This window comes from Alligator mississippiensis, chromosome 8, assembly GCF_030867095.1.
Source record: "Alligator mississippiensis isolate rAllMis1 chromosome 8, rAllMis1, whole genome shotgun sequence".
Lineage (NCBI taxonomy): Eukaryota > Metazoa > Chordata > Crocodylia > Alligatoridae > Alligator > Alligator mississippiensis.
In genome coordinates, this window is record NC_081831.1 from 37,721,611 (window position 1) to 37,793,699 (window position 72,089).

General features: G+C 49.0%; 1 long non-coding RNA gene across 1 annotated transcript; it reads right to left on the minus strand.

The window, feature by feature from the left end:
• Positions 1–24,787: 24,787 nt before the first annotated feature.
• LOC109281803 (uncharacterized) lies at positions 24,788–41,542 on the minus strand. Its single transcript, XR_002088579.2, has 4 exons — positions 41,480–41,542; positions 33,372–33,475; positions 31,730–31,915; positions 24,788–25,002 (listed from the first exon to the last, which is right to left on the minus strand). It is a non-coding gene; the product is annotated as an uncharacterized LOC109281803 (long non-coding RNA).
• Positions 41,543–72,089: the final 30,547 nt, after the last annotated feature.

Here is a 72,089-nt window from a genome sequence, read left to right on the forward strand (position 1 = left end):
TGGCAGGTCTGTCCCCAGGAGATTACTTCTGTGATGAAGGACTTCAGGGAAATCGAAGAGTGGATGCAGAAGGAACAGAAAGTGAGGTCTAAGGGAAGGATGGTGATGAGTAAGTATCTTGGGGGCTTTTTCATGGGCTACTTGCTCAGAATGGGACTTCATGGGTAGAGTTGACCCTAGGGGTGTGCAGGGCCTGGGTCATATGAGCCTGGGCAGGGCCTGTGCAGGGGACTGGCAAGCAGCAGGAGCACAAAGCTGGGGGGGTGGCAAGCAGCTGGAGCATGGTGAGCAGCCAGAGCATGTACTTAGATGTGATGCTGAAGGATCCCTAGGCAGCACTTGGTGTGAGAGAAAAGCAGGGTCACTAGAGCCAGGGAAAGGGCAGTACAGTTCTTTGGATCTGTTTGTTGCATGTCAAAGTCAACACACAACTGACCAAGGCTTGGCTTTAGGTTGGTTTTCATTTGTCTGAAGAGGCACATCTATACCAGGCCTATACAATTTTGTGTGAGGGTGAGGTCCTGTTAAGAGGAGCCTTTCTCTCCAGCCTGAGGCTCCAGGAGAGCTCAGACTTCAAGAGCATGCAAGGGCAGCACCTACCAATGGGTTTGCATACCCCCCTCCCATGGATTCCATTTCTTAACACACCTTGGGCCCTGCTTAGCAGAGCTGGGCTGTCACTGAGCACAAAGGCTGCCTGAGAGCAGGAGGATGTCATCAGCAAGACACGTCCTGCGCTGTGGAGTGAAATCAAAGCTCCTCGCCTTTGTTTTACATACTTGTTATTTTCTTCCAGTACAAACAAATCTGGGACTGCGGTCATGTTGTTTTCCTCCTTGGGCAGAAGCACCGTGCCAACACAGGGTGCCAACACTGTTCCAGCACAAAGAGGCTCTCCTCCCCCTCTTCTAATTGTTTCCTTATGGCTCTGATTTCACTACATCCCACAGAAGGGTTGGCTTCCCTGGTTACATAAGAGAATTCCACCAGGTTATAAACAACAAGCTCAGACTTAGCTAGAGAGCACTTTCACCCTGCAGTGCCTCAGGATCCTGACCCAGCTCCCCAGACCAATGCTTTCCAGGGCTTGCATTGCATCCATCACCTTGGTAGCTGGGCTCAGGCTACAGACATGATAAATTCATGGCACTGACCATGGCTTAGGGTAGCCATCAGTCACCTGATGTCTTGGGCTTCCAGAGCTGTTGAGAGGGCTGCTTTGGCTATAGAAGACTCTCCAACAGGAGTACAAAGAAGAGGCCTCAATGTCCCTTTTTGGCACCTGCTTGAGGTCAACACCATTTCTGCAACCCCTCGAGCAGGGAGGAGAGGTGGGAAGCCATTCTAGACCTTGATCATGAATCCTTGTATATTCTGGGGGAAGGACATGCATGGCTTAGCAGTGCTTTCTGAGCAGGACACTCCTCTAGAGAACACCAGAGTGAGAGCAAGAGAGAGTGAACCCCTGGCCACTTTCAGTCACTAAGTAATTGTTTGTTATGTCTTGCAACAATAGTGCAGAATTGTCAACATTTTTGCCATGTTGGCAGCACTTAGGTTGTCATATATTGTGGGGAGGAAAAAAGTCTATCATGGAACTTATGTTTCCTCAGACTTAGAGAAGAAAGCCATGGGACAACCCCAGAAGAATGGTTTTGTAATAGGTGGTTTGGGGCTTGATTTCAGAATTCATATTTCTCCTTTCTGGTAGAAATGGAAAGAAGAGTCTGGCATTGATATCCTCCCTATAACCCACATTTCTTTTTCCCTGAAACCCTTCATCTGAGCTGTGATCTCCTGGTGATGTCCCTGCCACAGTCCTCCCCAGGGCTTTGTAACAACCAGCAGAGAAATCCCTCCTTCCAGTCACTACTCTGGCAGTGGCCAGCAGAGCCTTAGAGCAGAGTGCATTCGGTGTGGATTCTCAAGCTATGAGCAGCACCTCACCCTATAATTTCAATCCCATAGGTTAAAGAGATTCCAGATCTAACTAGGATATAGCAACAGCCTTTTTTCTGAACAAGGGGGACCAGTGATGCTGCTCCCAAGATGGCCAGAAGGTTCCTGTTAACCGGAGGAGGATCTGTGTGGCTTGGATGCTCCCTGTGTACCCACCTGAGGGAACTGGCTGAACAGGACTGCTTGCTCTGTGGCTGGCTGAGCCAGACAGAACATTTCTACTAACAGCTGCTCACTTGGCCTCTCATAGTTTCATAGTTAATAGTTTGTAGGGTCAGAAGGGACCTCAGCAGATCTTCAAGTCCAACCCCCTGCCATGGCAGGAAAGAGTACTGGGGTCAAACGACCCTGGCAAGGTGTTCATCCAGCCTCCTTTTGAAGACCCCCAGGGTAGGAGCCAGCACCATTTCTCTTGGAAGTTGGTTCCAGATCCTAGCCACCCTGACAGTGAAGTAGCGCCTCCTGATATCTAGCCTGAATCTACCCTCTGCCAGCTTGTGACTGTTATTTCTTGTCACTCCTGGTAGTGCTCCCCCAATGCCTGCTGGTCCCCCCTGACCAGTTTATAAATGGCCACTAGATCCCCCCTCAGCCTTCTCTTGTGGAGGCTGAACAGGTTCAGGTCCCTTAGCCTCTCCTCGCAGGGCCTGCCCTGCTGCCCCCTGATCATGTGGGTGGCCCTCCTCTGGACCCTCTCAATGCTGTCCACGTCCCTCCTGAAGTGCGGCGCCCAGAACTGGACGCAGTACTCCAACTGTGGCCTGACCAGTGCTGCATAGAGGGGGAGGATCACCTCCTTGGACCTGCTTGAGATGCATCTGTGGATGCATGACAAGGTACAGTTGGCCTTCCTGACTGCATCCCCACACTGTCAGCCCATGTTCATTTTGGCATCAATAATGACTCCAAGATCCTTTTCTGCCTCTGCACAGATGAGAAGGGAGTTCCCCAGTCTGTAGGTATGCTGCTGGTTCCTCCTCCCCGGGTACAGTACCTTGCACTTGTCAGTGTTGAAACCTATCCTGTTCTCATCCGCCCACCCCTGTATCCTGTCCAGGTCCGATTGCAGCCTATTCCTCCCTTCTAGTGTGCCCACTTCTCCCCACATCTTAGTGTCATCTGAGAATTTGAACAGGGTGCTTTTTACCCCCTCATCCAAGTCGCTGATGAAGATGTTGAACAGCGTGGGCCTGAGGACCGAGCCCTGTGGAGCCCCACTGCCCACATCCCTCCAGGTCGAATAAGACCCGTCCACCACCACTCTCTGGGTGCGACCCTCCAGCCAATTAGTGACCCATCTGACTGCGTAGGTGTCGACGCCACAGTCTCCTAGTTTTTTAATGTGAATGGGGTGAGAGACAGTGTTGAAGGCCTTCCTAAAGTCCAGCAAGACTATGTCCACCATGACACCTACGTCTAAGGATTTGGTGACCTGGTCATAGAAGGCCACCAGGTTGGTCTGATAGGACCTGCCTCTAATGAACCCATGTTGGTTGCTCCTAAGCATAATCTCCCCTGCTGGCCCCTTGTGACATACCCCAGGATAATTCTTTCAAAAACCTTACCCAGGACTGAGGTAAGACTAACTGGCCTATTTCCTTGCATCTCAGCCCCCTATTCTCAGCCTATTTCCTTGCATCTCATTTCCTTGCATCTCCATTGATGTTACAGCAGATGCTGCTGCTCTAGTCTTGGCTTGTGCCTTCATTCTACAGCAGCTGTTTGGGTGGGCTGGCTCTGTAGTGCACCACCTATCTCCTAGTCTCAATAACGTGTGAATGAACTCTCACAGACAGATCCTTGCCACCCTTCTCCTGGGGCAGCAATGCCCCTTTGCCCCTCCCTGAGTTTAGAGGAACATTTTGTCCTCTGACTGTGGTTGAGCCTTACACAAGCTGGTGTGAAGGAGCCTGTGGCATCCCAGACTCCAGTTCATGGGGCCATGGGCAGGCTGAAGTCAGGACAGAGTTGGGTATGTGAGTGAGAGCTTCCAGGTCCAACAGCAGACTTGCTGGGCTGGAGCTCAAGAAGAAGTTTGGGAGTGTTGGACATATACCAGGAAATACCTACTTTCCATTCCCTTTCATAGATTTCATAGACATTAGGGCTGGAAGGGACCTCGGAAGATCATCGAGTCCAGCCCCCTGCCCCAAGGGCAGGAAATCAGGTGGGGTCACAGGATCCTTTGTCTTAGCTTGGCAGGCTGGGATGGAAGGGACAGGGCAGTTCAGGGAAGGTCAAGCCATGTACACTGCTCCAGCGGGTAGCTGGCCCCCAAGGAGAAATGCTGCATTACCATGGGACAGCTGACAGGGTTTCTGTTTCTGTTCCTCTTTCTACTGTAGTCCATGTCATACCGTCAGTTGTCTTGGAGTGATGATGTCACCTCTCTGGGAATCAGGCAGAGCTAAAACAAAGGCAGCAGGGCTGGTGGGGGAGTTGCACAAACCACAGGCTCCAGGCTGAGTAAAGAGATGTTGGAGTAGCTCCCCAAGCCTTCCTGACCCCAACTCCTGCAGCCCCACAGAAGGCTGGCAGCAGGAGGAGGAGTAGATGCAATATCATTATGATCATAATGAATGTGCCCTATTGACTGGCCTTAGTGTTGATAAAGCCTTAGGGATCAGAGGTACACAGCACTTCAGAAGTTTCCTTCCGAGAAAAGCCTGTACTATGTATTTCCTACCACAGTGAAGTGGGAATCAGGCTCAAAACACTGACAAATGTTATCAGAGATCAGGGAGAAGAAGAGAAGGAAACACAGATCTGGAGCCTGCAATGCTGGCAGAGCTTCTCTGAGATTTACACAGGAATTATTATTTTATTTTTACTTCATTATTTTCTTGCCTCCCCAGGACATGTCTCCTGCTCTCTCTCTGGAGCACCATGAAAGTAGGCCCTAGAGCTGCCACCACATGCCACCACCTTCTGCAGCATAGAGAGAAGCAGGTTACTTCATACAAGCTGGGCCAAACTACTTGCTATGGGGGTGATAGGAGGGGCTGGGACTGGGCTACCCCTGCAGTCTGTGGGGATTTGCACAGGAATGCTTTGGTTTTGGAAATCAACCCCATTCCTGAGGACCGTGCCTAGGCAGTGCCAGCTGGCAACTTTTTTGGCCCACTGGCTTTCACTGCCACTGGGGTTGGCGCTTCCCCAAGGCCATCCTATCACCTAACTTGGAGGTCTTCAAGAGGAGGCTTGACAGTCACCTGGCTGGGGTTGTCTGACCTCGGTCCTCTTTCCTGCTAGGGGCAGGGGGTCAGACACGATGATCCATTGGGTCCCTTCCGACTCTATAATCTATGAATCTATAAAAGGCTGCGGATCAGTGTTCATCTGGGACATGACAGGGAAGCCACTGTAACTGCATCTTGGCTGGTACCCTCTCTGCCTCCCCCCCCCCCCCCCCCCCCCCCCCCAAAAAAAAAAAAAATTAAGGTTGCCTCTGGGTCTTTACATTGAGGCTACAGGGGAGAGGTCACTGCTAGAAACATGACTCTACCCTCTCTGAGTTTCAGGGGTTGGAGCTGGAGCAGTCTCCCCTCGCATCTGTTCTGAGTCCAGAGGGGTTGTGTCCCACTGCGGCTGGGCCTGAAATTGTGTGCAACTTCTGAGATTCCTGCCTGTGACAGGAGAGATGGACTCTCGTGGAACTGGATGATCCTGTGAGTCTCTGCTGCCTGGGCCTGCTTTTCCACAAGAATGGCATGTGAGACTTGCCTTGATTCAGCCTCCAGCCCAGAGCCCAGGCCGTGAAAGTGAAAATGATCCAGACCTGGACCTGAACATGTCCACCACAGTCCGAATCCAGCTACAGCAAGTTTAACCTGGTAGTGTGTTATTAACTGTGCCAAGGCTTCTCTCAGGAGACACCCAAGGGTTGCCTACATACCCGAATCCCTGGGCCAGCACTCGCCTGCTGACAGCACTATGAAGACTACAGGGCTAGACATAGCTACTTCCAGCTTTGGGGGCTCCCACACATCCCTCCTGAGTCCCTTCTTTCAGTTAGAGAGCACGGATTTCCCCTCTCCTGATCCCGCTTCCCCGTTTTTCAACCCAGCACCTCCCACTGTTCTTTCCTCACAAACTCTTTTAGGTTCCTCTAGTGGCAATCTGGGTAGAAAAGGAGGAAAGAGATGAGGGTTTAATGGCTGGGTTATGAAGACAATAGATGGTGGTTTGGAGCCTCCAACAGCCAAGGGCTGCTCCCTTGCTCATTCTTTGGTTGTAAACATGCCGTGAGTCACGTCACATGAGAGTTGGAGCTGCCAGTGCAAGTAAGTGTGATAAGACAGTGCCGTGCAGGGGAAGCAAGGGAAAATGAAAGCTCCTATGAGGCTCCCTGGGGACAGAGGCCTGAGCTTCCTCTGCCCCCAGCTCTGTCTGTCTGCTAGCAAACAGCTCAGGTGCAGCTCTCCAGCAGTGAGACACTCACCATGTGGCTGGCTTGGGGCCCAGCCAGCATGCTAGGTCTGGGGCCCCTCAGCTGCCGATGCTCTGAGAATATTATGCTACTGGCAAATTCTTGGGCCAGGTTGGCACATTTCCTGAGCACATGCTCTCTGCCTGCTGCTCCTTCATGGCAAGGGGGTCTCATGGTCCAGCTACCCTCAGTCCCTCAGAACTGAAGCTCCCTTCCCCAAACACTAGGCACCGCTTTTCCCACAGCTCCAACTGAGTGCCCCATAGTCTCCCAGACTCTGTGGTTTTCATGACCCAGTAACAACCCCTATTTTATTTGTTTGCCTGCTTGGGAATTTTCCATTTGCCAAGATCCTTCCTTCAGCACTGACCCCCACTCCACTGTCCCCAGGTGCTCCTATGTGACTGGGAGCCATCAAAGTTTAATGGCCCTCTTCTGTCCTTGCTCTGGGAGATACTGCTTCAGCCCAGGTGGCATATGGCTGACCACACCCATGGATCAGTCAGCCATGCAGCATCTGCAGGACCTCAAGCAGAGTTCACCTGTAGTCTATGGGGTAATTCCCAGGACATAATAACAGGTCCCCTCTTCTTTTATGGAGCCAGTGAGACCTATCTCCCTGCCCTGTTTCTGTGGGCATAAGGGAAGGGTCCAGATCCACCAAGATGCACGATATTTATGGAGAGGTGGTCTTGACAGCAGATTGGTCCAGAGAAGCCACTTTGATGACTGATAACTCCTCCCCTCCCCCATGTGGGCAGAGCTAAGCTAAGAGTCTGGGGCAGAGCTAAGCTATTCCCTGTGTTGTCAATGCCTATTAGGTCTCTCCAGATGCCTGCAGCAGTGGGAGATCTGGGTTGTGCCACCATGAAAGCAGCCACAAAGGCGTCTTTGTGACATTTCCAGTGCCCTAGCTTTCACAGCCCTTGCAGCCATCAGCCCAGTGTCTGATGGATGGGATCCCAGGGATTTGGATGACCAGGGTGCAGTGAGTGTTTTCTAACCAGACCTTCAAGTGCTGCTGCATCTACTTGAGGCACACTTCCATATCCCCATGTGAACTGAGTGGCATGCAGTTTCAAAAGCTATGTTCTATATTACAGTCCTTACCTACCTGCAGAGAGGCTGGGCAGTGGGTGTGGGGGATCGTCTAGGCAGGGACAAGTCTGAGCCTGCATTTACCTACTTAGTTTATCTGCTTATCTCTTCATACCTGGCTTCTCTTTTTACATCTTGTGGCACCCTTCAAAGGGTCTGGCAATACCCCAGGAACCCTAACACCCTGCTTGAGAATCACTGATCTACAGTGTAAATAAAGCCTCTCCCTCCTCCCTTGGGTGCGAAACTCTACTGATGGGCTTCAGTGGCTGCTCTCTATAGCTTGGCAACAGTCTTTGCATAAGCAGGGCTTTGCGTGCAGACGCAGAGTTCATGTGGGCTGGCTCAGCTAAGTATAGCTGTGGTACTGTACATAGCCTCAGGCACATACTGTACTGTTTGCAAACAGGAGATTTGCTGACATATTCATCAGCACCACTTCCTATGGCTGTGTTCTCTGGGAGCTCCACCAGCAGCCTGAGCAACAATACAGACAGCAAGCTGCCCTCCCTCTCCCTGCAACTGGCAGAACATCTGTATTGACTCCACCACTAAAGATTCCAGGCTTAAAAAGCAGTTGGTTTAGCCGACTGGAAATAGGACAGATAGGCTTTCTCCTGGTTGGCCTCAGGCCACTGTGGACCAGCTTGATCATGACTGTCAGTTGGTTCTGTCTGAGATCTGCCTGGCTGAGGGGGAAAGGCATTGTGGCCTCCCTGGTACTTTGAATTACTCCTCCATTTCTGCCCTTGGATGGTATTAGCTGTGCCCTTTACTTGTAGCTCTGGGCAGGAGGCTGAGGCTACATTGGGCTTGGAAAGCAAATTCTCTCTTATCTTGCCTCACTCCCTCAGGGCAGGGTTGTAGCACCTTAGCAGAATGGTGGCAGAAAGCTGGCTCAGTTACTGCCTATGCTAGACTTGCCCTGTGGCCAGTGCAGAGGCCTCCACAAGTGTCCACCCACCAGCTTCCACCAGTTCTATGTGACCTTTAAATATCACATAACCATCTCTATGCAGTCCCTTTGCCTTCCCACTCCTTCCAAATATAGTCTGGCTCTGGACAGGGGCCTAGGAGACCTGAGTTTTAATTCTGGCTCTGCCACTGCCCCAGAAATCACATCCTCGTGTTTCAGTTTCCTTTCCTTTAGAATGGGCATAATGATCCTGCCCTCCTTCATAGAGTGTTTGGAGATAAGCAGGCTGTGTACAGTCCTATCTATGTATTATCTTCCATTTATGGGACTGACTAGCCTGGGCCTGAAAGTGAGACATGGGCTTGATGCGTATTGTCACACATTGGAGCTGAGCAGCTGGAAGAATAGCAGAATAATTTGAAAACAGCAGTACTTCAGACAAGTACTTTTGCTGCTGTTCCCCGAAATGCATTCCACCAAGCAGGGTCTTCCAGGATTGATGCTGCATGGTGTCGGGGCTGAGGGGCTGTGGCCAGCAGCCTAGGCACGTGGGCCGGGGAAGTCGGCATGGCGAACTAGAATTAGGCACTGACACGTGGAGGTTGATTAAAGATTATTTTACTTACACCATAGATGGTCGCGGTGCAGGCAGGAAAACTTGCTTGGTTACAGTTGTAGACAGAAGAAAAGAAGAAAAGAATAAAAACTCGAACAATGAGAGCTCTCTGAACCGATACGAGAGTCTGTGCTGTGACTCTCAACAAGCGTGCAGGGCAGGGGTACGTCAAGGATCGTCCGGTGACGGGGAGAGACTCTTGATGGGTGATCAAACCATCATTCGGTCCGAGATATACGTAGAAATCCACAAGATAATCATGGACTCCTTGCTGGAATTCTCCTGGATTTCTCCCGGAATTCTCGGAATCGGGGTTCTCAGGATCCTCCTGAGATTCTCGGAGATCTCCGACTTGGGCGGAAACTGCTCAAGCCTCTTATACGGCTAGCAAGCCAATTGCTAGCTGCCACGTAGGAATAATTTAGAAACAGCCAATAATGGGGAACAAATTTGCATGAGAGCGGCGGGAACTCCTTTGCACCGGGGTTTTCTCTCTGCAGCTGAGAATTGCACCGTGCAAAGAAAGCTCCATGTGGCGGGAAATAATTCTGCAGTGCCGAAGCGCGCACACAATCATTGGGTAATGACATCCCCCCTTGATGAAGGCACAGCTGAATTATACCACATGCTTGTTACTCGGGTCGTTGAAAGCTCTCACAACTGGTTGTTGAACTAAACGGGTAAACACAAAATTAGCTAACATAAAAAGTTTGTTCTCCAAGGATCGAATTAAATAATAGCCGGCACATACACATGCACACATAACCAGATTCATAACAAAAAACTGCACGATCAGGGCTTCAGTGGTCGTCATGGTGAAGGCGCGCGTCAAGCCCTCGCTTTTGCTGATGATGTCCCTCTGTCTCTCCGGGCTTCTCTCCGCCATGCACTCTGATCCTGAACCTGTAAACAAAACTCTCAGAAAAAAAGTTAATGTATATCAAAATATTTACAAAAACCCGCACACAATAGGGCAGTTAGTTAAATGTACTACCACTTCCCCAAAAGATATAATACAGGTGTTTAAACATGGCTAGAGTGGAGCCAACTCTCTCTTGCATGATCAACTGGATGAAATCGTTGAGGAGCCGTTGTCTAGCTCTTCCAAATAATGAAAACCCAACTCATATGCCAATCGCCATTGGTCTGTGTCTCCCAAAATCCGAAGTTCCCGTTTACTGAGTCCAGAATGCTGTAGGAGGAATCCAAACATGAATCGCTCCTCTGGTGTTCTCTGTGGCAACGGTGGAAGATTGGATTCGCGATGTCTTGCGCCTTGAGCCTCGGTCGGGTGTCGATGTTCCCGATCACTGGATATTCTTGGCTCCATCAGGATACGCAGTCGTGACAACTGACACAGAAGATTACTCAAACTCCATGGCCATGAGTCCTAACCATGAGACTATAGCGTTGTCAGATTCCATCTCAGATTTTTCGTAAAGCTCTTGTAGATCCGCCCAAACATGAGTGCGACAGGTGGCAGCGCAAACTGCACCCTGTGCATCAGTCACTGGGTTGATCATGGCTACAGGACGAGCTGTTACTTTGGGAGTCAGTGCTGTTATTGTTTCAGGCGGGAGGGGCGGATGCACTCCTCCGCTCGATTCTCCCTTCCGTTGGCCAGAAGGTGTGGTCGCCGGAAGCGACGCTGCGTCGATGGGCGGGGTCGCCGGGCGAACTCTCGCGGGTTCCTCCAAAGTGCCACCCTTCTCTTCCGGTTCTTCCACGCAGTCTCCCTCTTGCTCAGCGCCATCTTGGTGTGGCGTCTCAAGATTTTCCTTCGCAGCCGCTTCTTTGACTGCTTGAACAGCCATATGCAGCTGGGCTCTTAAACTTGCATTTTTTTGCATCAAATCAGTTATGGTACGAAATGTTGCAGTTAACATTCTCCCCTTGTCGTACTTCGGGGCCACCCTCTCATTTGCGGCGCGTCCCTCCGTCTCCAGATCTTCGCGGAGCTTGGATAGATGCTCGCAACCCCTCAATTTAGACACCACCATAAAGAGGGCGAACCGGTCGATTGGCACCAGTTCTTCACTCTCCCGAGCACATCTTAGGCAACAGGCACACTCCTGGGTGAGGGTCGGGTTTACCGCGCCTGCTGGGTTGACTCTGGTGAGAGACACAGTCTCGAGGGGCCTAAACAGGACCCATTCATTATTCATTATACACCCGAATGCCGTGGGGTGAAGATACACTTCCCTCTCTCTTGGGGCTCTCTCTTTGGAAGCTCCCTCTTCTCCCTTCAGTGAAAGGCGTCCGCTGATAAACCTTTCACCTGTTCTGCCTGCCTGGTGGTAAGCGATATGCACCTCCAGTTCCACGACGCTTGCTACGTCGCGTTTCCCACTTCGCCAAGGGCAGTTCTCAACTAATTCTAGTTCTATAGTGCTTTCCCCATATCCCATCCTTGTCGCCATGTCAGGGCCGAGGGGCTGTGGGCAGCAGCCCAGGCACGTGGGCCGGGGAAGTCGGCATGGCGAACTAGAATTAGGCACTGACGCATGGAGGTTGATTAAAGATTATTTTACTTACACCGTAGATGGTCACGGTGCAGGCAGGAAAACTTGCTTGGTTACAGTTGTAGACAGAAGAAAAGAAGAAAAACTTGAACAATGAGAGCTCTCTGAACCGATGCGAGAGTCTGTGCTGTGACTCTCAACGAGCACACAGGGCAGGGGTACGTCAAGGATCGTCCAGTGACGGGGAGAGACTCTTGATGGGTGATCAAACCATCATTCAGTCCGAGATAGACGTAGAAATCCACGAGATAATCATGGACTCCTTGCTGGAATTCTCCTGGATTTCTCCTGGAATTCTTGGAATCGGGGTTCTCAGGATCCTCCTGAGATTCTCGGAGATCTCCGACTTGGGCGGAAACTGCTCAAGCCTCTTATACAGCTAGCAAGTCAATCGCTAGCCGCCACGTAGGAATAATTTAGAAACAGCCAATAATGGGGAACAAATTTGCATGAGAGCGGCGGGAACTCCTTTGCACCGGGGTTTTCTCTCTGCAGCTGAGAATTGCACCGTGCAAAGAAAGCTCCATGTGGCGGGAAATAATTCTGCAGTGCCGAAGCGCACACACAATCATTGGGTAATGATACATGGTACTGCCAATTGGCTCTGATGATAGCCAATGTTATGGGAAAAGAATTAGCAGAAGAGGCAATGGATGGAGGATGTTATCTGAGGCAAGGTGGGGAACCTGTCTGCGTACACCTTTTACATTCCAGTTTTCCTGAATGAACTCTGTATCCCTTAGTCTTAAACCAAGCTGTTTCTGAGCTCTGCTTCTATCCCCTGCACTAAAGAGATGTGGGGTGTTGCCATCCAGCCATAGGTCAGTAGTTAAGCACTATCAGCACCTGAACAGATCTCACTTGGGTGCACTGAGAGGAACTGCATCCTTGAGGAAGCCTCTCTGAGAGAGGGAGATGGGGTTCAGAAAGACCCAGGGGATTGATGTTAGCCTTTAAAACCACTGTGCCTGTTAAGACGCATGGGTACAAGAAACTTTGGGGAGGAACTTGCTTTCATGGTGGGAGAGGCCTGTTTAACTTTGGGACCAGCCAAGGTCAGAGAAAGCTGTCCTTGGAGGAGAAAGAAAAAGAACGTTCATGATTTGGAGGAAAGATCATGTGCAGGAGGACAATGGATATCTGGGATGACTCTCACCTAAAGTAAAAAAATGCTCATGGTTTTAAGAAAGGATGGCAGGAAAATGTATGTGGCTGGTTTTAGTTTAGATCTGTACAACTTCTGTGCTAAGAGTAATTGTGTTTAGGAACCTTTGCAAAGCCTGTGACTCTTGGCTTCTCCACCTGCCACAGAGTTGGTAATAATTGCAGAGCACCCGCAAAGGTCAAAACTCTGGAGAGCTATGTGGGACTTCGGGAGCTAGCACTAGTTCTGCGGTCATAAGGCTGCTGGGTTTTTCAGCCCCATTTTTGCAAAGGAATTATAGAGAAGAAGCCTATGCTGAAGAAGTGTTCTACAGAGTCCAAGGGAACAAATGGCACTGAATACCACATAGATCATAGGAGCTTAAGGGTACAGTCAGGAGCAGTGTGGTGGACCTAGACATGGCAGCCTGGTGAGAGTCCAGCTGGGGCAGTGACATGATTCTGCTCATGAAAGTAGGTAGGGTAGGTGACAGTTTCAGTCTTAGATCTTCTTCAACATCCAATTTGTTTCAGGATTTTGTTTTTATTGATACTAAGTCTGAAAACTCACTTTCACATAAGTATGCGGTAGTGAACAGCATCAAAACTTATGTAACACCCACACACACTTGGGGCTGTGCGTGGTTAAGTGTGTTCTGGTTTCATTTTGCTGTATGTTTTGTTTCCTTCAGGGCTGGAGAGACCCACCTCCCACCCTCGCTCAGACCATTACCTTAAGGTTGCTCAGCAGAACCTGTACAACCAGTTGAGTGACTGGCCAAATCCTGGAGGGCCGACCCCTTGGCATTCACTGCTCTGCATTAACAGTGTTCCAGTGGGGTGGCTTTTTGGCTGGGGCCCTGGATGAGGTCAGAAAAATTATTTAAGGTTGAGGCCGCCTGGGCTGGCTCTCTCTCCTGGGGCTGCTGAAGCCTGAACGCTGATCTGGGAACCAGCTGGGCCTGCTTTCTATGCAGGGGGGGTGTTACACCTCTCCCCACCCCGGGGCTCTTCACTGATGAAGCAGACTGAAGCTATGTGAAGGGAAAGCCTCAGGTACAGGGAGAGAAAGTCTGTCTTGGGGCTTGAGACCCTTGTTCTCTTCCTCTGCTTTCCCCTTTTGTTTTCTGGGTTTTTGAGTGGAATGATGCCTTGGGGGGGGGAGGGGGTATCAATCCCTGCAACAAATAGGCCAAGGTTGGAGCTTGCAGTTTTGCTGGCGGGCTCTGGGCCAGGGATGAGAGCCTGGCATGTTTCAGTTGCTTCTGCAACTTCTTTTGGTTCCAGCATAGCTGTGCTGCTGAACCCCAGCTATGTGTCTTGCTGGCTGTTTTGGCCACACAGGCCTTGAGTGGGAGGATGCCATGAGTGTATCCTTCCCTAGTGCAGGCTGCCTAGGAACGGGGTCCTGGCAGCTCCTGGCCGCGCAGGCCTTGAGTGGGAGGGTGCCACGAGAGTATCATTTCCTAATGGAGACTGACCAGGAAACAAGGTCTTGGTAGTTGCTGTGTTGGGGATTGTAGTGTCTCTGTGTGGTGGTATAGCTGAGACTACATGTCCAGGCTGCAGCCATAAGCCTGGGCCCTTTTTGCTGTTTTACGGCTGCTGTATTTCAGCCCACCAGTGTGGGGCTGAACCCCAGCCATATGTTGGCTGGCAGACTTGGGCCAGGGTGAAGCCCTGGCACTTCTTGTTGCTTATTCATGCCTCAGTGATGTATAGATCTGCTTGTTTTTTTGCTACCCAGTGAAATAGGCCTGGGCCTTCTTTTGCCCCTTTTGCAGTTTATGCTCCAACCACATGCTGTGGTTGGGTGTTAGTTCAGATTCAGGCCTAAGCCAAAGTAGGCCTGGTTCCCCTTTTGTTGTTTTATAGCTGTTAGGTCTGAGCCTAGCAGTGTAGCTAGACTACTTGTCCAGGCCACAGCCAAGTAGGCCTGGCGCTCTTTTGTTGTATCTTCAGGCCTGGGTGCAGGACAGGCTTAAGTCCCCTTTTTATTGTTTTACAGGGGTTGTGTCTCAGCATTAGCTGTATTGCTGGGCCCCGCTGTACCTTTGTTTGCTGTATGTTGGGCCCTGGCATGTTCTGGGCCTGGCACATGTTGTTTTTGTGGCTCTGTGTCCTGACCAATGCGCTGTGGTTAGCACTGGTTGCTGGTCAGGCCCTTTTGCTGCTTGGCTGGCATTTCTCCAGTGGCAATGTGTAGGGGGTGCACAGGAGTGCACATGCATCCCCTGAGAGCACCAGTGCTCCCCCTGATCGGCTGTGCTCGCTTCTTAGCTGATGGGTGGGAGGGCAGGCGGGAGTGCCAGTTTCACAGGGAGCAACAAGGGGTCCTTTGCAACACAGAAGGACCTACACTGTCTAGCTGCTCCCTGCGGTGCAGTGTACCCATGGAACAGCAATTGGACTTTCCAATATGGGCTACCCTTTTCCAGCCCATTGCTGAAGGGCAGATATAGGGGTATAGGCCCCAAGAACTATCCTTTGGGATGTCCCAAGTCTCAGACTGCCTCGGTATGGGTAAAGAAGACCTCCCATGGAGGGTGCTACCTATAGATTTTGTTTTGTAGTTTGTCCTGTTTTAAAATTATAGTTAGTGATTACTTTTGTTTTTTCTTTATGCTTTGTAATAAATCTCAGTTTTGTGTTTACACTGCTTTGTGAGAAAAGGGTTGTGGGTTTTATTGGACACCTGGAAGTAATCCATTTAGTGTTTCCCAGGTAAACTGGGTGGGGGCTTGAGCCAAAGTATCCCCCAAAATTGAACCCAGCTGCTGACAGGTGCTCGGCAGAAGGGTTACACTTAAATGCCCTTTATTTCTTTTCAGCCAAAATCAGGCAAGAGTTTTGCTTGAATTCAAGTTTCAGTCCCCTGTCACAGGATAACTTGCTTTTCTTCTTTACCTGTTAGACAAGATAGTCTGCTACAAAGGGGTTACATATCATCTGCTCATTCTCATTGCCCATTTCAGGAAAGTACTGGTGAAATACACTTGAGCACCAGCAAGTCTTCCTCAATTTTGCATTTCACATCACTGTCCAGCATCAACTCATTTTCAGCCAAAAAGCTGCCAAAGATTTTGAATGTGTCAAAGTTGTTTTCTCTTACTCAAGAAACCCAGAGATGAATCTTCTTGATGAAAGCCATCAGGTATAGTCCCCATGCACACACAGGCAACCATTTACCCGGGGATTCCCCCAGATTGCTACATCTAACCCTCATACATTCTCCCAATTTTCCCAATGAAAATTCCATCCAAACTGGTATGTTCTCTCTCTCTCTTTCTCACACACACACACACACACACACACACACACACACACACACACACACACACACACATGCCTGTTCTAGTTTTTAGATAGATATCACTGGGAGAGCAGAGGGGCTGAGGGGCTGCAGTGTTGCTGGGTCCCACACGAAGCAACGCCAACAGCAGGATGAGGCAGGGCTGCCCAGCAGTGTTTTCCCTGCTGGTGCTGGGCGGCCTGTTGCTGACACTTGTGAGGTCTCTGGCCACAGGAGAGCTGGAGCAGCAGCAGCCGAAGCACTGGTATCACTTCCCCATCTTTACAGCCACCTTTCATGGATCCGCTAGATGTGTTCTGTGGACCCTCGGGGGTCCATAGACCACGGGTTGTAAAACACTGGCCTAGAGCATTTGTTGCCTTACCTCTGAGGGCAGCTGCAGAAGAGAGGCAAAACCCTGCCTGCTACAGCTGTCACAAAAGGTGGCCTGTAGGTCAGCAGAATGCAAATGGACAGCAGCTGGGGGTTGAGGCCTGTACCTTTCTGCGTGCAAGAATCTCCCCACTCCTTTCCTGGCAGTCTCTCCTAATCAGGCAGAAGCCCAGTGTCAAACATGGAGTTTAAAGCCCCACTGCATAAGCGGGTATAAAACAAGGAGCAATAAGTTTGCTCAGCCCATAGGGACTGATGCAGAGAGAGCACTGGGCTACATCACTCTGTGACGGGCTAGCTGGTAATGATTTGGCCCAGGGGTTTTGAAAGGTAAAAGATGATTGGAGGGCTTGGGATTCCCTTTCCTCACCAATCAGGCCCCAGAGACTCACCCTCTATGTCCCCTGATTGGCCCCTTGGGTCACCTGGAGGGGGATAAAAGGGGCAGCGCAGTGAGATGGCCTTGTGAAAGGACAGAGCCAACGATCTAGAATGAATGTGGTCTACTTGGGATGTCAGTGCATCAGAACATCTGGACTACATGGGCATGAGCAGGTGAGCACTTTATGAGGCACCTGTAACCAAACCACAAGTGGTGCTAGAAGCATCAGTCAGTGCATGTTCAGTGATGCACTGTTGCCCCAGTACAGAGCTAGGGTACTACCTGACTGGCTTCAGGATGACATGAAAAACTGCCACATGGAGTTATTAAAACCTTGCAGCACAGTCTGCAAGGATGCAAGTAGCCCTGGTCATAGCAAATACAGCTGCTTTGAGTTTGCCTTCCAGCAAGGCCAGGCTCTGCTACATTTTGTGCCCTTGGTGATTCCTAAGGGTGGGTATGCAGCACTGACCTGCAGGACAGGAAATTCAGATAAAGAAAATGTCAGAAATAACAGGAACATGAGCGTGGCCCTTGAGTTAGTGGTGCAGCGAAGCATGGCGAAGCATGGGGCCTGATGCCTTGCAGTACAGCCCATCATGACTTCTCAGCCATTCTCTGGAAAGAGAAAAGTTAAAGGTGGGAGGAGGATTTTCCTTGTGGTTCCTCATCCACAAAGAGCAAAAAGTGCCTTTCAGCCTGCATGATTCTATTTTAGATAAAGCAACAAAAAGGTTTGTGAGGTGCTATATTTGATTGGAGTTTGCCTTCCGACAGTGTCTAATACCTCCCCTTTATAGCTTGAAGAGGTACTAGACAAGATCTGGGGCACAGAGTACCTTCCCTGAGGTCTGGGAAAGAAGCAGGTAGAGTGTAAGCTAAATACCTTCTTGTATAGCTCCTGGACTATCACGGCTACAACAACGCTCCAACCCTGCTGTTTCAGTCTCCATAGGAAATCTCTGTGTCATGTGAAGGAGTCCAGTGTGGGTGTTTCTTTTTTGTGAATATCTGTGTTGAACACATTTACATGCCACACAGATTTGCCCCTCTCCCCTCATCATGTATTTAAGCCAACATGGAATTGTATTGAGGATATGAATGTGCACACAAACACTCGGAGTTATTCTGGCAGCAGACATGCTCATGTACGCTGTTCCATGATTCTTATTAACAGTATATCACTCGACAGAAAAGGGATCAGTTGGAGTTCTTGCAACAAAGAACCAGCAAGATCCTTTCCACTGTCTGGCTCACATACACCTTTGTCAGATGACAAAAAGGATCCATATTGCCTTGCATGGTCATAATCCAAGCAGAGAGAACGTTTTGGACCTCCCACAGTTTGGCAAAATGGAGCCCCAGGTCTTTATAGCTGATAGAAAAAAGGCTTTGATCATCTCACTCAGTGGAACCAAGTGGTTCTTCACTGCCTGAGGTGCTTGTGTGGTTAGGACAAGCTCTGCAACTAAGGAAAGCTGAAGTGATTTCCTCCCTCCCCCCACCGCAATAGGACTTGGTTTGCATGATTTCTTCAAGAATACATGGAATTTGACAAGTCTTTTCAGCTCAGTAGGGTGAGAGCGCTGTAGCTGGGTAGAATGAGTTCATGTTCACTATCAGCTTTGTTGTTCAGAGTGGTGCACAGTGCACACATGCCCTAGTGAAGAAGAGGAAGAAGTAAATCATCAGTCATTTTTATGCACTCCTTGACAGCTGTGGGAATCATCTTGTTGCTGGTGGTCAGAGTCAAGCCAGGCTCTGTGCCACCAGCATTGCAGCTTTCTTTCTTCATTCACCATCTAGTGTAGCTTATCAGGTAGACATGGTGGGCTGGAGGGAGGAAGCCAAAGACAGCAAGTCAGCAGTGCCCTAATTCTGTAGCTTTTCCACTGCCTCTGGGAGCATTCTTGAGCTCACTGACTCTGTAAAACTCTGGATCTAAGACAGTGAGGCTTTCAGACAAAAGGGAATGGCTTGGAGGAGTTACAAAATCAGGAAAAAGGCCTAGTTGCTATGCAAGCAAAATCCCAAACCAGGCCCAGAGTGACTAAGTGAGTATCTGAAGAATCTCACCACTGCCGTTCTGAGTGTGGGGTGCAGGGCCAGTGTGCTGGAGGCGTCAGCCCCAGGGATGATGGATTTCCCCAGTGTAGTGGCTCTGAGTTAGGCAACAGGAAATCTCAGGGTATCTACATAAGCCTTGGAGAGCTACATTTTCTTCATTTCTGGAATGTTCTCCAGGTACTTTTCCTGCTGCTTTATGCGCATTACCTGTAGCCAAATTCATGGCCTCTGCATCTTCCTTGTTCTCTTTGGTTTTGGGGGCTGGGCTAAGTAACCTGTAAGGACACATGGTGCTGAGCCTGGACTGGCTGAGGCTGGCATCAGAGCAGGGGGCTTGTGAGAGCCCACTGTGAAGCTGTGTAATGAACTCCCCCCACCCTCCCAGCTACCAGCATCACCTACAACATGCATGTTTCAAAAGCAGTGGGTAAAACTGAGCAAAGCCAAATGGTTGGCCTAGTGATCCTGTTGTTTGCTAGAAGCATAGACCGCCATGGGAAGCTTCTGCCATGTTTGCTTATACTAAGGATGATTCATTGGGAGTTGCTTTTCCCTTTGAGTTGGATGCAGTTTGTAGGTGCCATGATGCTGGTGACAGGGATCTTACCCCATATCTACATGAAGGGATTATGCCCCACCTGTCTGCATGGTGCAGCCCCAAGGTGTGATTCACATGGGTTTTGTCAGATTTGAGGTGGGCGGAGTAGCTGGAATAAAGCAAAGGCTCCAAGTTGGTTGATTCCTACTGTTTGGGCCCTGAGGCTGTTATCATGCTCTCTGCAAAGGCTCTGCTGGGTTCTTTTATAGACTCTGCTGGGTGCGCTGAGGTGAATCATTGTTCCAAACCAACGTTGCTGGCTCTGGACCAGGAACCTCTCCCATTTTCCTTTGTTTCACATGGATTTGGACCAACAACAAGAAAACTGGGGCATTTTGAATGGAATACACAATTTTTAGTCAAGTCATTATTGTAATTCCATTCAGCCGCTTTCTGTTCTCAACCCAGAATGAACTTTTCTGTCTCTTGAATGGATAATATAATAGCAGTAAAATATCACAAATAAAATTGCCATGGATATTTCAACAAAGGGCTCTCTGTTCACTTTAAAATTACCATCAGCGTTGTCTCTCAGCATCTTAGGCTCTTTTGCTTCTCTGGCAGGAGAAATCACTCTGCCTCTTGTTTCTAGGTCAGGGGAAAGGGTTCTTTGTGTGTCCTCGTAGCCAACAAGAGGCTGTGTTTTCCAGACATGGGGTGTTCCCCAGCTCCCAGGAACATGCTGCATTGTTTGTAGTAGCCTTGACTGGAGCATGAGATATCGCACCATGTACATGCTGGAGCCAATGTCTACAGCTCCCTGTCCACAAAATACATGCAAGGAGCTTCTATGTGCTAGTGTGTATAGTGATGGGGGTGTGCATTTTGCCATGTTTATCACATTAGGAGGGCAGAAGATATAGGAGTTGTCAGTGGTGATCTACCATCGGGAAGGCATGGGTAGCTTGCATTAGCTTATGTGAAGGGGTGAAAAAATCAACAGAGTGGGTGTTTAGAAATGAAGATTCCTGTGCACTCGGGATTACTTTCAAGATGCTTCTTGGTGATGGATCAGAAGATGACTGGATCCAGGTCAAACTGTAGGGAGAACCTTGCAAAGCACCATACTATCAAGTGCCCCTGTTACTGTAAGTAGCTGAGGTCTTGAATGGGTGCAAGCAGTTAAACTTCTTTGCTCAGTAAAGAGAGCTGCTACTGAATCATCATGTTCTCATGTCACTGGAGATCTCTTCTCTAAGCTCAACTCCAAGCCACATCTGCTTACCTTAACAGATCAGAGACCATAGATGTTTGGTTGCAAACCAAACATCTACATGCTGGGCCTACTGTGTGCCTAGAAACATAGGACCTCCCATGTACCTTGTGCTTGTAGTTGCCCTGAATTGCCCTTTGTCCCCCTGCCCCAACAGACTAGCACATGCCATCTCCCTTTCAACAGGAGTTGCTTTGTGGAACCCCTTCCCAAAGGCCAGTGCCCAGTGCCCCCTCCACCCTGCAGGTGCCTTGGTCCTCTGCAGACAGATCAAGGCACAGCTTGCTTCTGTCATTCTAGACTCCCAAGCACTGAAAGCTTTGGCAGATGCTGTCAATCAAGCCCCACATGGGGCTGCATTATTTACAGACTTGCTGCAAGCAGCCAAGAGTCTTGATGAGATGGGAATCTGTTATGAGTGGAAATTAAATAATGCTTTGTATTAGCCACTCAGAGGGGATGGACTACCCCTGGGGTGTGACGCAGCCTGAGGCCTAGCCAGAGTTGCTTGCTGCTTGTGTGATGCAGCAGGATTCCAGTCAGCCCCACCGCATCTGGCTGTCAGCTCTTCAAGCACGTGTGAAGAGTCCTTGGGGTGCTTGAGTGACATTCCTCCTTCTCCTGTAGAGGGCCAGGGGATATGGCAGCACTTAATCTCATTGCTACTTGAACCTCCCAAGAGAGAATGGCAGAGGTGTGGGGCCATGTAGCTTGTGTAGCACTGAAGCTGCTGGAACAGGGAGATGAGATTACATCTGCTTGCTGTCCAAGGAAGTGTAAGCCTGGGAGTAGTGTGAGTGGAGAGCTATCAGAGAGATGCCATGCCAACTCTGCAGGCTGTGTCTGCACACAGCAGAACCCATAATGCCTGGTCTGACATCCAGGGGCACAGAGATTGGGCCTGGGAGCCACCCACCTTCAAAGAACCAGACACAGAGAAAACTGTGCATGACACAGGAAGCGGTGGTTACAGGAAATCTGTGATCCATAGTCACTCAGGCACCACCTGTGAGGATCCCCAGCCAGGCTTAAGCTCAAGGATGAAGAAAGCTGTAGACAGCTCCCGTGAAGACTGTCTTACTCCTCCCAAGGGAGGGCCTTCCCTACAGTACAGGACCCGAACCGTCCAGGGAACCACCTGCAAACCTGCTCAGTGACTTCTCACCAACACACTTACAGGCTGGGGGATGACCGTCTCAGCAGCACAGCAGTGGAACGGGATCTTGGAGTCATAGTTGACTCCAAGATGAACATGAATCGTCAATGTGACAAAGTGATCAACAAGACTAACTGCACTTTATAATGCATTAGCAGATGCATGACAAACAGGTCCAGGGAGGTGATGCTTCCCCTCCATGCGACACTGGTCAGGCCACAGTTGGAGTACTGCATCCAGTTTTGAGGGATGTGGATGATCTTGAGAGGGCTCAGAGGAGGGCCACTCATATGGTCAGAGGCCTGCAGGCAAAGCCCTACAAGGAGAGACTGAGGGACCTAGATCTATTCAGCCTTCTCAAGAGAAGGCTGAGAGATGATCTTGTGGCTGCCTATAAATTCATCAGGGGAGGGCAGCAGGGAATAGGAGATGCTCTATTTACTAGGGCACCCCTGGAGTAATTAGGAACAATGGCCACAAATTGATGGAGAGCAGATTTAGGTTGGACATTAGAAAGAACTTCTTCACAGTAAGTGTTGCCAGAATCTGGAATGGGCTTCCAAGGGAAGTGGTGCTCTCCCCTACCTTGGGGGTCTTCAAGAGGAGACTGGATAGGCAGCTGGCTGGGGTTGTCTGACCCCAGCACTCTTTCCTGCCCAGGGCAGGGGGTCGGACTCAATGACCTACTGAGGTCCCTTCTTACCCTACCAACTATGAATCTATAGCTGCTGCAGTCATAGTAATGCACATGGCTGCTTTCTCAATTGCAGCAGGTACCATGCATTAGTCTGTATGCCCTGCCTGCATGTCACAGAATTGTTTTCTGTTTCTCGTTTGTTCTTTGTCGACTGCTCTTACAATTCAGCATGAATAATGAAGCCACTCCCTAATACACAGCAGCCTTTACCAGGCAATCTGAAATGAGCATCCTTTGGATGGAAGGCCAGTGCAGGAGCACTCCTGTTTCAGTCCCTTCTAAGTAGCCAGGGGCTGTGCTTTTTTAACTCCTCTGTGTACTTGGTGTTGCCATGGCAACAAACTGCTGAGCCAAGGGTGTAATTTCAGAATTGCTTGTCTGATGGAAATGGACACCAAGGGCTGGATTTTCAGGAACCTCTGCTGGGCAGTGCTCTCATCTGATGGCCGAGGGCACTGGATAAGCAGGGCTCAACCACCTCACCTCCGAGGCCTTGGGTCTCTTTGCAGCTTCTGTTTCTGATTAAGTGAAACTGATGCAGACAAGCCAAGGCATGCACAGGTTTAATACTCCAGCCTCGTGCTTCCACAGACCAAGGTTCAGCTTCTGCTGCAGAGGACAAGCTAACTATTTGAGGCGGTGGGGAGGAGCGGGGAGTGGGGAGCGTTGAATTTTGGCCTGTGTCTTACATTCCCTGTGCCACTACTTGTGTCCTGGCAGCCTGCTCAAGGAGGTCCTGGCTGGAGTAGCTGTGGAGCAGCAGATCTGAGAGGTCTTAGCAGTGCCCTAGAGCAGGTGTTGCCAACCAGGGGTACGTGACGTGTACCTCCAGGGGTATTTAGAAAGGCCGTAGGGGATATGTGCGGGCAGGCGGGCATGGACAGACACGTTGCCTCTCACCTGCGGGAACAGGACCCACCCCAGCTCGCTCTCCTGATTGGCTGTGGGGCCACCACCCTCAGCCAATAGCGGGTGGTGGGTGGTGGTGGTGGCAGCTACCACTGTGTGTGGACCCACCTCTCCCCCAGCACTGCCTCTCCATGCACCCTGGGAGGGCATGGGAGGTGCATGCCCCTGGATCTGTGTGCAGAGCAGGGCGGGGCAGGCTGTGGCTGGGGCTGGGGCTGGGGCTGGAGCTGCACCAGGCTCTTCCCAGCAGGGTTGGGGGGGCTATGGTGAATTTTGGGATGGCTGCATGGGGCAGGGTGGGCTGCAGCCTGCGGCTGGGGTGTTATTGGGCTCTTCTAGGCGGGGGCTGAGCCGGGCTGTGCTTGGGTGGGCAGCAGTGGCAGCGAGGGCCCATGAGAGCAGGACTATGGGGGGGGCTGCAGCCACTCCAGAATTCACTGTAGCCCCCCCACCCTTCCTCCCAGCACCACTGCCGCCCACCCCAAGCACAGCCCAGCTCAGCCCCTGCCAGGAAGAGCCCAATGCCACCCCAGCCACAGGCTGCAGCCTGCCCTGCCCCATGCAGATCTGGGGACACATGCCCTCCACACCCTCCTGGGGGTTTAGAGGTGAGAGCTGCTCCCCACACACCCTGGCTAGGCAGCCCTTGCCCCTGCCCCAGCCCCAATCCCTCCCCCACCACTTGGTCAGACTGCCCCGCCCCATGCGCTGATCTGGGGGCACCCCCCCATGCCCTCTTGGAGTGCGCACAGCAGTGGGAGTTGCCCCCCCTCCCCGTGGGTCCCAGACAAGCTACTCATGGCTCCATCCTGCACTCGCCCTGCCCCAGCTGTGCAGCACCTGCTCCGGCCCCAGCCCCACTCCCTCTCTCACCACAGGAGCCTCAATCTGTGCCCCCCTCCTCCCCCCCCGCCTTAAAAACAAGAAAAAAATATAAGGGGGTACAGGAGCTGAAACATTGAGTCAGAAAGCATACACTTATAAAAGGTTGAAAACCCCTGCCCTAGAGGGTATCAAGAACAGTGCTATCATGGTGTGGTTGAAGGTGATGATTCAGCCCCTTAGTACTGTGAGAAGGGTCTAAAAATCTGCCCTGCCCCATATTAATGGGGTGAGGTGCTCCTCCCTGACATCCCAGGCAGGACAGCAGTCTCCCAAGTGGTCAGACAGTGAAGCAAGGCCAGGATCAAGGGAGACTCAGGGAGCACAGCCCACCAAGCAGAGGATCCTTTCATCCTCTCCGAATCCTGGCAGATGGGTCTGGGCCTTGAAGAACTTCCTTTGCACAAAGAAGGGTGGGCTGCACCCATGGGCAGATCTAGAATTTTGAAAAGGAGGTACTGATAATGAGGTGCATCAACACACATAAAACAACACATATTTTTCTCCAGTTAAAAAGAAACTAGATACTTTACTAATATGCCAGAGGCCTATGGCTGCATTGTGCAGTTTAAGATTGAATCAAAAACATAGATAGCTTCATTGGAATGAGTTAAAAACAATCTTCAGGGCTGTGAAATAGAAGCTTCCTTATCAGGAGCAGGTGACAGACAGCAGAATTGCAGAACAAAGGATAGCTTGATTGGTGGAACATCAAGACCATCATTAACACCTGTGGAATGAAGAGTTTAGAAGGAATCAGGTGGATTATAATGAGCCATGAAGTCAATTGACTCCCTCAGTGCTGCCTGACTAGAAATGCTGCTGCCACTGCAAGGCAGTTGGTTTTAAAGTTTGGGTGGACCGGCAATCAAAGCACTTGCTTTCTTATTCGTGTTCCATATTCCTTTTTTCAGTCATTTCCCCCTTTTACCTGGCAAGAGCAAACACCTCCCAATCCCAGTCCCTTATCTCCTGCATCCCCACCCCCCAGCTGTTCTTCCTCTTGTTTTCCTTAGACTACTATCCTGGAACTATTAATAGCAAGGCATTTACAGCTCTTGACCTTGAACTCAGACAGGCAAACTGCCCCCACTTGAAATGCTAGGTCAGCAGTCCCCTGATGGATTATCTCTGAGTTTCCTTGAAACTACTGCTGCCTCCCGCTGTCAAGCAGAAAGAAAACTCCCCTGGCTCACACCCAGAGAGAGAGAGACATTTAAGGAAGAGGAAAAAACAAACAACTTCCCATAAGAGAGGCATGCAATATTCTAATATGCCTGTCACTTGGGACATCATGAGACACATCATTTGTGGTGATTTTTATTGACTGACTGCGAACCCCAAGGGTTCAAAGATCATATCGCAGGAGCCCCAAATGCAGGAGGTTTGTAAAATGCAGCCTGTTTGGGGGTGTTTAGATTTGCCTTTTAGATTGTACTTGGATCATGTTTTCAAGTTGTATCCTGCAACCAGGAGCACTGGAAACTTTAGATACTGGTATGAAACACTGAATTCCAAGGCAGGGTGGAGCTTTCAGGACAAGCACCAATAATCTTGAGATTGTGACAGGCTCTTGAGACTGGGCAATAAGGTTATTTTTCCTTATTAATTTGTTTATTGATTGATTTAATTTGTATTCAAGATATTTTGTGATGTTAGAAAGAAATTTAGAGGGTGTTTGGATAGGACAAGGGCAGGAATTCATTATCTTGGCCTCTCTCTGAATTTGGCAGTCCTGCCTTCCTACTGAATCGGCCCCTATCTGGACCCGAGTTGTCTATTTCCAGGGGATTATTGGTTCCATGCTGGGTTCTACTGGGAACTGCTCCCATTAATAGGGATCTACCTGCCACCCACTGAACAATACAGGAAAGGCAGGAGCTTTCCCATGATCCAGTGCCCAGTCTGAGAGTCCCTGCTCTTGGCTACATTGGAGACCCCTTGGTAACATTGCAGAGACCATGAACTTGTTAGGGGGTGGTTAAGAAGGATTTTAATGGTTACTCCCTTCCTAGAGAAAACTTACTTGCTTATTCTGTCAGACCCAGGCCCCAAGCAGAAGCCCCGTAGCAACAAGGGACTCATTCAGCACCCTGGTAGGGCTGGGTGTTATTCATCCCCCTAGATTCTTGCTATCCCTGCTGCCTGTAAATGGAAACATCTCCAGCTCCCTGTGCAACTCAGAGACCTATCCAGTCTGATCTGGTCCCATGGAGTATTTGCCTGCTGCTAGTCCCTGGGTCTGCTCCCTCAGGGAGGCAGCTATAGTGTTGCAGAACAGCTGCTGGTTATTCTCACCGCTGTGTTCCTTAGCACAGCATTTCTCAACCCATGGGTTGCAACCCAAAAGTGGCTCGCAAGAATATATGAAAGGTTTGTGAACAAACTTTGAAAATGGATCAACAAATTTGAAAAGTGAATTTGCCTTTAAAGGAGAAAAATGTGGGAAACAGTGGCTTTTCCCTTGCATGCTGGCAGAGTTCCAGCCTGCGATGGGCTGTTTGGGGCCCCCCATTCTCCACACACACCCACCGCCTACCCCAAATACTGGGGGCCTGGGGTCTGGGGCAAGGGACAGTGGATTGAGAGTGAGGGACACTGGCCATCTATGTTTACAAATGGGTCCTGATGCAAAACAGGTTGAAAACCACTGCCCTAGAGCATGTCCATGTCACCCTGACCCTGTACTCTACACTGTGGCTTCCACCTCTGCTACTGTCAGCAGGACAGCAGCTGCTAATTCTTGGGGCAACAGGTATCATAGTGCTTGTGGCAGGCAGGGGCCAAAGGTATGTGTCACAACCCAAGGGTGTGATTTGATGTGTGTGCGCTTCGGCACTGCTAAATTATTTCCCGCCACTCGGAGCTTTCTTTGCAAGGTGCATTTCTTAGTTGCAAAGAGAAATGCACGGTGCAAAGGAGTTCCCGCCACCCGCATGCAAATTTGTTCCACACTATTGGCCAGTTCTAAATTATTCCCACGTGGCGGCTAGCGATTGGCTTGCTAGCCGTATAAGAGGCTTGAGCGGTTTCTGCCCAAGTTGGAGGACTCCACAACCATCTGGAGGAGGAGAACTTCACGTCTCGTGAAGATCTCTAAGCGCTGCGGAGCCTATCAGACCCAGCGTATACCTTGAGAAAGCTATAGGGGTCTGATCAACCTCTGGCCTCTCCCCGTCGCCGAACGATCCCTCGATGAACCCCTTCCCTGCGCGCAAGTTCCACGGAGCCTAGCAAACTTCGTGTGAGTGTATCCAGAGCTCTTTCTCCGAGTTGTTTTCTTCGGTTGACATGACGGGCTCGTGTGTTTAGAGCCTTCAACCGGATTGGGCTAGAGGTTCGCGTGGAAGGAACTCTTGTCCACCTCTCTTCTTTTCTGTCTGTAACTGCAGCTCAAGCAAGTTTTCCTGCCTGCACCGCGACCATCTTCGGTGTAAGTAAAATAATCTTTAATCAACCGCTAAGCGTCCGTGCCTAATTCTAGCCCGCCGGCCTGCATTCCCCGACCCGTGTGCCAGGACTGCTGGCCACAGCCTGCGTTGCGTGCCCCCGAGAACCTGGGACCGCTTCCGGCCCGCACAGTATGAACCCATCAGTAACCTAGGGAAACAGGCCCAGGCCTGTGGTCACTGCAGAACTGTCCTGCTAATGCCTATGGGCTCAACATAAGAGGTACCCTAACACGTCACGAAGCAATAGCACAGGTTTTGTCTACATGCTTGTTGGAGGGCAGGCAGGGCCCTGCTGGAACACCTACTTCATACTGCTTTGGTCTTAATGTTGGCTTTTTATGGCTGCCACCACTGATCTGGTGGAGCACCTTCCACTACTTCCTGTGATTCTCTTACAAACCCCTGCATGAAGCAGTGGGGTGAGAGCAAGGCCAAGTGATTTGGCCAAGGTCCCACAAGAAGTCTCTGGCAGAGCAGGGAACTGAGCTCATCTCCCAGATCCTGTCTTCTGTAACCATTGGGCCATCCTTTGTCTCTGCAAGGGCATCCTCAGCTTTTCCTTGTTTCATGCTCACACCAGTCTCACTGATTCCCATTCCTTTCTTTGCTTCACGCTGTCACTCTTCATCTTTTTGTTCAGCAGCAGTCTCTTTTTATCTCCTCTTCCCACTCCCACTTTGCATTTTGGCCCTTTACTTTTGCTAGGGTTGAATTCCCAGATCCTGAACCTATTTGTCCTTAGATGTATCTCCCCGCCTCTTTTCTTGCTCCCTCTAGTATTGCCTCTCCCTTTGGCAGACCTGCTTCGTTTTGCAGATCCTCTCTCCAGGTCTCTTGCCAGACTCAGGCCCATTAAACCCAGAGATTAGATAGCAGTGCCTCCCTCCTCCACTGTGCAGAAATATGAAAGTGAAAGCAGATTTCCCTGGGGTGAATGAGGGCTGTTAGGTAACAAGCACTGCCTCTCCCTTCCAGTCCCTGTTTCAGTAGATGGCCTTGGCCCTGTGCACTATTTCCTGTCAATGGAGAAATGCCCTCTAGGTTGTCCTGGGTGGGGCTGGGGTGATGCTGGGACCCACAGCAACGGATGAGCAGATGCTAAGGGCCTGACCTACATTTACTCTTCAGACAGCTGGTACCTTCTGTGCGGTGTGTGGGCCAGCCTGCAGAAGCAGAGAGTGGGAGTCAGCAAGCTGCACACTGTGAGAATTCACAGCTGAGGGACTCCAGGCTCCATCATGGTTTCAAACTCAATAGAAAGGTTTTAGTGATGGGGAGTGGGGGATTTCTGTCCAGTTCCTCTGGACATGTATCCATGTCACAGAACCCATGTTCATGACTGGCATGACATGCCCTGGATCATCCACAGGAGGAGAGGTGGAGTACTGAATGGAATGGGCCCTTAAACCCTAGGCTTTTCTGATCCTCCTGGAAGGGGTGATGTTGAGGCACGTAGGCCTGGTGGGAGAAGCCTAGCATTGCTCAACAGTATTTAACTTGCTGCAGGTAGGCAACAGAAGTTGGTCAGGTTGTTCCTTACACATCACTAACACACCTGTGAAGAACCCAGGCAGGCAAGAGCTCAGTGGAAGCCAGGAGAGCCATAGAAAGTGACTCCCTCCCTGATACTGCCACAAAAGTCCTGGGACTGGCTAGTCTGCCTGTACCTGTGCATCTAGATAAAGTGCCAGCTAGCAGGCTGTTGCTTATAAAACACCTGTTCCTATCTCTGTCCCATTACCCTCCCTGGTCCAGGTATACCAGGGCTGGGCACCATCTGGCTTAGTCAGTCACCAGCACTACAGCAGGTTGGGTGGCCCCAGCAGAAGGCATGGCTACACATGGGTGCTATTAGCACAGTACAGGCTGAGCAGGTTGTGTGTGGGAAGAGTGGGGGCGATGCAATGGGAGTGTGTGAGGATGGAGACTGTGTGAAGGGTGATTGAGTAAGGGGTGAGCAACATTTGTGTATTTCAGGGGCATACAGGAGCCTTGCTTGTGTATACTGGCGTTAGCTGTGAGGAAGTGTTTGTGTGTGTGACGGAGCAGATGGATTGCTGCGTCTGCAAAATGCTATTCCTGCCGTGGAGCGACTAGCTCCAGTGCTTCCTTGCTCCCAGCAGTCTTCCTTTCCCATGAGGACCTTGCATGGCAACTCTATCTTCCCCTAAAACTCCCATAGCCTCTCTGGGTCACACCTGCTCCTCCTCAATGCCTCTGTGGGCATGGACACATAGTCCAGTGAGTTATGTTAACCTACTTTTGCCTCGCGGCCTCCTGAGGATTTGACTGTGTGTTATGACAGAAAGAAGAGCTGTGAAACTCCACGCCTGTCAACACCTGGGGCTCTGCAGTGCCAGGACAGCAGGCGGCCAGGAAGAGCTTGGCACAAATTCCCCTCTTCCTTGCAGCCCTGCTCCAGTAATCAGTGCTGTGCACAAAGGAAGATGGGGAGAGTTCAGTGCCTGGACTGGGAGAAAAACCAAAAGGGAAGCACTCCAGTGTTCAGCAAGTGCCCAGGTGTGAGCAGCTGGATGCTTTGCAGCTGCCTCTCCATATGCCCATGTGCAGAGGGGAGTGCCTACAGTGCAGTTCCCCATGAACATATATCAACCAGGTGTTTGTTCCTGTTTGTAGTCAGTCCCAATGTATTGCCTCACAGCAGAGTCCAGAGAGTGGGTATACAAAGGAGGCCAAGACCACCCACCCATTTTACAGGTGGGGAAACTGAGAAATAGAGCAGGGATATGACTTTCGTAAGGCCACCCACCAGGGCAGCTCAGAGCCAGAGTTCCAGTCCAGTGCTCTCTTAGCTCCAACGGCCTCTGAGTAGAGAGCCCTTGGCTGCCCAGAACAGAAGCCCTCCCCTTCCCTGTTCCTGAGTCCTGTCACCATTTGCCTAAAGAAGATCTGCTTGTGCTGCTGGAAAGGAAAGAAGTTCAAATTCACTTGAGACCATGAACTCTTCGCTCACACTACCCCACTCCATCTACCCTGCAGAAGGAGGGAGTACCAGCATTAACCAAAGGGAATTCCTCCAGCTCTGACCAGTTCAAACCAAGATCCCATCAGCTTGAGCCTGCTGTATGGTGAGGCTGCATTGAACTGGGGTGGCCCTGCCTTTGGGAATGGGGAGAGCACAGTCAAGGTAGGGCACTCCTCTGTAGGACCCATGATACTGTGACAGTTACCATGTTTAATGCAGCTGTGACATGGGGTTGGACTCTAGCCATCTTTTCTTGCCTCTGCATATGGAAGGAATGAAGCTCTCACTGTCTTAGGAAGACAGGCTTGGCTGAGTCTACACCAGGACAGCATTAGCACAGGTCCTCATAACTGTTAGCTCTGGTGGGGCACATGGTCTTCAGTGGTGAGAACCTTAGTACAAACAGGGCTGCAGCCAGTCTGCAAGGCTGGTTTTGGTTTGGCCCTACTCTGCAAAACAGGAGGAACTTGCCAGCACTGCACATGGAGAGGGACAAATCCATAGAGTGTATGTGCCCAAAGTGCCTCCATTTTGGGTAGATGCCCACCATGTCACGGTGAGGCAATGCCATGCTACCCAAAAGGGAATTCAGGAATGGGGGGTCCTGCAGGGGCAGTCTTAGGTGAGAGAGATCACAGTGACCTTTGTGAGCTGACTGTGGTCTCCTCTTCATTTCCTCTGTCTTAAAGCTTTGTGATATTGATGAATGAGGTTTTCTGCCCTATTCCCCCCAAACATCGGGTTGATTCATATGCCACTTGCACAGTAACCGGCATGTACCATCTCTGAAAGCCATGGCAACCATCCTGAAAGTAACATGCAATGATGCTAATGCATTGTGCATCGACCACGGCAGAAATAAATTCAGTCCCTGATGCCTTTTGAGATAGATTATATCACCGGCACACTGTGATTTAGCATGGCTGTTACTGCATAACTAGCCCAGAAGAGCTGGTGTCCTCTGGGAAATACTGTGCAGTTAAGTTGCATGTGTGTAAGCAGAACATTTGTTCCCCTACCTTTATTGCTGCAGGTTTCTGTGGCCAGCACACTCTGCATGTTAGTGAAGTCCCTTCAGCTGCACTCAGGGCAGAGAGCAGCAAGGTGAGACTTCTGCCTCACTCATTCCACCCATCAAGCTCATGGTAGTCCAGGGGCTCTTCATTTACTCCAGATGGGTTTGACCTCAGGCTGAGCTGAACCTGCTACCAGAAGGGAGATACAGAGAAGCCCAGCATCACACCGGAGTCCTCTTGGGAGAAGAAGCAGTCCTGGAGCTTTTGGGGTGGGGGTAGTCAGACTAGATAAAGCAGGGGCGGGCAATTTGGGCAGAGGGCCGCTTACTGAGTTTTGGCAAGCCATCAAGGGCCACATGACAGGCAGCCCAGGGCAGATAAATATTAATTTTCTAAATTTTTTAGGGGCCCCACAGGTCGGATAGAATGGCCTGGCAGGCCGCATCCGGCCCCCGGGCCACATTTTGCCCACCCCTGAGATAAAGGGATGAGAGGGGAAAGACAGAGCAGGGTGTGGTTGAAGATATGGGATCTGGCTGGTGGAAGAGGAGATAGCTTCTCCACAGACACTGATCCCTCCAGTAGGATTTCACTGCCATCATTAGTGCTTCCTAATGCATGGGGGTAGGAGGACCAGGAAAATAAATTAATTCAGTGCCATCCCTTTACTCACTAGCATCTGTGGAGTTGCAGCTCAAAAGATCTTTATTTCCAAGCTGTGACCAGCTTGCCTTAATTTACTGCCTTAGTGCTCACCTAGAGGCTCTACTTATTCTCAGAACAGTAGCAGCATAGGCCTTATCAATGTAACTAGCCTGGCTAAGGCACCTGAGCCCCTGTCTAGAAGAAGCTATCTCAGTGGGGAAAGCAGTTTTCTCCCTGTGTAAAACATTCAGAGCTTGGCCTTGCTGTAGAGGCTGGCAGAGGTCCCATTTGCAATGGGCTCTTTGGGAAGGGGTCACTTGTCTAAGAGCTGGTAAGCTCTTTCATTAGAATGGCCATCTTTGGTCCCAGCCCAGAAAGAACTTGTACTAGTGAGCTCAAGGGGCAAGACTTGGTGGTGTATTGTGTCATTTCCCTATTCCAATACCCACCCCTAATCACCTGTCTCATTTTCCTATTCCAACACAGATCCACAGTCAGGGATCTTTTTTCTAGTTCTCTCTGCCCCTTGCCCATTGCCCCATGTTGGCAGCTCCCTTCCTGTGTCAGGTGAGAAGCTGGGAAGCTGATGGTCTTGTCTCCCTGGGTGCTACCAGAGCATCCAGTCCTCAGTCACAGCCTGTTTGAGGAGAACACAGTGTTTGCATGGTGGGGAGGTAAGCTCTGGATGTGCTTGGCTCAGCTCTTTGCTTTGATTGGATCTCATATCTTCAGACTCACACTTGGAGATTTCTCATGATTAACTTGACTTCAAGCTCAGTGTCCATGGGTCTGAGTAACTCATAGGATCAGAGTAATGAAAGTCAGCAAAGACTGGATAGACTCAGAGGAACATTTTCAAAACCACATAAATGACATATGAGAGCATAAATCTCATTGTCAGACTTGACCTGGGTACCTGAAAATCAATGAGGCCGGGGCTCCTATGTGCCTAAATCACTTGAGAATGGCACATTGACCCATTGGAAAATGTTATCCTTACCTTGTCCATCATGCTCAGCTAATGCTGATGGCATTCTTGCAGCAGGTTGTCAAGTGTAGCTGTGATAGCTCCCAACTTGGCTGACACCTTGGAGATCTCAGGAGCTAAAATATGGGTTATGACAGCATGAGTGAACATTACTTAGCTATGGACACAATAAATTCACCTACTGTAGGGATCAGGCACTGGGGGGACACCTGACACCCTGACCATTAGACTGCATTTTACCAATCCCTTTGAAATGACCCAAAAGCTATTGTTTCCCTGCTACCTGGAGAGAAGATGTGACATTCTGACTGGCAATCCAACATGTGTAATAGACAGTAGTTTAGAGTTACTTCAGCCTCATTCTTCATAGTATGTATTACCTGCTGGCAAAAAGGAGAGGCTGTTGCCCCATGAACATGTTGACGATTCCTTCATATCTGGCATTGCTCTCGTCTTCATCCTCCTTCTTTCCTGGTGCTATGGGGTCACCAGAACTAAATGCTATCTTGGCCAGAAGTTATTCCCATTGGATTCATGCCTCTGTAAAGTAGTGGCACTGACAACACCCTGCCTCATTTTCTCTTCACCATCAGTATCTTGTGACCAGCCCCTTACAATCATCTGCCTTCTCTGTTTCCTAGACCCAGAGTCTAACGTGCATGGATGCCACCCCCCTTACATTCTGAGGAGGTAAGTAGAAGACTAATTGGGATGGACTAGTTGGGTCTTGCTCAGGGGATGAATCCACTACTGTAGCACCTCCAGTGAAAAGGAAAGGCAGGTGTCAGCAACCGCTGAGCCAGGGATGAGCCCCTGGCTCCAACCTACCTCCACTGAATGGAAAACCAGCAGCAAGCAATCCTCCAGAACAGTGCAGACTGCAGGGCACCCAAACATTCACACCCCTCATTGGGGAGCAGAACAGGGCTGGGCTTTCACAAAAGCCAGCAGGCGCTCTGCCAGCTCAGCTGTTTTGCCTGGCTCCAAGCAGCCTTTCTCACAATGCCATAGCTCTTCCCTCAACAGCCCATGGGAATGCAGAGAGTGCCACAGAAATGGAGAAAAGCTTTGTTTGGGGGAGGGAAGCAAATCAAAATTTCCAGGCCTCTACAACCACTGGCCTGAGCTTTGAGTAAAGCCTTCACTTGCTTCCTGTCTCCCTAATTAATGTGAATGACTCTGTGTAGCTGCTTCCTGCTGAGACTGCTTCAGACCTTGTCTGACATTAGTGCTTGGGCAGCAGAGATTCCCTGGATATGTAACAAAGAAGAGGATCCCCTTGCCTGCCCCATGGAAGGGCTGAGCTAACCTCAACCCATCTTACTTATATTTCCCTGCTCCTGCAGGAAGGGGTGAACCCATTGCACCCTCCACCTCTCACCACACACCCTCCATCTCTCAGCTGGGAACCAAAACACAGTACTTGGGGCTACACCGTATTTGTGGTCAGAGTCCTCCAGAGTTGGACTTGCCTTATTAATTTCCCCTTGATGCATTTCATGAGATGACCTCATCCTGCTGATGAAAGCCCTGCACACACGCACTTCCTGCTTTGTGGGGTGGGTTAAGCCAGCCCCCTCTTGGAATACAGGAGTCACCATGGCAGGGTTGGATCAAACTCATGTAGTTCAAGGACTGCACATTTGATACTAGTTTAGGTGGAGATTGACAATGGTGCCAGAGGGACTTCGACATTCACTCCCAGCTTCAAGCCAGTGTTATCTGGGTACTGAATTGCATTAGCTCTTTTGAGAATCATAGCTTGGAGCACTGTTGCTAAACCCTCTGCAACCTCTGAAAGCTTGGTTATCTCATACAGCTTCACCAAATAACTGAGGCAAGTACCAGCCTCAGAATCATTCTCATATACCATGTGCTAGTAACTAGTAGCACCATTTTATTAGTAACTGGTAGCACCTGTAGGGTGGTATAGTGGAGAGAGCACTGGACTGGATTCAGGAGATGTGAGTTTTATTACTGCATCTGTCATTGATCTCCTGGGTGGCCCTAGACAAGTAGCAGCATGTCCCTGTGGCTCAGTTTCTCCACCTGAGAAACAGGAATGTGGCTCCTAACCTCCTTTGAGATTCTCCCTTCTTCATCTCCCTAGGCAGTGTGATTGAAGCTAATTAATGGGATCCATGTATTTGGCTTTGAACACTGGTTTGCTAAAGGCATGATCAGATTGGTTACCAGGGCCTTCATCATCATATCACAACCCCTAATCAGGTCTGTCTATCAGGTCTATCCTGTCTCAGGAACTTGAGCTGAGTTATGTGAAGAGGGACCTCTCCGTCTACCTTTTCCATAACATGCCACCTCTGTGTGGGCAAAACTGTGTGTCACAGGGCACCTCGGTACCCCTGCTCCTAAGAGAGGAGAAACTGCCAGGGAGAGAGCCCTGGCAGAACCAAGTGAGCACAGCTGTGGGTTGCCGGAGCAACCAAGGGGAACCAGCTGCCTGTAGGGGGCAGGGCCTGGCCCTTATAAAGCTCAGGGCTGAGGCCAGGCTGGCAGTTCTCTGCCAGCAGCCTGGGAGGCAGGAGCTCTGAGTGTGAGGATGTGGCAAGTACAGCTCATGATAGCCCTGAGAGGATGGGCACTAGAGTTTAGCCATGCAGCTTGCATTTGTGTTACAGCCTAGGGGCTTGTGGTTTTGTGTTGTGTTATTACACCTGGAGGCTTGGGTGAGGCTGTAGGGGTTGGAGGAGGCCTCAATCACAGGGACCCCAGAGAGTGTGGGGTGCCCTAGCGCCAAGAGGGCGCATTATCTACATAGCGCCAGGGAAGGCGCAGCTCGCACGCCAGTGTATGAGCAACTGGCGGCGAGGAGCGCGGCCAGTAAGTCGTGGGCGCAACCCGTAGGTTGCAGATGAGGACCTAGACCCCGGATTGCGTGTGGGGGAACATAGACCCTGAAGGCGCAGCTCGTATGCCACTGCGCGAGCAGCTGGCGGCGAGGAGCATGGCCAGTGGGTCGCGGGCGCAACCCGTAGGTTGCGGATGGGGACCGAGACCCCAGATTGCCCCCTGGCCCCAGGAAAGGGGCGGTATTACTGAGGAGCCCAGTGTGGGCGCGGCGAGCCCCAGAGAGGGGGAACACCATTGTGTTTTATTGATTAGCCCAGTGTGGGCGCGGTGAGCCCCAGAAAGGGGGAACGCCATTGTGCTTTGTTGAGTAGCCCAATGTGGGCGCATGGGCATAGCGAGCCCGGCCACAGGCTAGTGTGGCAATCCCCCTCAGACCAAGGCAGGGCGCTGCGGTTGCCCCTGAGAAGACAGGGAGTAGCAGCGCAGGGAGCCAGAGTCAGGGAGGGTGTCCGTGCGGTTGGCCCATAGGACCGGAGGCCCGCTGGAGAGTCCCGGAGCGGAACCACACCGGCAGGGGAGGACCAGAGTGGGCTAGACGGGAGTCCCAGCAAGAGGCTGGGCACGAGAGAGGGAGCCCAGAGTGGGCCACATTAGAGAGGAGGCCTGGGAAGCGGGCGTATAGACCGAACAACGTCCTTTACATCTGCGAGGCTTGGGGCTTGGTATCGGGAGGTAGGAGCCACGCATAGCCCATAAGGCCAGGGCGCTTGGGTAGCGTGCATTATGCGGGGAGACCCACGAGGGGTCCAGGAGCTGACAGGCCCGAGGAAACACAAGGCAGCCTCCCTATTACATATATTCCATCAAGATGTGGCGGGCGAGAATGGAGGGTGCCCTTGGGCCAGAGTAGCACGGTGAGAGGGCCTCAAGGAGATCATGGCCCTCCGCGAGGACCCCGCCGTGACACTGCATGATTCTTTTTGCCATATCATCACATTGCATATCCACTCCACTTTTCCCCGACCAGGAGAGATTTGTTAGCAGCGATGCTTTATTCCAACTGAAGTCCCTTGTGGAAGGGAATACAGCTCTTGTCTGTAATTAATGCAAAAGTAGCTCTGTAGAGAGGTTGTTGGACACAGAGATTTGCCGTGGCCCCCTTTCTAGCTCTGTAGGGTGACTAGTAAGTGTTAATATCACTATACCAACCTCATCTACTCTAGTCTTGGAAACCTGCCAGTGTTGCTAATACGAGGTTAGCTCCATTGGTGTCATCAGTGCAAGTGCTGTGTCATCCACATAAGATGCAGATCAGGGCCTGAGACTTCTTAATGTCCTTGCTCTGTGGTATCTGCTTGCTGTGCTTTAGTAACTGCCCCAGTGATGTAATGGGAAATGACTATAATGCAGGGCTCTGGGAACCTACTCAGCACCTGGAGATAAGTATTGCCTAGACTTCCCAGTCTGGGCTACCCAGAACTTCACCTAACATACTGCTGCTTTGTGACCTGGCAAACATCTTGGCAGCAGAGGACCGTTCCTGTATTATACCAGTGAGAGCAAGAGTCAGTCAGGGCCCCTGTGTTTTCATCCCATCCTGTATAAGATGGCTGCCCTGCCTGGAGAATGGGATGGGATATCCCATACAAGTACAAGAGAGCAAAGCTCAGGGAAGTAGAGCATGAGGGACACATAAGGAGAGAATGGAATGAAGCGGAGGGAGGAGGAGAGGTCAGGAGTGGAGAAAGGAAGCAGGACAGAAAGTTTGGGTGATGGACAGGAGGGGTAAGAGGTGGTGAAGGAGCAGTTCCTTCACCGTTGCAGGGCAGATGTCACCTGTGGCACAATGTCATTCTGTGCCATCTCCTTGTTGTAATGTGCTCATGACCCCTTGCTACCCACAAGAGATACTATATGGTCCCACTCAGATGCTCTGGGAAGCACAAGTGAGTATGTTCTTACCCAACAATATTCATGGTTTAGTTATAGTTAGCCTTGTTGTTTGTTCAGTATTTGCCACATGGCTTAGCTGAATGGTTTTTGGTAATGGGCCATTCAGCATGACATTGCCTGTCATGACTGGCCAGGCAAGATACAAAGTATCATTTCTGTTCCCTGATCTGATGAGTAAGCAAGGTTATAATAGGTGCATCTTCCTGGCAAATAACACATAGCAATAAACTCTGGCGCAGTCCACAACATTTATATACATGCCCAGGACCACAGCATGTTGAGGCAGGGTGGAATAGCCCCAGCTAGCAGGGAGCACAGGAGGTCACCAGCCTAGAGCTGCTCCACCTCAGCTTAATGTGCTGAGGAGGGGCTGGTTAGTGTATAAGGATGCTACAGTGTGGGGCTAGCCAGCAGACAACACCTGCACGTTAGCACTCTCATACCTCAGCCAGCCCTGGTCAAAATCCACAGGTGCATTTTGGCGTACTGAATAGTTCTACTGCAGGATAGTACTTGTCCCAGACAGTACTATGTAGATAGTGATGCTTTACTGTGGAGTTACTTAATCAACTGTGCAGTAAAGCGTATGTGTGGATGTATCCAATGATGAGCAACTAGCAAGCAACATATATAACACAGGGTAACAAATGAGTAATGCTCTTATAACGTAAATAACAAGGGGTATCGCTCTTGTTGATGTACAGTACTAGGACCCATGTTCACATGTGACTCAGGCAATAGAACAAAGAACAGTCTCTTAACAACCCTCTTACATATGTGATGGTGACTGGCAAGTGGACATGGGGCCAGTCAAACCCAAAAGTCATTTAGAGTCTGAATGAGGCTGCGATCCTGGTATTGCATTGTTTGCCCAGCTGTACATTTAGGGAACCTTGGGACCCTCCCAACTTGCTGCCCAGCTTGCAGGGCTCAGAAACACCTCACTTAGCTTAGATTGCCCTGTAAAAAATCAGGATGTCTCTAGAGCAGACTGGGAGACATTGCAGATTGTGGCATGTATCCAGTTCTCACTGGCAAAGTACTCGCTGACAGGGGATGTTCTCAGCTCAGAGCCCTGAGAATGAAGCGTTGGCTGACATCTGTCTGACATGGTATTTTCTTTAGGATTTGTTGCATGCTGTTGGTTCATTGTTCCCTCACTGCTGCAGACATGCTTCCTCTGGCTGCCTCTTTGATGCTGATGCTTGTATCTGCCCATTGGGATTGTGCGGAGAGAGGTAATGAGACTATTTTGGTGAGACGGCTTCCTGGCTGGGATGTAAGCTTCTGCACGCATCACCCCATCACAGCTCTGGAACAGTAACCCAGGGCACTGAGGCAATCAGTCGGTTTGGAGCTGGGGCCCTTGTTGTTTTTATGCACTCAGGAAATTCACATGGATTTCTCGTGGTGTCAGCCAGCAGTTACTAGTCTTCAAAGCATGACTGGAAGAGGTGTAATTGAATCAAAGTTCACATGTGCCCCATGTGAGGGAAGGTGCGGGTGGGAGCTGGGAAGACATGATTTACAGGCTATTTGGAGTCATGATTATCAATTTATTCAATAGACTAGTCATCTAGCCTGGAAACCCATAACTTTTCGACTCCTTTCACAACCTACCCTTCCCCTCCAGCACATTTCTGGCCCTCTCTGTCCAGAAGTCTCACAACAGGGAGGTGGGAGATGCTGGGAACCATGGGAAGGATGTCTAGTAAAATCAGCTGATTTGATTATGTTATTGCTGCCTAAAGGATGTCACTTGCTTTGAGGTTTTCCCAAAGCAAAAAAGGCCTAGAGGCTCAGATTAAAGAGAAAAACAACACCAAGCGAAATGGGAGTGATTCATCCACACCATTAATCTGATTTATAAGGTTATTTCCCAAATGAAAGCTCTGTGTCACTGCATCCTAGCCCAGGCCACAGGTCTCTAGGCACCGACATCTTTGCTGATGTGGAACCTCACCCCTATCTACAAAAACAGCTTTAGTGGGCAACAAACCAAGAGTGAAGAGACCAGCTCAGATATTCAGATAGGCAAAGGGAATGTTTTTGTGCACAGAGCACTGAGGTCAGTGGCATCTGAGACCATTTTATTCCTCATTCCTGAGTACTCAGATAGCCACTGGATGTCTGGAAACATGTTGGTGACTCCTCCAAAGGTTCAGGAATTTCAGGCCAGGTAGTGGCAGTGATTCTTGGCAGAAATTAGGTTATTTACTGCTCATTATTAACTGTTCTCTAGATCAAAAATTTTCAGTCACTCTGTTAGGGGGAGCAAACCAGACAGCAAATCACGAGCCACAGAGCAGAAGTGAACAGCTAACCTTTGACTGCTTGTCCAAACTGCTAAGCAAATCCTCACACACAACAAATCTTTTTTCAGAAATCAGGATCACTCCATAAATGATTCATGAGTACAAGAAAACACTGCATTAGATTAGTTGTGATAAGCAATATGTCCAGGACTTGAAGCCAGAGTCAATGTGAAATTTCCCATCCTCATATGGCACAGTTATCCCCATGCAGAGGAGCTGGATCACAACCCAGGAAATATATAGGTGCCCTTCTAATGCCCCATGAGACTGTTGAGGCTTATAGAGTCTCACATGTCTCATGACCTTCAGTGACAGGTTTCCAGTGGGGATGAGTGGAAAATTCATTCTGATAAACCTGGTTTTCATTCTTGTCTCGCAAGGAGTCAGCACAGTAGCTTGTCTATGTTCAAAATAAGGTCAGTCTCTTCTCAGACTTGCACTTCTCTATTTCAGAGTGCCTGAAATCCTGTGAGGAAGGGAGTTCATCAGCTAATTTAGGCCTGGAGACAACCTGATCTGACATGTCTCCTAGGGCAAGTGGCTTGACCTGGGATATTGGTAGAATCTGGAGAAGCATCTGATTAATTGGGCCCTTATCTCAACAATCCAGTGGGGATAGAGTCACTCATTCTCATGCCTGGACCAGTTCAGAGAAAGTACTGGTGCACCTGCTTGACTGAAAAATAGACCAGGAAGGGATCTTTGAAGGATACATAGTCTGTTCCTCTGCCCTAAGACACCATCACCCCCTACCTCAGTCAGTCCCTACAGAGGTTGGTGTAACCTGCTCTAAAAACCATTACCTGTGCAGGTAATCTTTAGCAGTACTTAAGTACCCTTCTAGTCAGATAGTTTTTTCTGACATCTACTTGAGTCTTTCTTGTTGCAATCAAACTCTATTGCATCTTGTTCAATCCCCAAAGGACATGGAGAGCTGTTCATCGTTTACTTCATGCCCAAAGTTAGCTTAGCATGCACTGAAGCTCTGTCCCAAACAGTGAAAAACCCTTAAAGCAAAAGCAATTTTCTCCAGTTACTCACTCTGAAAAATGTTTCACCTGCTAGCTCCTGGGTTTCTCTCATGCAATGCCTCCTCACACAAGGGAATACTAACCTTCTCTGGGGCCCTGCAGCCTTTGAGTAAAATTTGAACAATCAGCTTAGCTTGTATGTAATTTCTTGGGAGTGTGCTGTAATTATATCTGTTCTGACTAGACATGTAGTCCACCAGACTCTCTGGCTCTGTTCAGTGACCGGCTCAGAGTCATTATCATAGGAAAGGGGGATCACACAATGCAAGTGAATTTGTCTAAAAATGCCAAGTGACATGGGTATCTACTCTATTGGTAGTACCAGCCCTGCTGTATTTATCATTGGCTCTCAGGCATTGACTTGTCACTGGGTCTCTCCCTGTCTATATCTGTACTGAGCTTTACCAAGATCACATAGAATCAAGGATAACAGTTACACCTACTGCTCTAAGTTCTCAGTAGTCCACGGGCCATTCAGAGCTTGGTCTCTTCTAGGGGCATGACACCTCCTTAAAAGTGTGGGAGCCCCTGGAAATATTCCCTTTACCATGTGTCACATAAAAGCATTCAGGTCATGTCATAGTTCTGCCAGTTACAATGGTTATCAGGAGCTGGGGCAGCTCAATGAATATGAGAACTGGCCTCCAAACTGTGTGAATAGTGACAGCCATAGCAGCAGAGTCACTAGTTGGCCTTTGTGAGTGTTGGGTCTCTGATAGATCCTGATTTCACAGAGCCATTCAAGATGCACATATTCATCCTTATCTCTTAGGAATGAGAGGGGTGACAGTTTATGTCAGAGAGCCATAATGCTAGTTGGTCTGCCAATGTGTTGGAGTTTTCTCTTTGTCTGGTTGACAAGGATCCTCAGCACCGTCACAACAGAAGTCAGTTGCACCCTTTGTGGGCATTCTCCCCTCTCAAACCTAAAATTGTCCCCTCCTGTAAAGGATGAGGCAAGTTGATTCAAAGCAGTGAAGGAAGCTCTGTGGATGAGAGGCCCCATTCTCTTATGCTCTTAGCTTGTCCCCTGGCCTAACTCATTACTGCAAGTTTGGACACCTGTACACGTGATGCCATTACTATGCACACATAATGAAAATGTCACTTTGTGTGGCTTAATGGTGTAACACTGAACATGTGCGAGAGTTTTGGGGGTTTTCAATGAGTTTGCATCACTGCAAACTAAACTACATCCAGACAGTGGCCACGTGTAGGGTTTGCACGGGGGTGCATGTGCACCCTCTGAGAGCGCCGATGCACCCCCTGTCAGGCCGCGCTCCCTGTTTAGCTGGCGGGCAGGGAGGCAGGTGGGAGCACCCATGCCCCCCCTACAAGCACCAGCTGGGGAGCAGGGCTGCCATCAAAAGCGGCGTGTCACTCCTGGAAGCAGCTGCGGGACTTCTGGTGAGTGAGATCACCTGCTGGGGCACCCCTCCCCCTTCTCCCTTGCCAGTGGGATCGGCCGCTGATGTCAGGGGGGCATGTGCCCCGCTTACTCAAGAGGCACCAGTCACCCATGCATCCCGATGTAGTTTAGTTTGCAATGTTGCAAATTGCAATGTTGCAGCTGTCAGCTCAGCCCCCAGCCATGGAACAGGCAGGCAGGCTCCGCAAAAAAAAAAAAAAAAAAGGATTGGGCCCCTTGCTGCTGCTGCCTTCAGCAGGCTCCTGGAGCTGGCAGGATGTCTGGGGCTGCCCAGTGTACAGGGCACTGGAAGCCCGGGTGGACTCAGGGAAGTGTTGGATTGGATGTCTCTGAGCTGGGGCAGTACCTAGTCAGCTAGCAACCCACCTGAGTGGCTCTGCACCCTGTGTACCGTCCCTGCTGCCTTCTCCAGCTATTGTTTCAATTTCGGGTACATACAATAAAACTCTGAGGACTAAGCCCCCATCACATGTACAAGTGCCCTCCCAATGTAAGACCACTGAAATCAGCGTAGATATGGGATGGAGCAAGTCCCAAGTTCCCACTTGTTTATATTTTAAATGGTAGTTGTATTTGTTCATAGTTGTGCCCTATTGGCTGGACAAACCAGGGCAACACAGCTAGAAGGTGAAGCATCAGGTGAGGGGCAGGGTTAGTTGGCTAGAAATGGCTGGAGAAGAGCAGCTCTGAGGGCACAGCTGTAACTGCCGCTACTTAAAGCTGGCTGGAAAACTGTCAGTGGATGAGTTTTCTGGAGAAAAATATTGTTTCATCGTCATTGAAATCTTTGATAAGAACTTTTTTTTTACTAAATTTCTACATGGTCCCATTAATCATTTTGACTTGCTTGTTTTATTGTTTTATTACATGTGTAGCAGGGGGCTTAAGCCGAGCCCCTGTTACTAAGGGTGAAACTAAGACACAGGTGAACAGTGGGGTTAGGACACACACACTGGGAATAGATAAGGGGGTAACGACCACACCTAGACATAAAAGATGGGGTGAGGCACAAAATGTTGCCCTTGGGGCACTAGAAGAAAGAAGAAGAAGAAACTGTTTTCAGCGAAGGTACCTGGAATATGAAGGACGCTGCGAATGGGGACACAAAAAGATGACCCTGGTCTGGTAAGACATGGAGGAAACCCTTACCACAGGGATAAGTGGCTGGAGATCAGCCAGCAAGACCTTGGGGAGGCGGGAGACATGATCCCTGGTGGCTCTAATCCCTGAGACAGTGCCAGGCATCAGAAGCAGTGTAGAACTGCTGTGATCGGGGGAAAGGAGTGGCGAAGGAGCTTCACCCAGGACAAAAGAGGCCAGTAACCAGCAGTATAGACCCTTGCCAAATAAAACAGACACTTGCAAAGCATTCCACTAGGTGGTCTGGTGTCTTTTACCCCTCCCCTCAGGGTTTAACATCAGATCTGTTTCCATCCCCTTAGTCGTGGCAGGAGAGACTTGAAGAAGGAGGCAGCAGACAGCAGATCAACTCCCACAACATGATATTTTATTGCAAAATTGTATGTTTTTATAATTTATCTTTTTTATTACTGTAAGCTACTCTTAGCCTTTTGTAAGGAGGGTGTCATATAAATCTAATTAACTCAATAAATAATATACAATAATTATATATGCATAAATGATGTTTAGCATGCTGATATTATACCATTATATCAAAAGGAAATAAATCAAAGTTGAAACACAAGGTTGGAGTGTTACTGAAAGAGAGCTATCTGACATGATCAAAAAGCGGCATTTGATGGTCCAGGATGCAATTTTTTTGTGTTGGAATTTTAATTCCAAGGGAAATCTTCATTTTACCTTGTGAGTTGGAATATTTTTTCCCCCTTGAAATGCCAGAATTTCCAATAGAACAAAAACACTGGTTTCCTAACAGGTCTGCAAATAACCTCACATTGCCGATATTCATCTGGAATCATGGCCAGGCCAAGGACAACTTCAACAGATATTTTGCTGTATAAGCATAAAATGGGGCCTGGAACATTTCTGGCACAGAGTTAGATTCAAGTCTCCTAAAAACCAGTAACTGTCCAAAAAATGTGTACTCTGGGCGCCTGCCTAGTAGGAAATGGGACAGGCTCAGAACGTCCCAGGAACAAAAAAGGTTTGAAAGCAAGTTAAGAATAAAATAGCTCTGGGCTTTGGCCTCCGTTCTATATTTGTTATTTTTAATTTTTGGAACTTAGAACTATAAATAGCCTGTCTCCTCCCCACCTCCCCAAGTGGTTAGCAACCCTGATTCCTTCCAGCTGTTGGGCTCCTTGCAAATTTGCTGACCATGTGCATCACAGCTTGGGAAGGGGACAGAGAGGAGAGGAGGTACTCAGCAGAAGTCAAGTGGTGACTCAGGGAGGAAACAGAGCACAGACAAAAGAATGTTGCTGCAGTTAAGAGAATCTGCAGCTTGTGAACACCACCACCAGTAATACAGGCCTGCCTATACATGTGCTCGGGGGTGGGAAGGTGCATTTTAATTACAGCAGTTCCCAAAGAGCTGCTCTAATTAAAATGCCTCACTGTCATGTGTATTAAGCCCCTGTGTGTTTAAAATTGCCATGAGATGCTTTATCTAAACCTCATTCAATGAAGTTTAAATAAAGCACCTCTGCAGCCATTTTTAAATGTCACAGGGCTTATACATGTGACAGTGAGTATGGGGCCTTACAAGCAAGTAACTTTCAGCCCACACTGAGGATATTAGGATTATGCCCTTTAATTTCTAGGTCCCTCCTGAAGCCCTTGAGGCTTTGAGCCTGTGCACAGATTCAGTTCTAAAGCTTGGATGTGCTCACTGCACTGTGCTACATCCCAGCCCCAGAGGCAGCCTGCACACTCTCTGCCATTGCTCCCACAACGAGAAGAGTGATAAGTAATGCATGATGGGCACAATGGATGCAACCAGCTGGATTGTCCATACCAGTGAGTCAGGCATCTACAGTGACATGAGTCACGGAGTCCCCAGGGGCCTGGAATGACACTTGGTGTGCAGGCCAGGTCTGGGCAGGCTGCTGTGATAGAGACATCCCTTGTTCCTGAAATGGGGCACCATTCACATGCATCAGCCACATCATCTTTGGAAAAGAAGAGCTTAGAGACTTCTGAGCTCATAATAGCCTCTCCTTTGGGAATTCCCTGGATTCCAGACAATTCTCCACTTCCTGTCTTATATAACGTGCTGTTTAGCAGTTTCAGCATCTCACCCCGAGGCAGCTGCTGTTCAGTAATGGGTGACAGTTTGCTCAGGGCAGCAATGCTGTATTTCTCAGTGACATTGCTCATTTGCGAATCTTCAGGTCCTTTATACCCGTTCTTCAGGAACCTTCACAAAACCAAGTGGTTTGGTACAGTTACCTGCCTGCTACCAATGGGAACATGGGAAACTGAGACACAGATCAGGCAAACAGTTTACCCAAATTCTGGCTCCAACCAAGAAACCACCCTCTGGGTTTGCTGAGCAACTGAGGTGAAAGGTTCTGACCTTAGTCAGCCCCATTATCTGGAACCACTGCCTTGTTTAGCCTTTCTCAATGCCCTGCTTGTGGGATGCTGACTGTGCAGTCCCAGTGGGAAGTCATCCTGAGCTGGAGTGACCAAGTGACAGCAGGAAGCCCTAGCAGCTAGGGGTTTTGTTTAGAGTAAGCTGCAGTGGGGGAAGCACCAATGGGCTTGACATTGCCCATCCACTGGGGCAGAGTGAGCAGAATGGAAGCCAGACCTTTGTGATTGGTGGGCTCAGTCCTGGCTGATTGAGCTGTTGTTAGACGGTGGGTAGTATGGGTGGCTATTCACATTGGCATTTGCCTTTCTTCTCTAACCAGCTCCTAATGTGGGGCCAGAATTTTTTCCACCTCTTATTTGCCTCTGTGTGATCCTATTCCAACCTGCTTGAGGTCCTGAGAACCAGTGAGTTCCAAGGCGGGTGGGTTCTGCTTCTCCACACTGCTTTTTGGTGACTCAGTCTCAAGGGTCAGATGATGGCATGTTCCAAAAGCAGGTGCATTTGTGGATTCTCAGGACTTGAGCAGGGTGGAATAGAATCACACTCAGACATCTTGCTTGTCAGATTCATCAGTACAGCTCCTTGTTACAGCAGCATGTGGACATCAGGGCCACAGGTACGAGGTACGAGGCCCTGGCGACCCTGCAGGAGATGGAAGGGGAGGAGGAAACCCTTGGGCAAGAAGAAACACCACGTTCTTCACACTCCGAACAGATCAAGAGATCCACGAGGACCCAGAGGAGGAGGCGACGAGTGCTCGTCATAGGTGACTCCATCCTGAGAGGTACGGAAGAACCCATCTGTTGCCAGGACCCCTCAGCACGAGAGGTATGCTGCCTCCCTGGAGCAAAGATTCGGGATGTGAAGGAGGTAATCCAGGCCAGGATCAAGCCCACCGATTACTACCCCATGGTCCTAGTCCATGTGGGTACTAATGATGCGGCCAGGAGAACCCCCGATCACCTGATGGCGGACTACAGTGCTCTGGGCGGCGTGCTGAAGGAGTTCGGTGCACAGGTGGTATTCTCTTCCATCCTACCAGTGACCGGATGAGGAAGACGGCAGGAGAACTGCATCAGAGAGACCAACTGGCGGCTTCGGCAGTGGTGTCTTGAGGCAGGCTTCGGCTTCCTGGACAATGACCCACACATCACGACGAGGGACATGCTCAGCTGGGATGGGCTTCACCTGTCCCCCAAAGGTAAGCGTGTGTTTTCTTCTAGGTTGGCGGATCTCCTCCGGTAGACTTTAAACTAGGCTCGTCGGGGGGAGGGGAGTACGAGGGCAGGGGAAGCTGTGGACCACCAAACCATGTGGCACCCACAAGGACAGACCAGCCTGAAGAAAGAGAGCATTGGAAACCTGAAAGCCATGGGGAGACCAGCACAACAGAACAGGTAAGAAACGAGAAGGTAAGAAACAATGGGCCCCTTGGGACTCAGAGCGGGGGTGGGGCAGCAAAGGCACCAGTCGCAGGGCTCAAGTGCCTATATACTAATGCTAGGAGCATGGGGAACAAGCAGGATGAACTAGCGCTCCTGCTTGCACTAAACACCTATGACTTAGTGGGGCTAACAGAAACCTGGTGGGATTCATCCCACGACTGGGCGGTACACATTGAGGGCTATAGATTGTACAGAAAGGACAGGTCGGGGAAGAAAGGCGGGGGGGGTTGCACTTTATGTCAGTGAGCAATATACATCAACCCTCATCAAGACAGAATCCAAGGTTGAGGAAGTAGAAGGATTGTGGGTTAGGTTACATGGGGGTCAAGGAGAAAGGGATTTGGTGGTAGGGGTCTGCTACAGACCCCCACACCAAGGGGAAGAAATAGATGCGGGGCTCCTGAGGCAACTCTCAGAGACCATAAAAGCTAAAGAGGCGGTAGTCATGGGGGACCTAAACTACCCGGACATCTGCTGGGAGACGCAGACAGCAAGGTCCCACTGCTCACGCAGGTTTCTGACCTGTGTACAGGACCTCCACCTGACACAGGAGGTGCATGGTCCCACTAGGGGGAATGCCATACTGGATCTGGTATTGGCAACAGGGGATGACATGATAGGGGACCTCCAGATCGGTAGCCATTTGGGAGACAGTGATCACCTAATAATAGAATTCAACATAAGACGTCGAGTGGGTAAGGTAACTAGTAGGGTGAAAGTGCTAGACTTTAGGAAAGCTGATCTCAACGCACTCAGGCGATTAGTCAAGGACGCACTGCAGAGTAGGAGTTTTGAAGGGATGGGAGCCCAAGAAGGGTGGCTGTGCCTTAAGGAAACGATCCTTCGGGCACAAAGCAAGACAATCCCTGAGCGAGGCAAAAGAGGGAAAGGGGCCAGGAGGCTTCCCTGGCTGACCAGGGAAATCCAGGGCAGCCTAAGGGCCAAAAGGGGAGCACATAAAAAGTGGAAACAAGTTGAGATCACTAAAGATGAATATACCTCCTCTGCTTGTGCTTGTAGGGAGGCAGTTAGACGAGCCAAAGCTACCATGGAGCTGAGGATGGCAACCCAAGTAAAAGACAACAAGAAATTGTTTTTTAGATATATAGGGAGTAAAAGGAAGGCCCAGGGAGGAATAGGACCCCTGCTAAATGGGCAGAAACAATTGGTGACGGACAGGGGGGACAAGGCTGAACTCCTCAACGAGTTCTTTGCCTCAGTGTTCCTAAGCGAGGGACATGACAAGTCTCTCACTGGGGTTGTAGAGAGGCAGCAGCAAGGCGCCAGACTTCCATGCGTAGATCCTGAGGTGGTGCAGAGGCACTTGGAAGAACTGGATGTCTTTAAGTCCGCAGGCCCGGATGAGCTCCATCCGAGGGTACTGAAGGCACTGGCCGACATCATTGCAGAGCCACTGGAGGGAATATTCGAACGCTCGTGGCGCACGGGCCAAGTCCCGGAGGACTGGAAAAGGGCTAACGTGGTCCCCATTTTCAAAAAGGGGAGGAAGGAGGACCCGGGCAACTATAGGCCAGTCAGTCTCACCTCTATCCTTGGTAAAGTCTTTGAAAAAATTATCAAGGCTCACATTTGTGAGAGCCCAGCAGGGCAAATTATGCTGAGGGGAAACCAGCACGGGTTCGTGGCAGGCAGATCGTGCCTGACCAATCTAGTCTCTTTCTATGACCAGGTTACGAAACACCTGGACACAGGAGGAGGGGTGGATGTCGTATACTTAGACTTCAGGAAGGCCTTCGATACAGTATCCCACCCCATACTGGTGAACAAGTTAAGAGGCTGTGATGTGGATGACTACACAGTCCGGCGGGTGGCGAATTGGCTAGAGGGTCGCACCCAGAGAGTCGTGGTGGATGGGTTGGTCACGACCTGGAAGGGTGTGGGCAGTGGGGTCCCGCAGGGCTCAGTCCTTGGACCGATACTCTTTTATGTCTTCATCAGTGACTTGGACGAGGGAGTCAAATGTACTCTGTCCAAGTTTGCAGATGACACAAAGCTATGGGGAGAAGTGGACACGCTGGAGGGCAGGGAACAGCTGCAGGCAGACCTGGATAGGTTGGACAAGTGGGCAGAAAACAACAGGATGCAGTTCAACAAGGAGAAATGCAAAGTGCTGCACCTAGGGAGGAAAAATGTCCAGCACACCTACAGCCTAGGGAATGACCTGCTGGGTGGCACAGAGGTGGAAAGGGATCTTGGAGTCCTAGTGGACTCCAAGATGAACATGAGCTGGCAGTGTGATGAAGCCATCAGAAAAGCCAATGGCACTTTATCGTGCATCAGCAGATGCATGACGAATAGGTCCAAGGAGGTGATACTTCCGCTCTATCGGGCGCTGGTCAGACCGCAGTTGGAGTACTGCATGCAATTCTGGGCGCCGCACTTCAAGAAGGATGCGGATAACCTGGAGAGGGTCCAGAGAAGGGCAACTCGTATGGTCAAGGGCCTGCAGACCAAGCCCTACGAGGAGAGACTAGAGAAACTGGACCTTTTCAGCCTCCGCAAGAGAAGGTTGAGAGGCGACCTTGTGGCTGCCTTTAAGTTCATCACGGGGGCACAGAAGAGAATTGGTGAGTATTTATTCACCAAGGCGCCCCCGGGGGTTACAAGAAACAATGGCCACAAGCTAGCAGAGAGCAGATTTAGACTGGACATTAGGAAGAACTTCTTCACAGTTCGAGTGGCCAAGGTCTGGAACGGGCTCCCAAGGGAGGTGGTGCTCTCCCCTACCCTGGGGGTCTTCAAGAGAAGGTTAGATGAGTATCTAGCTGGGGTCATCTAGACCCAGCACTCTTTCCTGCTTATGCAGGGGGTCGGACTCGATGATCTATTGAGGTCCCTTCCGACCCTAACATCTATTAATCTGTGAATCTATGAATTGCACTGAGCACCACGCAAACCCACAGTGAGAGAGAGCTCCCAGGTTAAGCACACACAGCTTGGGAGGTGAAAATAAAGAACAGAGAGGGAAGAGTCTTGCCAAAAACAGTGGCAGGGTCAGGAACAGAGCCCGGCTGTCCTGGCTCCTAGCTCTGGGCCCCATCACTCAAGTTCATTGCCTCACTAGAATGTGAGAGGTGGACACTGTGACTGAGGAAACAACGCAGGATTCCTCGTGGCAGGGTTGCTATTGGCTGCGCAAGGAATCTGTAACTGGTGACTGACATGCCTATGCCTCCTAGGAGTACTGGACACATGCCACATTCCCTTTCTGCCATGACTGCCAGGCACCTTGGTTCTGAGTGAGGTTCTAGGTTCTCCAATAGGAGAGTGTGGGCAAACGTCTAATTGGTCTGAAGATGTATCTTGGAAAGTTCATGAAAGGGGCTATGTGATGCACCACCATGGATAGTAAGGGATTGGGTTTGATGACTCCAGTGCTATGTCCCTAAGAAACTGCTTCCAGTAACATGAGACAACCTGAGTAATAGAAGCTGGCCACAGTACAGTGAGGACAGAGTAAGCATCTCCCTGCCTAAAGGGAAAGCCTCCACCAGATCTGTAACAACCAGATGCTGCACCCTGGGTGGCAGCAGTACCTGGGCTGGCTATGGTCCATTCTACATGTGTACCTGGGGTTAGTGCCCCAGTTTCCCACCCTTAACTACACTACTGGCCTCTATTACAGTACAGTGACCTGTGATCACAGCATGCATCATAATCCTACACATGCTGCTGTAGGCTGTCTTTCATCACCTCCAGAGTGCAGATGGATTGTTTGGCAGTAAAAAGCTGCCAGATCCTTCCCTTCCTGCCAAAGCCTGTCCCAGAGGAAGGTCAGCTGTTGCTTGGAGCAGAAGAGCATGTGCAGTGAGAAACACCCAGGCAATTCATTCATGGCTTTGCAGATATCAAGGCCAGAAAGGGCTGTGATGATCCCATTTGACGCAAGGAAGGGAACCTCATCCAGGGGGTTGTACATGCAGCTCAGCCACTCATGGTTGCTCTGTCTGTTGTAGGAACTTCAGCAAGCAGACATGTGTAGGACAGCCTTGAGATTAAGGCAGCAGCCAAGCACACAGGAGGTGTTTTTTCAGTTTCAAGCTCAGCATCATTCTGAATCCCTTTGCTTGTTGCAGCAGTGTGACTCAGCTCAGTGATGTTGGGGACCAAGGCCATGGAGCAGATGAGATAAAGGTAAAGCAGTCCTGTTACTTGAGATGAAAGAGGACTGCAGTTCTCAGAAAGGGGTCTATGATCCATGGTGGGGCGGTTCAGATCCTGTGCAGTAGAGGGCAGCTGTGCTGGTCTCCTAGGCAGGTTCATGACAGGCTATTGACTCTGATGGAGCCCAGGTTATACTTTTGAGAGGGTGTATCACATAGAAAGTTCTGGAGTGTCTAATCTAAAAGGAAAGTGCATGCCAGTAGGTCGTATAATGCTTAATTGCTGGGAGTATTAACAACCACTGGTGTGTCATTTTGAGTGTGCCAGTCAATCCCTCTGCTTCCCCTGTATTAAAATGGGTGTGATTCTCCCTACTTGGTGGGGCAGTATGAGCCCTAACTCAGGGATGTTGGGGACTGAGACCAGGGAGCAGCCTACATGCCAATTAAACGAGAGGGTGGCAGATCAGGTGCATGGGGAGAGCTGTGGGGAGGCAGCGTTGGTGGGGGGGACTTTGCCCAAGTTATTTTATCTTCACTGACATAAACACAGTATCTATAAATGCGGCTGTCTGAAAAAAGTAGAGAGCAGGAACTGAGCAGGACAGAAATCCTCTAGGTGCCTTATCAAGTGACAAAGTCCTTCTAATGCTGAGCCAGTGCCTTTCCTGGAACCAAGCTGGGTCTGGCAGAGCCAATCACTGGCTGAGTGAGTGAGGCTGTGTCATAGCCCTGGCTCAGCCAGCATCTCTGCCTATTGTTCAGTAGGACACATGTGCCACTAGAAAAAAAGGAGGGCCATTTTCAAGACAAAAAGAAAGAGTTCTTGATAAACTATTCAAGATTATGGCTGCTGTCCAGAGAACAGAGGAGGGAAAGCATCGGGGTGGAGGCAGGTCTTCTCCCATAGTTGGGAGAAGGGAAGCTGTAGATGGCTTCAGAGAAAGGGTTAAACTTTCATTGCTTTCCTTATCTTAGCTGATGGACTGGAACCCCAGCTGGTGTCCCTTAGAGAAGCTCCACTGAAGTCACCGGGATCATTCCCATTTGCAATGGTTGGGAATTTGGCACTACAAGCTAAATCCTATTTCACTCTCTGGGCCTAAGTGGCAGGTATGCAGCTATGTGACTGTGGGTTTTGTCACTTGCACACTGTTGGGGAGTCTATCTCCTCTACAGAGAAATACAATTGCCCTGGGCGGGTAGTTGCTGGGAGTAAAACAGAAGAAGAGGGCCCTCTTGCCTTTTAGTCCTGAAGGCAGTGGCTAGGGCACTTGCCCATGGAGAAGGTGACACAGGCATTAGGCTGCCATCACCCAGAGAAAAGTTGCTCAATCAGATGGGTGCTTCCCCAGAAAAGAGCCTAGACTCTAGCCTGGGTCCTTGCTCTCAGTGGGGCAGAAGCTTCCTCAGTGCTACTTATCCAATAAATAGTAAAGGCATGTTCCACTTCAGTGAGCCATAAACCCTCTCACATGCCTTTCTCTTCGTAGCCTCACATTCCTCCCCCTCCTGCCTGTTCAGTGGTCTGCCTTCAAGAAGAGGGCTGGAGAGGGGTATGGTGCCCTCTCCAGCCTGTGGCCTGCTGGTTACAGCCTTTTGCTGGGAAGCAGAGATGGAGGTTCAAATGCTGAGTCCCCTTCTCCTGGGCAAGTGCCCTAACCATTAAATACTGGACAAAAAGGTGGGAGGGCTTCTTTTTTTCCATTTTACTTCCATGAGAAGTACTCATGTAGGGTGAAGCTGTATCTTCACAGGGTAAAACAGAATCCCAAGCTGTGTAAATGCCAAAATCTCCAGTTACAGAGCTGTGCAGCCACCATTTAGGCCTGTAAAATACAGTAGGTCTTAGCCCTAAAAGATGATCTTCTTGCACTGATTTTCAGGGAATCTTGGAATATTTGGAAAACACAAATCAAGGACTCTGGTTCAGGGCCCAGGGAAGGGAGCCAAAGCCTTAGCTATTAACGTTAGGGTTGTGGGAAATCAAAGGACATTTATTTTCCACTGTTTCTTTGAGATGGTTTTCATTTCCCCAAGTGTCATAGACATCTGAAGGGGTGAATGTGGCTCTAACAACACTTGGCCTGTAATATTGGGGATAGTTTTGCAGAGGAAACAGTTGCATAGAAAGATGAGCTGATGGTTAGCAACAACATTTGCAGCCATTGACCTGAATTTCCAGTCTCAACAAGTTGTGAAAATGCATATCAATCATTTTGACTGACAACAACTGAACATTTTGCATGTGTCCAGCTGCAGGTTTCCAGTTCCAAACCAGTCTTGGCCAATGTTGTTCTTGGAGAAATTAAGTTAGATGAAGGCTGTGAACAGATATAAATTCTCCTTATTTTTGGACTGTATCTGAAATTCCTGCTTATACCAACTGTTAAGGGTCCAAACCTTTTCTCTCTGGAGTCAATGGAAAGATTTCAGCCAACCAGAATGGGAATTCTCATGCTCAAGCAGAGAGCTGCACAGTTCTGTGGAGAGAACAGTCTGATACAGGTTAGAATGTAGTTAATGTCATGACCTCACAAGCACAACTCCAGTCTTCCTGCTTGGCCTCATGCACTGTATCTGATTGAGTCCCCCAGCTAATTCCCTACGTAATACTGCCCCAAGTTGTCCCATTGGCAGCAACAGAGAATCTATCTATCTATCTATCTATCTATCTATCTATCTATCTATCTATCTATCTATCTATCTATCTATCTATCTATCTATCTATCTATCTATCTATCTATCTATCTATCTATCTATCTATCTATCTATCTATCTATCATGACTGTTAGGATAAGGATTTGAAAAAAAACACCCTCAAATGTTCAAAATAAAATCCTTTATAAGGGAATGTGTTCTGACCTCTACTTACTAGGAGCCCTCACTCACAGAAAATAACTGCAATCCCCAATTGCTGCATGTCATTTCACAAGCCACAAAAAATCCCTTAACTCCCTGTCATAAACTTGAGACTTTTTGTACAAGAGACCAAAAGCCTTGCAAACAATAACGTGCCAAAGGCACTTCCAATATCTTGGGCACCTTCAGTGGCAGGGCATTTAAGTAAAATATACTTCATTTATGCATATAAAATATACATTAATTTATTTTGGGCAAGCTTAAAAGTCAGAGGGCTGTGTATTCCCCTTGTCAGAAAATTTTGCAAGGAAATTCTTTGCAACTTTTATCAAGAAGTTGCTGTATGTTCCAAAGCAGAGCAGAGAAACCACCATTGGTTTGTATTAAGAGGAGAGAAATACCAAAAGCAAATATGGTGACTGTGAGCTCCCCATAAGAAAGGACTTACAGGAACGCCTGTTTTCTCAGGTCTCAAGTCCAGCAATGAAAATAGAAGCTTGATATGGGACTTCCACAGAACTCTCTTAAGTGAGAGTAGAATGCACAGAGCTGCTCAGCCTAGCAGTGAGTTATACCATCCTAGAGTGCTGCACCCAGGTGATTTATATGTGCATTTATTTTTGGTTTGTGGCTTGTCACTTGAGTGCCTGAACATCTTCAAGCAACCTATCTGTGTGTTATCCTGTCTGCAATGAATGCAGGTGGCTTACAGGGTATTGCCTGTGCAAGTAACATTACACATGCCATAGGTTGCTTCAGTACTATATTTATTTAGCAAATACAAATCCACGGAGCCAAGCAATAACCTCCTCGTTAATTGAGTTCAAAGTCATTAATTTGCCTCTTTGTTTGTAGAGGGGACACGCCTCAATAATGTGCAACATTGTTTGTGTCTCTCCACAAGAGCACAATGGGTTAGCATTGAGGCCCCAGCAGTGGAGGTTGGCTGCACAGTGGCCTTGGCCTGTCCTGAACCTGTTTAGCAGAGATCACCCTCATTGTGTTAATTCAAAGCCAGCAAGTTGATGAGTGGGGTTTGTCACAAGGAACTTATTTGTGACTTCCTGTGTTTCCCATTCCTTGATCCAAAGGGTATCTGCAGACCGGTCCTGATCCATGAGTTTGCTTCATAAGGGTGTGCGGGCCGGGGGCGAGCCGGGCCCATCTTTGCGCACGCGGGCTGTGGCCAGCAGCCCAGGCACACGGGGTTGGAGGAAACCGCGCGGCGGCAAGGCACACGCAGGCTAGAATTAGTCACAGAGGCGTAATGGTTGATTGAAAGATTATTTACTTACACCCAAGATGGTCGTGGTGTAGGCTGGACAGTTTCCAGGTGTAGCTCCGCTTAAATCCTCGTTGGAGGACTATGACAAATTCGGTTCTTTGGCCCTGGAGTTGTTTAGGCTCCGCGGGTTCGGCAATTCTTTCCCATGGAGTTGTCGAAGCTCCGTGGGCTCTGTTCAGTTCTCAGGCCCCGGAGTTGTTAAGGCTCCGTGGGTTCGAAAATTGAGCATACAGGAAAGGGATACGTCTAGGATTGCGCTCGGTGACGGGGAAAGGCTAGAGGCTGATCAGACCTCTGTTGCCTGCTTGAAATGCGCTGGGTCTGTAAGGATCCGCAGCGCTTAGAGATCTTCACACAGCGTGAAGTCTCCTCTTCCTGGTGTTCGTGGAGTCCTCCAACTTGGGCGGAAACCACTCAAGCCCTTTATATGGCTAGCAAGCCAATCGCTAGCCGTTACGTATGCATATATTAGAGTTGCCCAATAATGTGGCACGAACTCTTATACAAATGGCGGGAACTCCTTTGCACTGTGCATCTCTGAGATGGAAAAGAAATGCACCATGCAAAGAAGGCTACAAATTTGGCGGGAAATTCCCCGTTGTACCGGAGTTCTCTCCCGCAGCAGAGAACTCCGCCATGCAAGGAAGCTGCAATTTTAGCGGGAACATAATTTAGCGTTGCCGAAGCACACACAAACAAAAACTCACAACTTTGGGTTGTGACAAAGGGCTGTTGTGAGGAAAGGTGGGGCTTGGCTGGATTAAACAGATCATTGTAAAATAGCAGGTAAGAAGCAGCACAAATGGTTTTGGCCTCAGTACTGTCAGGGCAGGTTTATCCTGCCACTGGTACCAAGTTGCCCAATGCAAACTGTCTCTGGGTTGGTCATTGGTGAGTCGGGTCATTGGCTACTAAACTCGTACCCCCACCAGGTCTGCCAGGTGAGGAGGGTGTATGGAGACCCAACAGGACTAAAAACAAAACTTGTCAAAAGGCGGATAAGCTCACAAGAACCAATAACCATCCACACCTGGAGATGAGATGGGCACCACCAGGTTATTTTTGCCTGAAGAATTGCCAATGAATTGCCAATCAACTAAACTCATACTGGATTGGTCGAGGCCCAGATTGACAACGACCACATTTTTCTTTCATAGATTTCATAGATTTCATAGACATTAGGGCTGGAAGGGACCTCGGAAGATCATTAAGTCCAGCCCCCTGCCCGAGGGGCAGGAAGTCAGCTGGGGTCATAGGATCCCAGCAAGATAAGCATCCAATTTTCTCTTGAAGGTGTTCAATGTAGGTGCTTGAACCACCTCTGATGTCAGGCTATTCCAGACCTTGGGGGCTTGGACAGTTTCACTGGCACTACTCAACAGGATGAAGTTGAAAAATATGCTACTGTCAAGCTGACCTCTTCTACTGAAGACTCCCAGAGTAGAACGGTCAATAATGCTATGGGGTCAAAAATTAAGCTCACTAAACAAGTAATTACCATTAGAACATGTACTGTGAGAACTCTCTGTGCCATAGGAAAACTTGAGGAACTTGATATTGAAATGAATCACTACACGTGGAACATCCTTGGCCTTGCCAAAGTGCAATGGACAAATTCAAGAGAACTAATAACAGAAGAAGAACATACATTCCGGTAATGCAGAAGAGGAAAATAATCATGAATGAAGAGTAGGATTTCTCATACACAAAGACTCAGTCAAATCAGTCTTAGATTGCAAACCAATAATCAGCTGAATAATTTCTATCCAGATTTCTGTGACACCTAACAACATCGCAGTCATCAAAGCATATGCACCAACATCTAACTGCACTTAAGAAGAAATAGAAAATTTCTATAACGAACTTGATGAAACAGTAGCAAAGACACCAAAGAAAGATATTCTTAATGTCCAAGGTGACTGAAATGCCGTAATTGGCACAGAAGCACACAAGGACTGTCCAGGGACAGCAGGAAAATATGGATTGGGAAACACCAATAACAAAGGGCTGAGGCTGCTGGAATTTGCACAACTACACAAACTTGTACTTGCCAGCACCTTCCATCCACGTAAAACATCTAAAAGAATAACATGGCACTCACCAGTTGGTATCCGCAATAACCAAATCAATTACATTCTCATGTCCAAATGATTTCAATCAAGCATCAATCCAAATTAGACTTGAACATTTCGGATATTGGTAGTGACCATAACTTAAGTGAAAATGTCAATTAATCTTAAATTGAAGAAGATCACTAGCAGAAAGCAATCAAGAATTAGGTACAACCTAGAAAAACTAAAACTAAAAACTACAAGAACCAGTGGTCAAAGCGGGGTTGATGTAAAAATAGGGGGAAGGTTTGAACCACTTCTAACACTAACTGACGTACAGAACATTACAGATGGCTTCACTCAAGCATTCAGTGAAGTTGTGGAAGAAGTACTTGGAAGAAGAACCAACCATGGATGAATGACAAAATCATGGGGAAACGTGTGATGTACACAGAGAACTAAAAGCTAACTGTTTTCAATCAGACTATGATAGGCTCCAATACAGATAAGCAAACAAAAAAGTGAGAAATGAAATAAGGAAGGTGAAAGAGAACTGGATCCTATGCAGAGGTGAAGAGATTTAAAGAGGCTCTGAACATAACAGCAAGAAAGTTTTTGAGAATCTAAAAAAGATAACCAAGACATATGAAGCAAGAACAGGGGTGGGCAAAATGTGGCCCACAGGCTGGATCTGGCCTGCCAGGCAATTTCATCTGGCCCACAGGTGCCCACCAAATAATTGAACCCCAACCAGCCCTTCTGCCCATGAGGGTAGGAGCAATGCACCCACAAATACACTCCCCCTCCCCCCTGGGCTGGCTTCCCCAGCAGCCCGCTTGCTCCTGGCACCAGGTAAGGAAGTGGTGGAGGCGGTGGGGGTGGGCAGGGGGGAGTGGAGCTAGAACTGGGCAGGAGTGCAGACATGGGGCTGGGGCTGTCAGCAGCACAAAGCCCACGCTTAAGGGGTCAGTAGGAGTGTGGAGCTCTGTGGGCAGGTTCTGGGTGGGGAGGTGTGGGACACCCCCCCTCACTCGCCTCCATGGTGCACAGCCCCCACCAGTGGCAGCAGCAGCAACAGCAGGCAGGAGCACTTGAGGTGCTTGTGCCCAGTGCAGGCACTGCTGCTGGTGGTGCACAGCTCTGGCCATTACTGCACATGGGGGTGAGGAGTCCAGCCAGGCCAGCCCACCTCTATCTTGCAGGGCTTCCCATGGTGCACATGCAGCTCCCGCACTTGTGTGCCACCGGGGCAAGCCCAACGCGTGATGGAGCCAGGTGCCTTTGCCACTCTCTGCCATGCAGGTCCTGGGACTCCACTGGGAAGCAGGGTCTGGGGCTACCCTCCATTTCTGGTGGAGTCCCACGGGGCAGGGAAAGCAGCTGGCTTCATCACACAGAGCTTCCCCGGTGGTGCATGAGTGCAGGAGCTACATGTGTGCCTTGGGGAGCCCCACGCAATAGAAGTGGGCTGGCGTGGCTGCACTCCTCACCCCCATATGCAGCACTGGCTGGAGCTGCACACCGCCGGTGGTAGTGCCTGCACTGGGCGTGAGTGCCCTGAGGGCCCCTGCCTACTGCTACTGCTGGTGGGGGCTGTGTACCATGGGGAGGAGTGTGTGGGGGGATACCCACAACCACCCACCCTCCCTCACACTCCACAAACCCCACATACCCGCACCTTGCCTCACACCCGCTCCACATATACACCCCCCAACATACCCTATTGCCCTCCCCACACAGCCATACCCCCTCAAAACTCCCCCTACACACATACCCCCACACCCCGCCATACGCAACCCCCATGCCCCATCACACACACCTCCAACCACACCCTATATCTTCCACACAATATACAAGAGTAAGACTTTATTTTTTAGTTATTATGCAACCGTCTATATATACACTACATAAACACAAATCATGACAAAAATATTTTTGTAATAAAATTAAAATATGTTATAGCAAGTATGTGACTTTTAGTATATGATTTGGGTTTTTTTTCTGGTTCCAACCCTCCTCTCCTAAAAGGAGTGTTTCCAGGGGTCAAGAGGAGGGACTTCCCATGACAAAAGTCAGGGGTTAGGGGTAGGACTTCTGCTCCCCAGAAAGCAACTAGGAGGCAGAGCACCTGTCAAGGGGCAAGGCTATCCTTGTGGCCCTTGGCAGCTCACCAAAACTCATTAAGTGGCCCTTCAGCCAAAATAATTGCCCAACTGAACAATAACAAGTTCAAAGCAGGACAAAAATCATGACTTGCTTGCTGAAAACAGTGCAGTACACAAAAGATGAGCAGAGTATGTGGAAGTACTGTATGGGGTTGTCTACACATGTTATTAATTCAAAGTAGGCTTACTGTGCAGTAAAAATACAGCGCAGTATGCCTAACAGGGAGCAGATTTGCTTCCAATGGGTGTGTCTACACGAGACACTGACTGTGCAAAAGCTGAAAAATACTGTGCAGTAATGTGTTATAGCATGGACAGTGCTAATATGCTACTACGCAGTATTATTAGACTACTGTGCAGTAGCATCATCTAAAAGATGTTTACTGGTGCTACTGTGTGCAGTAACTCCGGTTACTGCACATTTATTTAGTACTTGCTAATACCAGCACTAAATAAATGCACAGTAATGACTGTACAGTAGCATCTCATGTAGATGCTCACAGCCCGCTCTGCCCCCTAGAAGCATCCAGGGGAAGCTCCCGTCTGATCGGGACTGGGAAACAGCTTCAGGGGAATGAATTCTTCCCAGCCCCCTACCCTGATCAGCTGATTGGGGTACAGGGCTGGGGAACAGCTGTGGGGGAGAGGACTCTTTCTAGCCCCCTGCTCCAACTGGCTGATCTGGGTACAGGGCTGGGAAACAGCTGCAGGTGAGGGGCAGGTCCCAGCCCTGATCTGCCAGTGGGGAAGCTAGCAGTGAGCCCCTGGCTGGGTGGGGATTTCCTGCTGAGCTGGAGGTGGCCAAGAGTGCAGCCAGGGGCCCGGACAGCTCCTGGCCCCCCCTGGCTGAGGGGATTTAGGGGATTCCCAGCCAGAGTTCCAAGCTGCCCCTGGCTGAGCGGGGATTCCCTGCCCAGCTGGGGGCTTCTGGCTAGCTGCCCCACTGGTAGCTCCCCAGCCCCAGCACTGCTCAGCTCCCTACTCCTGTGGGGAACCAGGAACCTCACAGCGCTGAGACAAGGTGTGGAGGCGGGCAGAGAAGGACTCAGTCCCCGCACTGATCACCATCCAGCTCCTGGGGGAGCCAGGAACTGAGCAGCTCCAGGACCATGCCCCCTGCTTGTGTGGCTGACTGGGAGCAAATTTTCTCCTGTCAGTGTCTACAGAAGCCCTACTGAGCAGTATCTACTATGCAGTTAGTTTAGTACCAGTATTTACAGGTACTAGCAGTAGCGGGCCAGTAGGGGGCGCTCCTGCGTTGAGCCGCCCACCTCCCTGCGCCCGACCACCTTCCAGGCTCCGAGTGCCTCCCTTGGGGTGCCTCACATCCGGCCGACCCCTTCCCTGGAGCACGCCCGCTAGCCTGGGGTTCCTGCTGCCACCATCCAAGGCTCTGGACTCAATTCTGGCTCTGCGCACTTTGGAGAACACAGGCCTGATCGTCCACTGGGTACTAGACCCAATACAAGCACTTGGGGCACTTCCCCAAGTCAGGGGCTATTTAGGAAAATCTCTCTTAGTCCGCAGACCTAAGGGGCCTCCTCGGCATAATTTAGACCCACCCCTCAATAAGTCTCCCACACCGGTCACAAAGGAGAACTTTATTGATTACAGGGGGTAGGGTGGAAACAGGGTAAAAGGTAGAGCAATATCAGAGGAATATCAGAGGAATCCCATAGAGCAAACCAGGGTGGCTGAGGTAGCCTTTTGATCTTGCATCTGAGTTACTGTAAGCTAAATATCTAGTCTGATCTCGAGCAGCTTACTCACTCACATCGTCCAGAGGTGGTTGGAGTTTCCTCTGGAGGCAGGCCACTCTTGGAGCATGCGGTGATGAGGAGAGAGCCAGTTTCAGATTCACCTGGATGACCGCATGGCTAATGGCTGCCTTCTTCCCGGCCCAGGCCCTTTTATAACCTCTCTCCCCTCAGCAGCCCGGTCCAATCGAAGCTGCCAATACTGGCCACAAGCCAACCAATCTACCAAGCATCCCTGGCTACCTGGGCCCGTGCGCAGGGCCGGGCTTTTCCCCCCTGCCCAGGTGACCAGAGCATTTGTCTTGAAGACCAGGGAGGGAGATCCCCGCCCTGAGGAATTCAACACCAGCCTCTCAGGCTGGCAGAGACAGGTCTCTGGAGAGGGGCACCGATGGTGTCATTTCTGCCACACTAGCTAACTGTGCAGTAGACTAATTTACTGTGCAGTAGTTTATTAGCACAGTTAGTGATGCTTTACTGCTCAGTAGATTAGTCTACTGAGCAGTAAAGCATCTTGTGTAGACACACCCTATAATCATCACAATATCAAAACAGACCCACAAGTAATAACTCACCTAGAAAAAGGAGGATCTGGAACTGTAGAAGAAAAAGATAAAAGCTAAGACATCACAAGAGAAGAAGTAGAAGAAGCTATCAGAAGCATAAAAAATGGAAAAGCAACTGGCCTGGACAATATACCTGCAGAACTATTAAAAACAGGGAACAAGAAGACAGTTCATATATTGTACAAAATCTGAAATATGATATGGAAAAAGAAAACCTGGCCAACGCAGTGGACAAAATCAATAATAATCCCTATCCCAAAGAAATGGAATCTATACCAATGTACCAACTGCGGTATGGGTGTCTGGTGCCATCTTAGTGGGGGAACGTGCCCCCCCAGCAACCAGTCAGTGACCGGGAGGGGGGGGTCCCCCTGCGGCTGATCGTGCTGACTGGGAAGTGGCCATGGCGCTCCTGAAAGTGGCTGCGGTGCTCCTGGAAGTGTCCACTCCGGTTCTTCTACTCCCCGGCTGGTGCTCATAGGGTGGGCACCGGTGCTCCCACCTGTCTGCCCCCTCCCCCCCACCTAAGTGGGGAGCGTGGCCTGTCAGGGGGTGCACCAGTGCTCTCAGGGGGTGCATGTGCACCTGCTACACATTGCCACCGAACTATGGCACCATTAGCCTCATCAGTCATCCAAGTAAGATGCTTCTTAGAATAATATTAAACAGGCTCAAGCCACAAATAAGAGATTGGATTAGCAAAAGAACAAGCTGGATTCAGATCTGGAAGATTCAGATCTGCAACCTTAGAATCATGTGCAAAATGTGCCATGACCGTCAAAAAGAACTCAATCATGTGTGCACTGGACAGGGTAACATTTCCAGGATGGGTCTGGGCAGTCCATTCCCTTGTCCCGGCAGCGCTGGCCTGCCCAGCTGTTTGTTTGTCTGAGATGAATTTACTGTGTGTCTGCTTTCATGTGTCCTGGTCTCTAATGAGGCAGCATTCACAAAAGAAAAACAAAGGCCCGTTTCACAGAGGGGCCTGGCCAAGCTCTATTACTGTGCGTGGGATCCACTCTTCAGTGAGGGGTGAGTCACAAAGCCCTCCTCTGCCCCTTCCCAAGGTGCTTTCCAGATTTGTGTGCTATCCCAAAGGTCAGGAGTGATTTTTCTGGGACGGCTTATAACCAGGTACTAGGGGCGGCTCCAGCTGTCAAAGCAATTTCAGACTTTGCTATGCTCTTTGCCCTGGGGCCAAACAGACTGTAACTGCCAAGGAGAAACCAGCATCCACAACACAGCTGAATGTGCTAGGCACTGATATTACAAGCTGAGGAGTGGGTTTTGCTTTGGGTCAGGTGACAAGAAGGAAGGAGGTTTTGCTGAGACCCTCATTCCACAAAAGACCTGCAGCATACACCCAAGTACCACTGCCATAAGCACACATTCAAGTCCTGTGCTGAACAGGGGCAAATTTTAGCATGTGCTTAAGGCTAAATCTGAGGCATAGTCTACAGCGAGTGGACTACCACTTCTGTTCAAGAGTTGGTGGCACTCCTGTCAGTGGTCTCCATTTAGATACTCAAACTCTTATCAATGGTCCAAGGCAGTCGCTTGTGCATGGTGACAGCCATGTACACAGAGTAATTGTGTCATCTTTTAGGCTAGATTAGGTAGAGGGTAAGACATAAGCAAACACTCCCAGATTAGAGAGAGGCACCCATCTCCTTTAGTGCACATAGCTTTGCATGGAGAAGTAAACAGATGTAACAGATATATTTTTTTCTTCAGCTAGAAGGCAGTACAGTAGAGTGGAGGTTTATGAATTGTATGGATTGCTTCCATGGGTGCATTAGATACTGCAGGCCACTGCTGCCAACCTCTCCAGCTGTCTTGACTGCCTAGCCATTGGGCTGTGATGAGCAAAGCTGAGAGAATGTGGTGGACTCAGCACAAATCTAGGCATATTTATACCATCTGGGCATATCTCTACCATGGGCATATCTCTGCCATTCCTGAGACAACACATGCTGCCCACTCACTCCAGTTCTATGCATGCCAAATCCTGGAAATGGGACAATGTAACAGCCTTAGACTGCAACTGAACTTGTGCCAATAGGGATCCCAGGGAGCCTGAGAATGACACTGAACACATGATCAGGGATGCTAGACTGCAGCTACACTGCCTCACTTTCAGGGTTTGTGATATGGGGTGGAGCAATCAGGCTAGGCACATGCTTAAGGGCTGAGTTGGGCCTGAGAGAAAAACCAGCTTTGTTTTCCATACTCAGATCAAAGCACCCGATCTGCCTGTGACAACCTGGATACAGCTTCCTTGTCTTGTACCTCACTCTGCAGATGAGGCTCTCTCTGCCAGTGGGGCTCTGATGAGTGAGGATCTGGGTTTTCCATTTGCCATGGAAAAATCCAGATTTTGTCCTTTAAAGGAGAAAATAATAGATTTTCTTCTTTATAGGAGAAAAATGCAGGAAACTGCAAGTTTCCTCTAATAGGCTGGCAGAGTTCCAGTATGCAAGGGACTCCTTGCGGCTGGGGAGAGCAGAATGCAGGGGGTGCCATGTTCATGTTTGTGCATACACATATGCACGTGGCCACAAGTACAGCCCCAGGCAGTGTTGGAGATCAGCTCCTGCAGGTAAGTTGGTTGGGGGAGGGTTGGGGGGCCTGGACTCCCTGCTCCACTCCAGCCACAACAGTTGCCGCTTCCCACACATGGCAGTCAGTGCTCAGGTGCTGCTGGCATCCACGGAGCAGGGAGTGGGTAGGATGATCTTGTTACCCTGGCAGCTGGGGGCTGGAGGAGCCCTGATTTTGCATGTTAAAAAAACCAAAATCAAACATCAAAATATATAGGTATTTAGAATGTATTTTATTATAATAATTGAGGCACTGGCAGGCTTCCAAATTGCTGTAAAGTTGTAAATATATCAATAAAACATTGTTTTCAACTGATACCTATGTATATATATATATATAGAGAGAGAGAGAGAGAGAGAGAGAGAGGTGTTTCATTTTAATTGCAGAAAAACAACGCAGACTTGGGGGGTTTTAAATCAGAGAATTTGGGGGTTTTTTATCAGAGAATTTGGGATTTTTAAACAGAGAAAATCCAGATCTCTGCTGATGAGACATGCAGCAGGACAGTTGCACCAGAGCTGTCCTGTGCATCCTTCCAGGTGCAGCAAGGCTAGCTGTTGCTAACTCATTCCGGATGCTCAGTCCCAACATGCCCAGCTGCTCCCAGACAGGGCATCACTATTTCTCCTTCCACTGCTATTCCATGATCTTGCTGCACAGTCAGGCACATGAAATTGCATCCTGCCTGTCAGCTCTGGAAGGAAGATTTTTAGTAGCATCAAGGTCCATTGGCTAACTTTTCCCCGCAAGTGTAGTTTCAGACCAAACAAGCAGAATGCCACACTTGGCACAGAGCCCATTGCCCATCAGATGTAGGGGCAGGAGGTGATGTGCTGATTACTGGGAGCCTGTGATAACCACACTGGTTTCCATGTTGCGACAGCCGTTGTTCAACATCGTGCCAGGAGGAGGTTGCTGGGTCTTCCTGCCAAAATGATCAGCACAGAAAGAGTTAGCTGCATTGCTAGTTAAAGCATCATCATTACTCTTTCAAGTTAGTGCCTATTTAGATGACTGAGATAGCTCTCCTTACTCCATGTGGAAGTGAACTAAGGTTCCAGGCTGCCTGCAGACTCAGGGGCACAGCACATCATCAGCTTACATTAATTTCCCATTTAAAGGTTATTTTTGCAACCTGAACAGTTAGACAGTTTTGGTCAGATGCTTGACTAGTGCAAAGCAGGATAGATCCATTGACCTCTGGGGCACTGCTCAGATTCACAATATATTAATATTGTTTTAATAAATTAAAGCATTATGCAAACAAGCTGGAAAAGCACAATCATATGGCACCTCACCTGCTTGCATAATGATCCTGAATAGGGGCCCTGCTATGTTACTAAGCAAACATAAGAGTATTGTAAAATCAAATGTACTTGTCACTCTTTATATTTTTTCACCTTCTACCTTTATCTTCTCAAGGGCAGTGAAACTCAACAAAATCACTTTCACTTTTGCTCACAAACAAACACATTTACTTTCAGGGCCTCAGTGCTGGCAAGTGCAAAGGGCAGTTTTAGCAACTCGAGTAACTGCAGTGCCAGTAACTGTACTAAACCGATAACTTTGGTTTAAAAATAATTATAATAATAACTATTTCTGTTAGGCTTTAAAAAAACCAAAACAAAACTGGAACCATTTTAGCATGGATTATGCTTGTTAAAGCTGGTTCTTGAAACCCAAACTGGAGTTAAACATTTTTTTTTAATTACACCATCATTTCAGGTACTGTAATAATGGCTTTTCATAACACCCCCCCCCCCCCCAATAAAACTACAGACATCACATTTCCACTACAGTGGCAGCAGCAGGTGCGAACTGGCACAGCTCCACTGTGAATAATTAGCCCAAACTGCAATAAATAAAATCACTGAAGTGCCATTAGGAAGGGTGGCCAATGTATGTCACTTCTTCAAGTTAATGGGTCTTTAAATGTATGTTCCAAAATACTCTTTATCTACAGCTGCTGCCTGACCGAATGAAAGCCCTTTTTTTTAATGAATCAATTAATTTTTGTTCTGGGGTTGTACAGGATCAGACATAATCATGTCCAGGTCCATGGCAGAGTCTGTAGATACCTGATAAATACGTAAACTGAGCTTTGTAAATGATTGATATACATGACAGAATAAACACTGGAGGGCAATTGACCATTTGCAAACTGTGGCTCATACAGTCAGGCGGTATGTCCTATAACAGTCTTACAGCTTCTAAAAATAAGTCCATTTACTACTTAAAAGCTGTTTGGTATTTGGATTCCCTTCATAGACAATAAATGTTATTGGATCATAGTAATAAAACTGTGAATTTTAATCCTAGGCACAGAAATTGGGGCAAAGTACATGGACAACTGTAAGCCATGCAGTGAAAAATGTAGCCCATTTATAACACTCACATGCACATGTGAAAACAAATTGGATCCGGAGTGTTTGGCAAGAACTATAAAGAAGGGTGCTGCAATGTTTGCATTCTGGGATTCTGTTTTTAGTCTTTAAAAACTTTCCTAAATTTCACCTGCCACTGGACTGAAATTTACTAGCGTTGGTTTCCATACAAAGGGAAATTTTTGTTGTTTGATTAATATCAGTTCTGTTTGCCTAAAAAGACTCTGATTTACCCAAGGGACAACACATCAGCTTTGATAACTGAGAGTAAAAGTCAATGTCTGCTGGTGCATGTGAAGTAGCTGTGCTTGCAAATCATTGAACATTGTCCCCAAAAGCCTTGACCACTGAATTGCAATTAAGCTGGAATAAGCAGGGGATCATAGCAAGTGCAGAAGTAAATGTAAGGATCTGGTGCTCTGCAAAAGCCTTTGGAGATACTAAACTTCCTTTTCCTCAAGAGTAATGACTCAGCGGATCTATTATGTAAACAGACAGTGAACTCCACTCACACAGGAGTTAAATCCATTGCAAAGCTTTGTCATTACAAGGCCTGTTTTCTGAAATCACACATCAGCCATACACCCAGGTCTTGGTCAATAAGGTCTTGGTCAATAACACGCCTTGTAAACAGCAACTTCCGACCCACTCGAATGAGGATGCCAAACCCCCCCATGCGCTGTGATGCGGTGTCCTGGTGTAAAGGAGTCTATGTGGTGCCATAGAGGCAGTGGAGGATCCCCACTGGTACACTTGCACCCCGCTTTGATTCTCGGTCCACCCAAAGTTTAAAACCAACTGCCTGGCAGTGGCAGCAGCATTTCCAGTCAGGCAGTGCTGAAGGAGTCAATTGGCTCCATAGCTCATTGTAATCTCCCTGATGCCTTCTAAATTCTTCATTCCACAGGTGTTAGCGACTCTCTCTTCTTTTTAATGCTCTTGATGTTCCACCAACCAGGCTGTCCTTTTTCTGTAATTCTTCAGTCTTTTCACTGCTCCTAGAAAAGAAGTTCGTATTTCACAGCTCTGCAGATTGTTTTTAACTCATTCCAATGAAGTTATAGTTGTTTTTCCTTCAATCTTAAACTGAACAATACAGCCCTAGGTCCATAGCATACTAGTAAAGCTTATATATTTTTTTTTCAACTGGAGAAAAATATATGTTGTTTTATGTGAGGATGCACCTCACCATCTGCACCCTCTTTTCAAAATTCTAGATCTGCCCATGCATAGAGGTATGGCACTGGGGCTAGTTTAGTTCCAAAGGCAAGTACAGTGTTGTGACAGTCAGTCAGAGGAGAACTGCCCCTTGGCTATTTGTGGAGCTCTAGGCAGGGGCATCTGGGATTTCCCTTGTCACTACCATGGGGTGAGCTGTATATATCCTTCCAGAGTTGTCATGAGCCTTGGAGACAGTGCATTGAGTTCATTCTGAGCAATTCTGAGGCCCCTGAAATAGTTTCTATTTTCCTGGAAACAGTGGGCATCACTCCAGTGCTAATAAATGACAGGCTGTTTCATAAACAGTTGGGGCCCTGCCCATCAATCTGTTGCTTAAGAGCATAGCTACATTCTCTCGGGTTCTCATTTCACTTCCACATGGTCACCCTGTGAGACACAGGGCTCTCCTCGGGAGCCAGCAACTACATTGCTACTAGAAGTCAGACAGCCCTATGCAGGGATCCCAGATGGGCCACCCTTTGCTATGGGACCTTGGAGTGACATTAAACCCTGAGAGAACTGGACTAAGTCTGCCTCATGGACTTGTACTCTAGTTGCAGTGTACATGGGCCAAGGCAAGGCAGGGGTAGAAGCTCTTCATCTTTATGCTGCTAGTTTTATACTGGCAGTCCTACTAATCCTTGTTGCCCAGCAGTGTGAGTAGGAGCCCTGAAGCAATGGGGGTATTCTGGTCCTACAACATAGTCCCAGGTCCCAGCCAGTCACACTGACAGAAAACAATTCTGTGTCAAGGTCCCTACAAACAGCCAATGGGCTGGCTCCAGCCATGTGCCCCAGTCCCTGGGCCTTGCTTCCAAGAGAAGTGGCCAAGGATTCCCCACAGAAATAATTTTTCAATGGAAAATACAATTTCTACAACATCTGAATCCCACACCTGAACAGGTCCTATTTTCTGACTGGAAATCAAGACAGGACATTTCTTTTTTTGGACTCGTTTGGCCTGAATCAGAGTATTTGGATTTGTTGCATTGATCCAATGTAGTGTATTCTGAGTTAGTTGAACATTAACACCACCACGTGCATTGTGGTGCATTGCCACATGGGAGCTTATAGTATTGGCACCCAATCTTTGGACTCTGGACATTTCATTGTTCATGATACAATGCAGACTCCTTTTGACCAAACAGCAGGATGCATCATGGCATGCATATGACTAGAGGTGCATCCCGGGAAATGCTGTCCAGCCAGAGAAGCTGGCCCATAAATGAGTGACAGCATCAAGCTCTCAAACTGCAGCTTCCATGAGTGTATGTGTTTCCCTGAGGAGGTGCTGTGTAATGTTGTATTGAGCTCAAATAAGCACTTGAATTAGTCTGACAAATAGAAAGGAAGCAGGTCAATGGAGACTATCTCATTCTGATTAAAAATGTAAAAGTAGTATGTTATGAAATGTTCAGATCAATGTTTTGGGGAATATTTTGTTCCAGAAAACATTATAACTGTTTAGCTCTTCATCCTGATTTGAGACCAAAATAAATGTCCAAATGCTGAAAATTTCAAAGGAACTTTATTCACCTCCAGCTTACGCTCTGGTGAGGGTTTGTGGCTTCTTTTCTAGCTCTGTATATGCGCATCCATGTATTCATCCGAACAGGTCCATGTACATATACACCATGTACCTATACACATGCACACATCTCTGCATGAACACATACATTAACACACCCATATAGCTCCCATGGATGTCCTTGTGTACATGTGCACGTGCATACCCTCAGAACTCACATATAAAGCAGTAAGATGTGCATATCTGTTTGTATGTGGGTGGGTGGGTATGTGAATATAAGTGTACACCTTATAGTTGCATATGCACATAGACACACATATATGTACAATCTTAGGCACACATAAATGTTTACTCACCCAGAATCACAATTTTATTTTCATATATGTACATTTACACATGCATTCCTGCGCATATGCATTCACAAGTATACTCCATAAATACCACATGTGCACACATCTTTATATATATATAAATAAAGTCAGTCCCCAACCTGTACTGGTGTATGGGATTGTTCTGTCCTAAGTGCAGGACTTTGCATTTATCCTTGTTGAACCTCAAGAGATTAATTTTGACCCAATCCTCCAATTTGTCTAGGCCACTCTGAATCCTAGCCCTACCCTCTGGCATATCTACTACTCTCCCCAGCTTGGTGTCATCGGCAGACTAGCTGAGGGTGCACTCTATGCCATTTTCCAGGTGATTGATGAAGACATTGAACAAAACGGGCCAGCCCCAGGACTGACCCCTGGGGCACTCTATTTGATACCAGCTGCCAACTAGACATCAAGACATTAACTACTGCCTTCTGAGCCCAATGGTCCAGCCAGTTTTGCATCCATCTTAAAATCCATTCACCCAGCCCCTACTTCCTTAGCTTGACTGTGAGAATATTGTGGGAGACCATATCAAAAGCCTTGCTAAGATCAAGGTATACCACATCCATTAATCACTCCGCATCCACAGAGCCAGTCACCTCATCATAGAAGGCAATCAGGTTGGTCAGGCACAACTTACCCGTTGTGAGTCCATGCTGACTGTTCCTAATCACCTGTTTCTCCTCCAAGTGCTTAGAAATGGATTCCTTGAGGACCTGCTCCATGATTTTTTCAGGGACTGAGGTGAGGCTGACTGGTCTGTACTTCCCTGGATCCTCCTAGTTCCCTTACTTAAATATGGGCACTATGTTTGCCCTTTTCCAATCATTTGGGACCTCTCATGATTGCTATGAGTTTTCAAAGATGATGGCCAGTGGCTCTGCGATCATGTCAATCAACTCCCTCAGCACCCTTGGGTGCATCCCATCCAGCCTCATGGACTTATATATATCCAGCTTTTCTAAATAGTTCTAACCTGTTTTTTCGCCACTCTTGGCTGCTCACCTCCTCCCCAAACTGTGCTACCTGGTGCAGTCTGGGAGCTGACCTTGCCTGTAAAGACTGAGGTGATAATGGCATTGAATACTTCAGTCTTTTCTGTACCCTCTGTTACAAGGTTGCCTCCCCAATTCAGTAAGGGACCCACACTTTCCCTGATCTTCATCATGCTACTGACATACTTGTAGAACCCCTTCTTGCTATACTTTACATTAGGCACATTCAGTGAATCGAATCATTGTTTTGATTCGATTTGGCCAATTTGGATTTGGAGATTCGGCCATACACTATAATTGGGAATCACTAAAA